This window comes from Drosophila hydei, unplaced genomic scaffold (genome assembly GCF_003285905.1).
Source record: "Drosophila hydei strain 15085-1641.00,03,60 unplaced genomic scaffold, DhydRS2 tig00008114-arrow-pilon, whole genome shotgun sequence".
Lineage (NCBI taxonomy): Eukaryota > Metazoa > Arthropoda > Insecta > Diptera > Drosophilidae > Drosophila > Drosophila hydei.
The window spans coordinates 7,923,042-7,995,130 of record NW_022045827.1 but is presented as its reverse complement, the minus strand read 5'-3'; the positions used below and the strand labels follow the sequence as shown (position 1 = coordinate 7,995,130).

The 72,089-nt window shown below is 38.0% G+C and overlaps 4 protein-coding genes across 4 annotated transcripts; 3 read left to right on the top strand and 1 right to left on the bottom strand.

Annotated features, from left to right (window-relative positions):
• Positions 1 to 12,289: 12,289 nt before the first annotated feature.
• On the top strand, positions 12,290 to 12,842 carry LOC111596117. Its single transcript, XM_023310182.2, has 2 exons — positions 12,290 to 12,397; positions 12,460 to 12,842. Exons 1-2 carry the CDS (start codon positions 12,331 to 12,333, stop codon positions 12,822 to 12,824), a joined length of 432 nt encoding a protein of 143 aa, XP_023165950.2. The 5' UTR covers positions 12,290 to 12,330; the 3' UTR covers positions 12,825 to 12,842.
• A 9,739-nt stretch (positions 12,843 to 22,581) lies between these two features.
• Positions 22,582 to 23,568, bottom strand: LOC111596089 (ficolin-1-like). The gene is made up of 3 exons (XM_023310149.2): positions 23,415 to 23,568; positions 22,762 to 23,349; positions 22,582 to 22,699 (listed from the first exon to the last, which is right to left on the bottom strand). The coding sequence occupies exons 1-3, from the start codon at positions 23,543 to 23,545 to the stop codon at positions 22,582 to 22,584; spliced, it is 837 nt and encodes a 278-aa protein (XP_023165917.2). The 5' UTR covers positions 23,546 to 23,568.
• Positions 23,569 to 38,614: 15,046 nt separating this feature from the next.
• On the top strand, positions 38,615 to 39,562 carry LOC111596108 (trichohyalin). The gene has a single exon (XM_023310170.2). The coding sequence runs from the start codon at positions 38,678 to 38,680 to the stop codon at positions 39,545 to 39,547; it is 870 nt and encodes a 289-aa protein (XP_023165938.2). The 5' UTR covers positions 38,615 to 38,677; the 3' UTR covers positions 39,548 to 39,562.
• Positions 39,563 to 49,953: 10,391 nt separating this feature from the next.
• On the top strand, positions 49,954 to 50,652 carry LOC111596090 (GTP-binding nuclear protein GSP1/Ran-like). The gene has a single exon (XM_023310151.2). It carries the CDS (start codon positions 49,954 to 49,956, stop codon positions 50,650 to 50,652), a length of 699 nt encoding a protein of 232 aa, XP_023165919.2.
• Positions 50,653 to 72,089: the final 21,437 nt, after the last annotated feature.

Below are 72,089 nucleotides of genomic sequence, written 5' to 3'. Positions count from 1 at the left end.
AATTCAGTATGAAAAAACCAAAACCACAAAGACATCCGTTGAAGCCTCAATGTTCGATTGAAAAATTTAACAAAGTGGCAGGCAACAATAGATTGCACCAATCTCCATGCTTCATTCAATACCCCGGTACTTATCCGTTCTACGCTTTTATGGATTTTAGTTTTCTTTCTTCTCTCTTCTTTTTTGTTTGGCTTTAGACTGACAAACAAAATGTGTGTATGTGTGCTTCATTGTGCAAACTTAATGATATGGGCCCAGCTAGAGCTAGTACCATGTCCATGGTCATGTCCATGTCCAATACTCACACACATAGACACACACCACAATTCACAGCGCATTGTCGGCCCATCTCAATATATTCCACTTTGGCTTTAGATAAAAAACTGTGCATGAGCTAGGAGCAGGAACTTGAGCTACAGCTGGACTAGAGGCAGCAGCAGGCAGCCAAGTGGTCAGAGGCATTGCATACAAACAGCAAATAGCAAATAGAAAATAGAAAAGGGACAGTCGAGCTTCCCTCACAAGTGCTTTAGATTTGCATGTGTGTAAGGCAGCAGCGGTTACTGAATTCTCAATGGTGGGCTGTGGGCGTTGCCCCGATTTAGTTTGCTACACGAATTGGTTGGTAAGCAACCAAAGAGAGTGTGTGTGTGTGTGTGTATGCGTGAGCAACTCATCTGTCCATTTTATTGTTGTATGCATATCAAGGATACTCAAGGATACTTGTCGCTAGGCTCAGTGCATTTAAAATTTGATAATGGGCCAAAATGGCTTCGTACACTCAATAGAAAGCATTTTGACGTTGATTTGGCCTATTTGCTAGCAATTCACATTGTTAACTCCTTTGTGCCCAACTAATTAATTGAATCGATAAATACATGTTCAATGCACATTTGCAAATGCTTAGCCAGATTTGTGCTTGCCATTGCCAGCAATTGGACTGGCTTTTCAGTTGCACAAAAGAAGAATTGCCTAACTTAAGCAGCTTAAAGTGCCATAAGCTCATTAGGCTGAGCATTTGTTGATATAGTATAGTAGAGTGGAGTAGAGTTTTAGTATTCATATGAATTAAAGGATATGAATTAAAGGATATTATTATTATTGCGAGCTCTTAGTTTTTTTTGTATGAATTTAAAAGAGAAAAAAATGATTAAACAGAAAACTTATTTGAAGCTTTAGAACAATAAAAAAAGATTGTAAATTTAGAAATTTTTTAATAAAATTGAATTCAAATTTTTAATTTATTAACAATTCGTCGTACTTTAAGATTGAATATAGGAACTTGAACTGAATATTAAAACAAAGTGAGTTTCTTTTTTAGCTGTTGTAAAAGCTCTTTCAGAGCACAAAGAAATTATAATAAATAGCTAACTTCTTATTAATTTTACTTCACTTATCAGATTCGTTGAAAATTTACAAAATTAATCTATGTGCTTAAGCTTTAAGCCAATGTCATGAAATATTTCTAGCTGCTGCTGCTTAAGCGCATGACTTGTGCCCTGTTGAACTTAAAGCTTCCAATTAGCACAGGTTGGACAAACACACACAAACACCCCTACACACACAACCACACACACACACAAAGTGTGGAGTGAGCATATTTAAATATCTCATCAAATTGACATTGTTTGAGCAAGTTTTCCATTTGCGTTGACAACTTGCCGAAATATGCGCAATGCTGACGACATCTACATTCAAAAACTTCTCGACATTTATTGCGTAGAAATGAGAATGTCCTGTGCTTCTGGCTCAGCCTCAGCCTCAGCCTCAGCCATTGTCCTTTGCCCTTATGCTCTACGGCAGCTGACTATGATGCTAAATACATTCCAGCCATTCTCGAGGTGACTGAATATTAATTTGATAATTTTACGCTCGAATGCAAATTTGGTGTCGAGTCTTTTGCTCTCTAATTGACTGACGAATATTTAAAATATGAATTTCAAATGAAGCTCAACAACTGTCCTCTGTGGCATATCCTCTGCCCTTCATGCCGTGCTCCATCTTCTACTCCGAAATGCATAGATGACGGGTTCATGGGGTGATAGGGTTTAGCGTATAGGGTATATATAGTATAAGAGAAACAGAATTAAGCTAGTTTTGTTATTCTATAATTGGAGGAAATTGGCTTATATGCTATAGAGTTTATATAGCTTATCAGGTTCACTAGTCGTGCCATCTCTATGAACTATACGATCTGACTGATCTCGAAGACTATAAGAGCTAAGGACACCAAATTTGGTATGGGGGCTCTAGTAAAGCATAAACGCATAAGAACTATTTTCTTTTTTGGACACCTGCTTCTAAAATCCAAAAAAATACTAATGCAAAACCCTAAGAGATAGCTTCCCAGAGTTCAGGATATGTGCTCGTTGAGCATTCCCTTCCGTCTGGGTTTAATTATGTTTGGGTTTGTTTTTTGATGCTGATGCTGCTGATGATGAGGTAAGCGATAGTCGCTGCATTTAGCTGTTGAAAATTTCGCCAATGTCAGTGCATTAATCATTCGAAAGTAATTCAACGGATTTGCATGCGTTGCAGAAAACGATAATTTTCATCCATCATTTTCAAGTGTTTCCGCAGGATTATAATAGCCAGATAGACAGCGTGCACACAGTCAGAGCCACAGAGCAAGCATCCTGCAGCTAAAGCAACAACAAGTTCTGGCAGTCTGTGCTGTTGCCTTGCCTTGCCTTGTCTAGTGTGTGTGTGTGCTCATTATCCATTGTCGTCGTCAATTATTCTCGTAGTACAGCACTTGTCGAGCTGCTCTCTGGGTAGCAACCGCTGCAGCTTTTGCATTTAGTTGATGAGCTCGCCTTTTGGCGACCAGAACTTCAGCCTGCCCTGCACCAAGTCAGACAGACGCCGCATGCTCCGCGTGATTTATGTGCCATGCATTGCTCATTTTCTTGGCTCTTTCGTAAATAACATCGCTGAGCTGCAAGTTGATCAATCGCCCAACCGTTCAGTTCAGTTTGGCTCAGTGTTGCGTATTAATATTACGTATACGATATGTGCAACGGCCTGGCAGAGTCGGTTTGATTGTGCTTGCCCACAATTTGCAGCAATAATGAACTTTGATTTTGGCCCACTGCACTTGCCTTTGTATTGTGTGCTACACTAATGACTGTTGCACAGTTGGTGGCATGCCACATCAGCTTGGCTGGCAGTGTGGGCTGCTGGGTATTGTGACATGAGTTACGATAATTCACTTCGTTAGCTTGAGATGATCGACAACAATTGATTACTGTAGTTTTTTCTGTTTGAATAAGGAACGTTGAATAAATGAGCCTAGCTATAAAAGCTATGGCTTTCGGCTAGGTTTTTATTATATCTGTGCTCTCTTTATCACATTTATATATGTAGAAGATTAAGATCTACTCCTAACAGATTGGGGCAGAAAACTGAAAATCTAATAATAAATTAGTCTAAGTTTTGGTTTATGTTTATATGCCAGAGATTTAATCTGCAGACTTTGTTTATAAAAGATCTAGTTTTGGTTAAAATTTTTGAATTAATTTTTAATTAAATATAATTAAAAACATATTGAAATTATCTTCAGATTAGGCAAATACTAAAAATATAATTTTAATTTTAAATTTGTTAAATGACAGTTCTGAGTATTGTCTAGAAGCATTTTGTCAAGTTAAATAGAAATAAAATTTGTGAAATTTCATACTGAGTTATCAGCAAGTCAGTTTCGACATGTTTCTTGTTCGTCTGAATACCATAGTCAAGGCAAAAGTTGGACATTGCTAACCATGTGAATTGATTCTACATTTTTGATTATTTTTACATATTTCACACTCTGAATAAATAAAAATCATTTTCCGAACTCAATTTATGTCTACCAGGAATAGACTTGTAGCTCCTCTTATCTTCTCTAGCTCTAATAGTTTTTAAGTTTATTAAATCTGATAATTAATGAGCATATGTTTCATATGTTTATCTCAAAAGTAAATACTCTACGAAGACATTTTAATGAGTTCACAGAAGACACTTATTCCATGTTCCTAACACAAACTTCTACTTTTATACACAGAGAATAAAAAGTTGTCTATTAAGCACAGCAAAGCAGAAAGTAAAGCAGCGAGCAGCAAAGTAATTTAAAATAATAATTGCAAGTGCAAGTAGTGTGAGGTTTATTGCTTTTTCATATTGCTTTCTGGGAGTTTTGGCAAGATTCTTAATAGGAAAAATTATCGCACATTAGGCAAGTCATTAAAACGTCCAGCCGAAACCAATTTATGGCAATTAGCAACTCGAGCTAACTACTATCTAGCATCTGGAATATGAGTCGATTGGAACTTGCCCGACTCGCAGCAAGGCAGTGAGGCAGCCATCCGAGGCAAAAAGTATCTGTGATGTTTGCAAGTGTCGCTGCCAAGTCGTAGTTCACAATTAACTGGGCCAAAAGGCTGTGCCAAAATGTCAGATGGAAAATTATCAGGGCGTGTCACACATGTTTTTCCTCGCTTTTCATGTGTTTAATTGAATTTTCAGAAATAAACGCGTGTAGCGAAACCAAATTAGCAGCATGAATATATCTGATACCGTTGAAGGGAGCTTGTGAAAGGGTATGATATAAGTGTGATAGGTTTTGTAAAGGAGCAAATGGGAAATAACCCATAAAAGTGTGTTTTTAATATCTTCTATTTTCTTAATTTAATTTTTTTTTTAATTTATTTATATATTTACTAAATTTATTTATATTTTTTCTTTTATTAGCTGCATTAAATTTGAAGGCATTTTGCTATATAGACATATAAATATATATATTTATAAATATATATACTCTATGGCTTTCAAATAGTCTTCGGCTAGATATCGAAAAGCCCAGCAAATTTGGCTGATATCGATAAAAAATCGATTTCTGTAAGAATTTTTATGGCTGTATTTATTTGCCGCATTGTTAGAAGGCATCACATGGCTTATATTTGATTTATATTAAGATGAGATTTATGTATCTTAATTTTGAAAGTTCTGTTATCGATAAAAATCGATTTTTCAGTTATATAAATGTCTATAATAGCCGTTATATAAGAGCTATGGGAGTGTATACCAAACAAAGTCAGTTTAATATTAAACTCCCATGCAAAAGAAAGTCCTATCGAACTAGTGTGATCGATAAAAATGTATTCTTAAGGCATTTTTTTGGATATTGCATTTATGTTATTCTCAAACACTTCCAGATTAGAGGGTATGTGCTCTTCGAACAAGCTCAACTCATTAGCTATGTTAGAAGAAATATTGGTGGGTAAAACGCATAATGTATAACCAGAGGGAGTGGAGCAAGTTGCGAGTTGCGAGTTGCGAGCTGCGCGCTAAGAGCTGCGACCGACATTCAAGTGTAAATTTCACTTGAACTGATAATTTCACTCAATTTGTGCGCGCTGATGAGCAAAGTTTTCCCATTTGCATGCGACTACGTGTGCGGCCAAAGCCACGCCCCCACGCACACACACACACCAAATACCAGGCCAGAAAATAATACAGTCTATGGAGTGGCTGGGTGTTTGTGTGTATTTGGTATGCAAGTTTCCATGCCATGCGATGGCAGTTGTCGTTGTCGTTGTCGTCTTTTCCTTTTTCGGCTCTATTGCTCTGATTTCTTTTTGGTCGTCGTCGTTGGGGCTGACTTGAAGGTGCCAATTAGGGATTTCCGCCTCAATTACTTTTCGTGAGCGCACGAAAACCCAAGTTTTGTATGATTTTCGCATGACAAACTTGAAACTTCTTCCCATCTAGCCAAAACTGAGTGCTGCTTCCTCTTCCAGAGTATTTACTTCCTTCAAAATGTAATTGGAGCAGTGCCAAACCTCCCTCCGCTCCCAAAAAAAAGCAAAAACACTAAAGTTTTGTGCGTGCTAAAAAATTCGTTTGCATTTTACATGTTTCATCAGAAGCTGGTAAAATAGTTTGTGCGGCTCCACCTCGAGGCGAATTGCTGATGAGGCAGCTCGTCGGCAAAAATCAAAGTAAAATTCGCGGGTTAGCGAGTGGGCGTAGCGAGGTGGCACCGCCAGGTAAGAACACGGCATAGTTGCTCGCTGAATTTTACTTGGAAAATCATTTGATGAATGTGACGAATTACATTTAGCTGACATTTGAAGCACGTTGTCTCCTCCAGATGTCAGAGTTGATTTTGGCTAAGAGCAAGAATGTTGACATGAGCCCCAATACGCTATTTAGCAAAATGAAATGGGTATATATTTGCTGCTCTGTTGTTAACCTTATTAGTGTTGATTAGTTAAGCAGCTAAAGTCTGTTCAACTCTTTCTGTATATATATTTGTAGCTAGCTTAAAATTGTAAATGTGAACAAAATTTATAAATGTTATTTAATTGAATAATATGCTTGCTTCCTCTGATAGAGGAATTATGGATATATTATTATCACTAAGTTTAGTTATTCAAGTTATTCTTTTTTAAGTTACATATGCTTAAGTGTAAATAAGATAATGAAACCTATATTTGATTTTAATATTGGACTTTATGGATATATAATGGTATGAGATTAATGCTTCAATATGATTTTTCCCAGCCAACGGCCGTCGCGTGAAAGGAGCAATATGGAACACTAATTTTCATGATGACCATCATTTGTCTTTGAAGACATACGGACCAATGAATCAGGCAGCTTATAAAACGCATCGAACAGCAATTATCTTTGGATGTAAGAGGGTTACGCCTAAAGCAGCGAGTTATCCTTCTATGCGACAATTCTAGATGGAGTGCACAATAAGTTTGACGAAGGAAACTAATATTTTTAGTTGATTTTATTTAAGTCTATATAGATAACAAAATGTTCAACTAAACTCAATAAAAAGCAATAATTAGCTTCTAAATGAATTGTGAAATAACGCAATATTGCCTACTCAAAGTTGTAAGCCTCTAAAAATAGCATCCGTCACAATTTATTGTATAATAATATCTGCCAACAATCGATAGTTCCTTGGTACAGATTATACAGCAGCTTCAGTAATCTTGAAAACTCTATAAACTACTTTAATTTATATAATTATAAATCTGATGATAATGTTTTTAGTTGGCCAAATTAGATAAGTGTCAACTAGTTAAAGTGATGCATAATTTTGTCTTTAAAATGCTTTCAAAAAGATATTCAGATAATCTTTAGTCAAATAACTTGAATCCTTAAAGCTAATTACAATCTCCGTGTATGAAGCTTATCGACTCTCGCGACTCTTCGAGTCCCTTATCGAGTTCAATCCATCAGCATTAGCATCAGCAGCTGCTGGCACACGTGTTGGTTTCTTTGGTAAGCCAAGAGTCTGCCTCTTCGGCCTTTTGTTGAAGTCATGCTGCGTTCTGAATAGCACTTAGGATTATTGCATCGATTGAATTGAATTATATTTCGGCAAGAGGTGAATGAAACTGAAGAAAATTGGAACACTCACAGCTGGCAAAATGTACGACGATTTTCATTTTGGCCAACGATTCGCTTAAGTGTAATTAAATTCGTCGCACTGCTCCGTCGTCAAATGGATTGATTTATGATGATGCCGTTGCCTTTGGCATTGCCTTTTACGTTTGCCATTGCCTTAGCCATTGCCTTTTCATCAGCCGCTGCCTGACGAGGCATGACATAATAAATTGCCGTCCTCCGTCCTCTGTCCTCTGTCCTCTGTCGACGATGACAACACACAACACACACATGACTTTTAGGAGTTGCAGCAGATTTTCGAAATTAATTTCGCAAAAGTTTCTTTTTTTTTGGGTGTGCTTTGGTGCGGCTGTTGTGCTCTGTTCCACTGAGAACAGTTCGCATTCTATGCGTTATTTATATTTTATATTTATTATTTAATTTTCTTTTTGTTATGTACTTTTGCCTTTTGCTCTGTGCGCTTTGCTCGGCGTCTTTTTATGCTTGGCTGCTGCCAACTTTGCCTCCACTTTTACGTTAATACACACTGTTTATACAGTTAAAGACGAGTATATTAGTTGAAGTTTGCACTAGTGTAAGCTTACATTAGAGTAAGTATTCTTATCAGAAAAATTATTTGGCGGAAACAAAGCTTTGTCAAGCATCAAGCCATGCGTACAGGGTATTACGCAGTCAGCCATAGTCGACTTACCTGCTTTACTACAGTGTTTAGTATTCAGTTTTACATACTCTGGCCAAATCTGCATCCGTTGACTTTCCTCAACTGCCTACAAAGCATTGCATAGCCGTCTATACCCATCCAACTTGGCTTTTTTTTGCTGTGTTGACGGCAAAGTTTAATTTTTATTGTTGTTTGACTTTGTTAAATGATTTTTATTGCCTTTTCTTTTGGACGCGAAGTAGAAGCCTTTGTAAGAATTTAATAAAACTGCTGGCGACCATATTGCCTGGCAAACAAATGCACAATGCTCAAGCCAAACAATTTCAACCAATTTCTCCACCCACCCGCCTGCCGCCCATCGCTTGCAGCCTAGCCATAGCCATAGCCATTTATTGGTAGCTTACCTCGTGTACTCGCTGTATTGCCCTAAGATATATGAGCGCCATTTGATTGTGCTGCGAGGTGGGCAAAGCCAGAAAATGTTGAAATGTGGAAATGTTTTGCCAATGTCAAACGCAAAAATGGAACTTAAATTTGATTCATAACTCATGCGGCGCGTCGCCCGCTACGTATACGTAATCAAATTGAATCAGGTAATACGTTAAGAATAAGCAAACTTGGCCAAAAGCCACAACAAAGTCAGCCAAAGCAATTTGTAACCGCGCACATTTCTCTTCTTCTTCTTCTTTTTCTTCTTCGTTAACTACCCCGCCTACCTTTTGGGAACACGCCCACCACAAGAAAGGATCTCAAGTGCTTGATGTCGAGCAAAGAAACTTTTTGGCGTCAAACGCCAAAATTAAAATTAATTTTTTCAAATACCAAACTTACTTAACTGAATACTTCATATACATTCAAGCTCCAGTTATAAAAGCTTTATATATTAGGCAAAGGTATTCTGAATATAATTTCTCTTTAAAGAGTATTTAATAGATCAGAAAAATGTGTTGCCGAGGTGCATATATTGTTGATTAATTGAATTTATTCCTAGTCGGATACTCTCCATAAAACTACACCTCCACGACTACATTATCAATCCAAGAAATACTATTGGAAAACTGTCAGATGAAAAAATGTTTTAAAAGCCAATTGAATCGTTTCACAAGCCCATTAGATTAATCATGTGGACGGGTTGTGTTTAATAGCTTTAGCAAATCAAAATTAAGCTTTTAATGAGCTTAAGTAGTCGCATCGAGCTTAATTTGATTAAAATAGCAAAAGCTGAATGTGCAGTGAGATAACTTTTGTTAAATGAATCAGCCGGAAATTTTGCATTTACGTATTTGCAGCCAGAGTTTTTGGCTGGATTAGAGTGGGCGTTAAATTTAATTCAACCTAACCCGCATTATTTATTGTGATGACTATTAATGGCTGCTTGTTTAATTTGGATTATTTGGCGTACTACAAATTACGGTTGTCCAATGCGAGCTTATGTCAAATGGGATTTTAGCATTTCAACTGTCAATTACAGAATCGCCAGAGCAACTGCAGTCTGGTCCTAGTTGGCTGGCCCATGATTTGTGGACATGAGACAATATGCTGCATTAAACAAATTGAACTGTATTTTATACTGCTAAATTGTATGAATGGCTGTCAAGCCATCAAAGCTAGATTAGAGAGACAACAAATTGTGAAGCTACCCCCGACCAGTCCAATGCCAGCTCCAATGAAGCTCCATTCTGAGTGCACTGTTCGTTGCATTTGTGTCAACTGTTTTGTTATGGATGCCTGCATCGCACAGCAATATATCTCATACTGCATATAGACATATATACACAGTCAGGCTGGGGCAGTGGCAGGTGCAGGGGGCACACTGTGGCAATTGTGCTATAGAGCACAATGTATATGAGTACGCATTGCGTCATTACGAGAGATATGCCCATTGTTCAAGCTAAAACAAAGCAATGCCTCAGTGCCACTAGAGCGTCTCTCTCGTTCTACCCGTCTCTCTTTCAGCGACTTGGCCATAGTTTTAATCTCACTAATGGCAGCGGCTTTAGTTCCAGTCCAGTGCAGCAGCAGGAGGCCAGCAATTGTTCAGAATTGTGCTGCCAAATCAAAAGAATTACGCGCATTCCATCAACCTTAAATAGAACTTGTCCCTGTACTCAGGTCAAAAAGTCAACAACTACAACGTGCATTTTAAGTGAAAAGATGCGCACAACAAAGACAGTTGAAAACATTTTTTAAAAAAGGAATCCAAAAGAACAAAGAACTGGAAATAAAGGTAAATATAGTGAACTAAAAATATTGTTTTTGCTTGTTTGTGCATTGCTTTTAACAGGTATTTTCCACTACTATTACTTACTACTATTACTATGCATATGCTTTTGATCAGGTAGTCAAGTCTCTCACTAAATACTATGGCTACTGTTAACGAACTGTTAAGACTGCAGTTGCATTTAAGAGATCAATAAGAGCTATAAAATATGCATTCGTGAGAGCTGGTATGTTAGCTCATGCTCATGCTCATGATCATGCTCATGCTTTACATTTATGTCACAGCCACAAGATCACTTTGAGTTTGAAACTTGAGGCGAGCGGTCGCATTTTCATTTGTTCCAGAACACACGGAAGAAGCTGCCATTTCATCGTCAAACAATAATTTGCTTGAATGCAAAATATTTATATGATATTGCAAGCGATATTACAATTATATATAATAAATATCGCGCTAGACATAAGTAATATATTAAATATATATTCAGCCACAATTATATAGCTATGTTATAGATGATATAGAATTATGTTCTTGTTCCCAATAATACTGTTATTAACTATAAAAGAATATTATGCAGTCAACTGCAACGTTCTTTTAATTACATTACATCTCTTTAAGGTAATCGGCTGTTAATTTGTGAACGACGAACTGTTTTCTTAACAAATTGATCAAAATGAGTAATTCGAAGCGTCTGTTTTGTACCTTCTTATTCACAAAAACATATCAAGAATAATATTTAAGAATAATCTGGCAAATAAAGACTATTTCTTATAACTACAAGCTCGTGTCTGCATGAGTGTATCAAATTTGAGGTATCAAAGATAAGAGAGTATTTTCCTGTTATTGTTTAGTACTTTGCAGCTAAAGTATCAGTCGAGAAAGCAAGTGAATATGTATTTCAAAATATTAAAATTTAATTTGCTTATAAAATATATCAAATAAATATAAATCAATTAATTTTTAGTGAAATAATCTATAAGCATTACTTAAAATCTACTCGTCGGGCTTAGGCAGTTAAGCAATTGACATAAATAACCTGCTTTTTGTTGCTTGGGATTAGTCATTCAACTCAGACACAAGCAAACACTTATTAAACAAAAAAATAAACCCAATAATGCGGTCAACACTTATATTTATTATTTTTTTATTTTCTAGGGTAACTGAATTTGTTTACTTATGCTCCTAAAAGCTATCTGCTTGCTTCCAGTTGGGACGTGATCAAACTGTGATTCAAAAGTGAATCACCTAAAGATGCTTACTTTAATAATGTAAAGACAATAATTTGTGCTTGCTCACTGAGCATTCACTTGTGTTCTCATCTTTATATATATATATATATTTACATGTGTGTATGTTTACATAAGATATAACATATTAGTCTGAAATAATTTATGAGGACTACTCACTTGACTGACTGACTGACCTGACTGCATAGTAGAATCAGCAGTTAAGTGCACATGTGAGTGTTATTACGGAAATGATTTGATGATTGAAATGATTTGATTATCGGAAAACAGAAATGAAAATAATTAAAATTAAAAATTAAGTTTATTTAAAAGAATGTTTTTTGTTTTCCTAAGAAACTTCAAAAAAAGTATTTATATGCGAGCTAAACTTTTATTTTTATAACAATATTTATATTTTTTAACAATATTTATAACAATATTCTCAACAGTTTGCAGATAACTTTCTTTTTGTATTAACTTATTATAAAACTATTTTACATTTTTAGTATTAGTTTTCTTCACTTTATACTTCTTTTTTACATAACCCTTATCGAACTTATCAAATTTCGCCTCATTCATACGCAAGTCTTTGATGCATACGAAGCCAGCAAATGACAGTGATAAGGCCGGTATTCCCAACGTTCGTTTGCCACCTGTAGATGCTATGAGTATTCGAGATTTCTCGAGCAATTGCTTGTAAATATTTACTATTTCTTTCGCTGCATGACGTCATGTCCCGGCAAAGTATATTAACGCCACGAATCGTTCAGTGCCTCACAGTCGATGCTGTGCATTGTAACCATTCACACGTTTTAGCCATGCAGCACAGTATAATATTTGCAGTTACGCTGTTAGCACTTGTCGCGTTAAGCAATTGCATTTTGGGTAAGTGGAGCGACTGCAGTGCTTTAAGGCTATATACAAATCCATTTTGGTTTATTCCACAGTGAAGCCAACCAGCGTTGAGGCTCAGTTGCAGAGTTGTTCTGCGCCACAGACGATTCGTGACTTGTCGAATCTCCGTTTGCTATTGGTTTGGTACAGCGCCGATCGGCCCAGAAATCCGGTGGAGTATTTGAGGAATATATTGACCGATGACCTGGCACTGCTTCAGCTGGCATTTGCCATAAATCGCGTTCGGGTGATGCCAAATCAAATGATTTTCGACATGTCGAGCAGCATGTCAACGCATTTGGTATATCGAACATATTGTAAGCTTTTTCACAAAATTTCGGAATTCCGTGCACTAGGTTATAATGATCCAGCGTTGCCCTATGAAATTCGCAAAACAGATTTAAGCTTTTATGATTAACTTTAACCATAGCAATATATCAACATTTTTTAATAGTTTCTAATACTTTTAATAGGAAATGTGTAACCAATTATAAATTATAAGAAATATAACTGTATTGATAAATATTTATTTATATAACTTTTGAAGCTTTTTGTTTAATATCTGCAGATGCTTCTTTGGATCATTTGGGGAGGAGAAAGAATGCTGAAAACTTTTGCTTATAATATAGAAAATTACTTTTCTCTGCAGCAAAATCTTTTGTATTTGAAAATTTGACTAGGTTTATGTAATAGGAAACTATAGCAAACCCTTAAAGTATATATCATTATATGCATGCAAGCAGAGCGATCGTTTGTACCTAATTCTGCATCCTTTAAGCATTTTCATTCACTTATAGACATTAATGTCAATAGCCTTTGTAGATCCTTTTGTTATGTATTCATCATATATTACAAACTTTATAATATTAGAAAACTAGCAGTACTAACAACTTCAATAATTCGTGCAAGATTTGCCAACTAGATTATTTAGCTATCTAGGAAACATCTTGATAGTCGATTAGTTTTTTTATGGAAATATTTTAGCTTGGGAACATAATTTAGTTCATAACTTAGTTTTGAAACAATATCTTAAGTACAGAAACAATATCTTAAGTATATCAGAAAAAAAACAGTTATTATATATTAGAGTAGTACAATTTTTATTTTATTTGTTTGAATCAAACCATATTTTCAGCTACAATTTGTTTTAACTTGCATACGTTACTATATAGAAGTAAAATTTTCATGTAATACTTCTCCTGCTCGTATATATATTATATACACATCAAATGCAATTATTCTTCGACCTGCCTTAGAAATACTTTGTTTCTATGTTGATTTAATATGATATTGTAGTCGCTTTGCAAGTTCATTAATTTATCGTAGTCAAGGTAAAACAATTTAAGCCCGTGGAAAGCATAAATAAATTGTCGTTGTCCATGCGCCAAATCGCTTTGGCCCACCTGCGTCCAGGTGCACCGATCTGGCCATGGAGCGTAGAGCCAAATGCAATTAAGCTTTGCGCAACGTCAAAACGCATTTTGGCCCAGCATGTACCAGGTCAGAGTCGTTTATTGATGTTGTTGTTGTTTCCATTGTTGTTGTTGTTGTTGTTGTTTTTGTATTAACTAGAATAGGGCTGCCTACAGAATGCCCCCTACTACTGCTCGTCTCTTCTCGTTCTCGTCCTCTCCCTGCACACTCACTTGTTGTCGAGCTGGTTGTACACGGCCGCAGCGAAGGAAAGGAAGGCGAGCGCAGCTTTACAATTTACACATTAATTATGAGCAGACATGTGTTGTAGGCGTATGCGGAGTTTGAACTGCGGCTGGCACCAGGACGAGCACCACGTCCTGGTCGCGGTAACAGGTGCCTACTCCCTGAAAGTATGCAAATGCAAGCAAAGCAAAATATGCTACCCCTCCCGCAGGCTATTTTATGGCAGCGAATTAATGAACGCAGCAAACGAGCAGCCGCACAGGCGACAGGAACCACGAAGCACAGTGGAACTTTCTTTTACTTTAGTTAAAAACAAGCTAAATATTTTTTATTAGTGTCAAGATTAGAAGCCTTTGAAAGGGAGAAATTAACCCAAAGAAGAGACTAGAGAGAAGTTAAAAAAGAGGAAAGACAAGAGAGAATAAAAAACAAAGACGACAGAAGAGAGAAGGGGTACGGTGAAAAACAGAGAAAAGAGCCAAGGGTGGAGCTAGAAGATAGAAAAGAGAATGTTGACAATAGAAAGGAGAGAGAAGAATAAAGATAGAAGAAACAAGGAATAAGAAAGAAGAGAGAAGCAAGAAAAAGAAAAGAAAAAAACATAGAAGAGAGAAAAGAGAAAGAGAGATGATAGAAGACAAAAGAGGAGGGAGAAGAGAGGAAAGAGAGGCAAGAGAGTAGCGCAAGAAGAGTAAAATTAGAATAGATATATTGCTTTGTACAAGTTGACTCACATTTATTTCTGTTCACATTAGTACATACCTGCCCCACTGTGCGACGCTCTGAATGCAGCAGGACTGCATCAGAAGGGCTTTGGGTAGTAGGCGCCGTTAGGTGGGGTCATTATTCTGCAGCGCCTGCTCGGGCGCCGGTTGCCCGGGTCTGCCTGCGGTCGATTCTGGGGTCTGTTTCTTGTTTTGTGCGTGCGCCTGCCTCCGTGTGCAATAACAGCAATAATTTATCACCCCGGTCAAAATTATGCATGGACTCAATTGTGCGTGAAATTAAATTTTAAGCGCAAACAAGACGACTTGTCGACTCGCCCTGTTTACTCCAATAATTTGGCTAATTTCACAACTGAAGCATTGCCCCACTGTGCACACCGCCCCAATTGTCATGTTGCACATATTAATTGAATATATATCAAACTGCTTATCCCATCTACCTGCTGCTCAAACACAATTAAAATACGTATATTTGTGGCTGCGAGACATTGTCTGTTGCGCTGCTCGTGTGGCTTTAGGTTGAATGAATAGACAGCATCTTTCACGAGTCAAAGCATAATAAGAAAATAATTTAAGTTTAGCTTTCGATTTCGGATTATATTAAATGAAATTTTGATAGGGCTTCAAATGCCTTTTTAAATTTAGAATTCAAAACAATATTTTATATAAAATTTATTCATTTATATAGTTTATTATAAAAAATATAATATATAATATTTTGTATATATCTTTTGCGACAATTAATTTCGTCCAGTGTATTGGTGCATATGGTGCAAATATCTACATATAAACTGAAAATTTTTTGAATTAGTTTTTTCTCGCTAAAGCTGCATTGATTGCTTTAAAAATAATTTATTGAGTCAATTGACTTTCGTAGTGAAGTCTTTGCAAATAAACGCAATGCAATCTGAACTTACAATCCCCAGGGATACACACACACACACAGTTAGTTGTGTGTTGATTCAAAGGACTGCCTGGAAATGTAAGTGCTGTGTGCTCCTTAGTTTAGTTCAATTTAGAATTTATTGCGGCCGAAGTTCGTTCACATGGCTTCGGCTACATGATTCATACACATGAATAGACACAAACACTATTACACACACACACACACACTGACACATATGTGCATACAAAGAGCTGGCCTGACAAAATGCAAGCTGAATCTCACATGTCAATCCAATTTGATGATGAGCATGATGCTTGGGTTCGGTTTTCTTCTGGCCAGACTCTCGAACATGTATTGCATTGAATATTCAGGCATTTGCTGGGCTTTGCTTAATCAAAATGTGTTGTTCTTTGCATATTGATTCAAATAGTGCTGCTGCCCATTAAAATGTCAGACAGATAATTGTCGAAATTGGTTATGCATGCATCTACCAACCAGATATATTCAGCTAATCAGTTAGTCAAACTTTGACATTCGGCTTTAAGCTGAAATTTATTTAATTCAATAAATACATTAAAAAAAATAATAAATAAAATAAAATAAATAAAAAAAATAAAAATAGTAATTAAAAAGTTTAGTTCAGCTGGATAATATATGTATATAATATGAAATCACATTTGATCGGAACAGGAATATATATAGCTATCTCCTTAGACAGTTTCCCATTAAATAAAGCACACCTAAATTCATACCCCATCCATCAACCACCCCAATTGCATTCAACGACTGTCTGTTAACAGTCTCTGTTAGTAACAGACTCTGTTAATAGTCTCCACAGACGGTTAGCAGCTCAGATTCAAACGACGTTAGCCACCACGACTGCTCGCAACATAAGCGAGAGCAAAGCGACAAAATTGTTGCCGTGTGGAATGTAAACGTTGCTGAGTGCGGGGTGAGCAGGCATGGTGGGGGTTGATGTTATGCCAGCAAGGGTGGTTGTATAAGACTTTTCGATGCGTGGTTTGAGCAGCAATTGAAACCTTAGCCATGTCGCGTTTGTAAGCAGACAAACATGCGCTAATGTTAACAGCATGATTTACGTTCTTATTTTTAGATTATTACCTAAGATATTTATGTGCTTAGATGGAAAAATGATTGCCTTTAAAATTTATATATTAAGATATATTTAAATATATATTTTAAATAATCACATTAAATTATTAATTATTAATTAAAAAAAGGATTTCCTAAATAAAAAAAATTAAAAAATAACAAAAAATAAATTGATAAGAAAAGTTTAACTTTTTATAATTAAAATAAAAAAATAAATTAATAAGAAAAGTTTAACTTTTTATAATTAGTCACTTAGCCATCTTAATATTTAGCAAATTAAATTCGTATTAATTTTTTTTTACTTCTAAATTCTTAAATCAATTTTAATATTTTTTATAGTAATAAATATATATTTTTAATTGATGACCCTATGACTCGCCTCTTGAGTCTCTTCGGATTTGAATATTTTTTGGTTTATTGCAATTGGAATTGTGTGCAATAAATTTTGGTCTTGGTGTTTGGCAAAAATATAATAAATAATGTACAAAAATATCATAAATAAGGAATAGTAAATCCCAATGCAGGACCACGAATGAAATTTACAATTTGGCAAAGAGCTTGAATAGTTGTTGAAGTGGGCAGTCTAGGAACAACTGTAGTTGTGGCTCCGGGGCTAGTTATCCGGTAACAATTATGTGACATTGATGACATGACAAGAGCGCAAAATGAAGTGCGAGGGCGAAGTGAACTGTGAGTTGTCCCCGAGGGTTAAATGAACTGCAGCTGCTGTGGCGTGTCAAAGGACAAAGGTCGTCGATGTCGCTGTCGCTGTTACTATTGCTGTTGCTGCTGTTGCTGTGCATTTAATTTGCACTTGAATGGGAAATGGTAAAATAAACTGCACAATTACAGCAACAGCAGCAGCAGCAACAGCAACAACAACTGCTGTAAAGACCTGATACAAATGGCGAACAATTTCAATTTGCTTTTTAAAACAGCTGCTTTGTTATTTCAGTTGTGGCCATTTATGTTGCTGTTGTTGTTGTAGTTTGTTTGTTTGTTGGCTGGTTGTCAAGTGACTGGGGTCCCGTTCAGCCTTACCATCTGACACTTGTGCCTGCCCAGCACTGCCCAGCGTTGGCGGCGCTTAATTAATTTATTTAATTACGTACACATTTGCATACATTTTTAATCAGTTTGTAATTCAGCATCTCTGCTGCCCATTCAACATTTAATCATATGAAAAACGCAACTGTTTATTTTTCAGCAGCAACAAAGCCCTAAAAAGCCAAACAGCTTTAAGTGAGAGTCGATGAACATGGTCGACTGGCTGTTATCCTGTAATTTCTAGAAGAAGACTGATCTATAACGAGGCAAAAGGTTCAATTTCTTCCTGACGTATGTGACCGACTGTTATCCTAAAAAAAAAGTTCATGATATAGGCAGACTGTATAATGTACACTAACTGAAACTGACATAAAATTCTAATAAAAAAAATTATCCTGTACACAATTGGTTCTTTGTAGAGAAAGACTACAAAATCTTACAGAAAATGGTCTATACTATAGTCTAAGATAATAACAAGTTCGATTCTTTGTTGTTCTGTACTTAGTTCTTTGATGATAAACATGTTTGAAGTAGATAGCCAATTTAATTTAATCTGTAGATTAATTTAAATCTATATGTCTTGCATTTATAAAAATTCTGTTGGGCGAAGCAACCCTTTTACGAATCGAACGCAGTATTTTAAACGAATTTCAAGTTAACGTGAGTGTTTTTATACCTGCCTTTATATATTATAGAGCACAAAAGAGAGTACACAAAAAACACATTCAATTTGTATGCATTTTTCTCTCTGTGATACCATGTGTATATATTTCCTTGCTTTGATTGTCACTCTCATAGTTGCTGATAAGCAGCAAAATGAAATGAATAAATCAATTACGAAATTAAATTGTGTGGAAATAATCATAAATTGAGTTTTAAATGAAGTATCATTCAGATTCAAGCTATGTAACTTATGAATTAAATTAAATACAAATTCGCATTAAAAAAGAATAATCTTTGTAAATAATGCAGAAAAAGCCAGATTGGGGAAATTTAATAATTTTAATTACGCCAATTATGCAGTTTGATAAGAGCGAAAAGCTTTGGCCATAAAAAATACGTTTTAAGAACTAAGCCCAAGTTACTCCAGGCTAATGCCTGCTTTTAGCATTAAAAAAAGAAAAGGGTTAAGGCAAAAACAATAAAATTTAGTCATAAAAACGTAAATGAAGTGCGTCAACGACTTTAGGTATCTTCTTATTCTTATTCTTATTCTTTTTTATGGCCTAAACCCTTTCATTATTTAAGTGCTGGGTGTATGCTTGATGGCATTACGCATACGCCACGTGCGCGCATTCATTTTGGTTTTTGTGAGTAAGTGAGTGTGAGTGTGTGTGTTATACATCTAATGCAACAGTATTTGTTATTATAATTGCATTAAAAATATATATAAAAACAATATTAATTTCGGACTTCGGCTGAATAACTTTTTGAAAATATTTTTCTTTTGTTCTATGCACAATTGTGTCTTTTTTTTTTGTATTTCAATTTTTGTGGGCACTCTTTTGGCACAATTAGTTTAATTAAAAAAAAAACCTTTTAAAAATTCTATATGAACTGCACACAAAAGCAGCTCAACCAAAGCCACAATTTGGAATTATAAATGCATTGGTAATTAATTGCCTCGGCATTGTGTGCACGCCCGACTGCACACTGCATTGTCACAATTTACAAATAGCACAAAAATTTAAGCTACATTTTAGGGAATTTACAGCTAAGCTGATGGAGATTAGATTAGGCCAATGCGGCTGTACATGGATCAGCTTTGAGAGCAGTTCAAGTATGAATTGGAGTAGAAATTAAAGGCATATTGCGGAGACAGCGGGTGAGGGGAACAGCAAAGCTTTAGTTTTACTTGTAGTTTGTGCTGGAATTGAATTTTATTTAATAAGAAGAGGAATATGATTAAATAAAGTAAAGAAGCGAGCGAACTACCTTATAACTATAACTACTCTACTAAAAAAAGTACATATAAATAACAAAAAAAGTTCTTGAATTTAATGAACTATTGTCCAACATTCACTTTGCAGCCTGCTCAAAGCCATGTCTCCTGCAACAAAAAGTTAGCTTATCGATTACCAGAATTTTAGAGAAAATTATTGACCTGTGTAATTATCATTGTTTCGACAGCTTACATTTCAAACAAGCTACCTAACGTACGCCTGACATCTCGCATAGTAAAAATAATTTTGATCAAACTTAAAATCTTTTTAATTGCAATATTTGAATCTGAGCTACTTTTTAATTGCAGCTGTCTCAACATGGAAAATGTGTGAAAATGAATCAAAGGCAATTTGTGTTTGCGAGTCGAGCATTGAAGCTTAAACCAATTTGTTAGAATTGGCCTTGAAATGTTGTAGCTGTAATCCCAAAATTTCCAAGAAAATCATTTGCTCTGGAATTTAAATGAAATGCGTGTGTGCGATTGTGTATAAATATTCAAAAAGATTTCGCATGCGGCGCACATTTTGAATACATTTGACAATTTCTTGCCTTTTTTATAAGTTTTTTTCTTCTTGTATTGTAAAAGAAATGAGAAATATTTGCATTTACTTGAGAAGCAGCGACGCCAGAATGCAAAAATGTAATTTCCATGAAAGAGCCGTGCAGAGCAGCGCCGCCCATTGCCATCCAAATTCAAAGTGGCTGCAAGTGCACAGGCATGCGAGGCAGCTGCCGAGCCACTGCATCCCGCTTTCCAGATTTTTCAGCCACTCAAATTTGTAGGCGGGGTGAATGTCGTCGTCGTCGTCTTCGTTGGCGTCTATTGTGTGGGTTAGCAGCATTGCATTTGTATGCTGACAGCAGCTGCCTGCTGTTAAAGCAGATGCAGCGCCACCCAAAGCAGGCCAAACACCCCAAGCACCCATCCACTCACACTCACACACACACAGCCATTCACGAATGCTTGTCGCATTGCATGAAATATTTGACTTTTGATTAAAGCGCCAACTCAAGTGTTCTGCTCTGACGCTGGGGCCATAGTCCTACTGCGAGTCCTAGTCTGCTGTCTGCCGTCTGCCCGTCCTGGCCCGGAACCGGAGCCGGAGCCGGAGTCGCTTCGTGCTTGCCACTGTGGCACTTGACAAGATTCACTTGTCTCTCAAATGCATTTCATATTGTGTTGCATAATTTTGTGGTTTTTCTAATGTGAAATGTGTGCGAGCGCAAAACTCTAGAAAGACAGCAACAGAAAAATGAAGAAGAAAACGAGCAGACGCCGCGGCATTCGCAAAACTTTACCAAGAAGTTGCCACCAACTTTTTGTCCTCGTTGTGGCATTGCAGAAATATGCATTGTCTGTTGTCTGTTGTGTTGCAAATAACTGTGCATGACCATGGAAAGTGTTGCTGGGTGTTGCTCAAGCTGCTGCTGCGGCCGCCTCGCTTAAATACCCTCTATGAAAGTGATAAAGAGGGGTGGTTATATCTAGCTGTGTGAGTGAGTATTCAAGTGACAGTGGTACAATTGTAGGGTGTAGTGTGTAGTTGTAGAGTATAGTGCGTAGAGTAGTGTGACTGACTGTAGTGTGTATCCTTCGGCTAAACATAGTGTTAGAGCTGAGTTCTTAAGCTCAAGTACACTTCTTTCGTTCCTTCAGCATGTTATGTTTATTTATGTTTATTTTATTTTTATTTTTAATTAATATAAATAATCCAGTTAAGCATCTGCAGCACGTAAATGTAGAAACGTTATGATGGCTGATTTATCAGAGTTGGAAAACAATTTGATGTACACCAGAAATTTCTTTCAAATGTGGTACGTTAAAACTCACCCAAAAACGAGCTGAAAAACAAACGTTTAGCTTAAAGCTTAAGACATTTGAACTCTTTACAGAAAAGAGCATGTAATACACACGAAAACACACACAATCAACCAGTCACACACACATTAAACAAATTTTGGTGGGCACTGCGACGAAAAATTAATCATACGCTCTGATTGGCAGCACAGTCAAGGCGTATACCCTGGGTAGGGTTGGGGTGCAGCGGCACCGCAAAAAAAGAGTAAAATATTATTGCTGAACACAAAAAGCAAATTAATTTTTCATAAAAGGCAAACCGCGAAGCGGGTTTTGGACGGCTGCATGCCACGCCGCTGGTTACCGTTGCCAGCTCCTCTGACTGTTTTGGCAGTGGCGGCTACATCATCGTCATCAACAATGCGAAAAGGAGATTGACGGTGCTCAAACGGTTCAGCACTCACGCACTCACATTTGCACATGGGGCACACACATTCAGGCAGAGAGCTGCAATTAATTTTCAATGCGCGCTTTATGTGCCTCCATTGCGGTTCAATGGTATTGCGAATGTGGCCGCAACTGGTTGCACAAGTGCACAGGAGTATGCTAATTGCCAAGCCAAATAGGTGCCGACTCGAAGAAAGGTAAAGCAGGTAAGCAGATGCACTCTACAGCTCACCATATTCAAGGCTTTATTTCTGTTTACTTTTTTCAGCATTTTTGTCTTTTTAATTTCCGCTCAGCTCAGCTAATTGGCTTCGTTTGTGTATTTCTTAATTAGTTAATCGAATACGCATTTTCAGCTGAAATAATACACATTGCTAAGAGTTGACTCCCAGAGGGAAGGATATATATGGATACGGGAAATTAGGATATTGAGGAGAACTCAGAGTATTATAAAGTCGAACATTCCTGAAGGGAAGGTTTGTTTTATTTCAAGTTTCTTTCATTCTTGTATAATTATTATTTCAGTTAATGAAGTAAAGAAAATCAAAAGCAATCATTACTTAATCGGCCGTACCATCATAACGGCATATTTCAGTGAGTGCAGGTGACCCCGAAAAGAGAACCAATTGATGCCCTTTCCACTGGTGTTATCCCCATATTTTCCAGTGAGATGGCTAGACAAATCATGCCGTTAGTTATGCTTTTAAAACAGAAGAAACATTCAATTCATGCAAACCTTTCATGGCATCTCTGATACCACCAAGCGCCCGTGTAAAGGACGGCACAGTTTCGAGGGTCAACACCGTTCGACTTGTCATAGGTCGAAAATCGAAGACCAAGGTGTTTTCTTAGCGAGTCACCAGCACTTCCTTCGGCCTTTCCCAGTGTGTGCAAGGCATAGGACTCCAACTCATCACCCACTGCGAATCTGTCATACTTTTCATACCTTTTCTGACCATCGCCGTCCTCGAGTAGCACAAGCAACTGCTGACTTTGATCGGCAGTTAATGCATGTATCTTGTCGAAGCCAAGAAAAAATTCTCCATTCAGGTTACCAAATCCATTTTTGTAGTCATTCCAATTCCTATAGAAGTCAACACTGCCGTCCTGGCGTCGTAGAATGACAGTCCAACCAGAGCCGTGGTCGGTTTCCTCACAGACGACTTTGAACGGCTGATTACTATATCCTGGTATACGGATCATGAATATACCGCTAGAAGCTGGAGCTGCTTCGAGACAACTGCGTTTATATGTGCCTATATTAAGAGGATTGAGTCTCCATAAAATTTCTTCTAATTGATTTCCTTGTTTCTCTTCCTCCAATCTACAAAACAAGTGGAAATTGTCTGTAAATATCCATTAGTTAATCATACTCCATGAGGAACCCACCGCAGCTCTGCCAACTGCGCTTTTATTTCAATTAAGGCTTTAGTCTCATTTAGACCGTATATTTGACTACAATCACAGCGAAGACTACATAAAATAATTAAAATAGCAACACAAGTCGAATGAACAAACATCTTGTGGACCGCAAGCAATAGAGGTCTCGATCTGACTGAACTGATCTCCATTGGAGTCTTGTATTTATGGAGAATTTATATGTGTATTTAGAAGATAACCAATATCAATATTATCTACTTGCCAACGAATTTTAATTAAGGATTGTTTATTTATTTAAATTTAAAAGTGTTTCTTTATCATTATGTATATGTTTGTCTATATATATATGTATACATGTATATCTATATCTATATCTATATCTATATCTATATCTATATCTATATCTATATCTATATCTATATCTATATCTATATCTATATCTATATCTATATCTATATCTATATCTATATCTATATCTATATCTATATCTATATCTATATCTATATCTATATCTATATCTATAGCTATATCTATAGCTATACATATGTCTATAGCTGGGGATTCACACAGTAAAAAAATACTGTAATAGGATACGCTGTCAATGTAGGTGAACGTTTGCTGGCGTCACAGTTGAAAACTTATTCGCAATGATTGCGTTGTTGTCTGCCAAATTGAGCGCAAAAGCCTTGACAGCCCAACTAAATGAACCCGCTACTAAGGGGGGCGGCTTCCAGCTCTCGGATAGGTCGTGGCTCATGGCGCTCAACTGGGAGCTCAGGTGCCATCAGTTCCGACTCGTTTCAGTTTGAAGTTTACGCTGTTTGACAGTTTCGGTTGTGTGGCAAAAAGTTAAAACTGTTTTGCTAAAAACAATGACAACGAATACCAGAAACCGGGCGCTGTTCTGGGGTAGCTGCAAAGCGCGTGGGTATAAATCGAAATATTATCAAGATGCCGCCGGGTCGCGCATCTCAACTCAACTGCTGCTAAATTGTTCTCTCACACTCGCTCTCTTTCCCTCTCGTTTGATTATCAGGGCAAATATCTGATGTGGCAGTGTAAGAAAAGGCAGTTAAGCGTTTTGGTAAACAAGTTTTTACCTACATAAGATACATATGTAAGTATCGTATATAAGTTTATGTATATTTATATAATATTCATGTGTGTGTGAAATTTATGTTGTATAATATTGGCCTGGCAAATTTGCCTTTTGGTTAGCTTGTATTTCATTTTGCTTCAACACTTTGGTCTGAGGGGCCAGCCGTACACATATAAATAACATAAAAATGAAGCGAATTCAACCTCAAAGTTCAGTTCAAATAACCACTCAATAGATCTAACCGAAACGCTGCCAACTTTAGCTTTTCATGTGCATACGAAATGCCCGCCGGCTGCCGTCAATAGACGATGAATTTAAATATGCCCCAAATTGAGTATTGGGCACGTAATAAAAAAAGGGGGAAAATAAAATAAGAAAAGGATGGCAAAAAAAAGAAAACATTGAGTGAAGGCCAGTTCGGGCTAAGGCACAGCAGACAGGCCCTGCAGCCGGTCGATGCGGCCCCGTGTTATGTATGGCATCGTAAATAAACCCTTTTTTTACTTAATCCAAATTCGTCCTCGGGGAACAATTTGTTACACAATTTAAAGAAAGAAAAGCGAACAGAACAAAAAAAGACGAAGAGAATAAAAGGCGATGCGCCGAGTTTAGACTTTAAGTGTGTGTTCGAGGAGTCCGTGCAGGCGCCTAGATTTGGCCCAGGTCCGAGTCTGACCCAGCTGTGTGCCCGGGCATGGGGTCAGTTCGGCTAAATGTATCTACATATATTGTCCCTCTTCCAGCTGCAATATTTTTGCCATAAAATATTTATATATATATATATATATATGTATATATATACTTCATTTTTTCCCTTTGCCTTGCGAGTAATAAGGTTTTAAATTTCTATTTGGAAACACATTTTTGATATGCTTACATAAAGAATATGCAGCAATAAAATGAGCCAACCGAACGGACGCACATGAATCGCAACGATTGCCTCGGGCACAGTTTGTATCTCAATTCACTCTTCTCACTTCTTGCTCAATTTAGAGGAAAATTTCAAATAGTATTCAAATTGCATGTTGTATAGCTGGACACTATTAGAGTCTGTGATTAAATATTAATCTGATTTATTTATGAAATGACGATAAGACTAAGACTTTGGAAGCTGAATTCGCATTGGAAAATATAAAAATATATATATTTAAAATAGTAATTTTCAGAGAGCCTATGCTTTCGAATTTTATTGTACGAAACATACAAAACATTTTTATATATATAACATTATTTAATTAAAGTATATTTTCTTCAAGCATTCTAAAACTATTTTTATAAGCATATGCCTTTTAAAGCTCAGTTAGCCTTCCATATAATTACGTATGAGTACTTCCAACTCATTTCTAACTCCTTCGGCAGTTCTTTTTCTATTTTCTGCGTATGGCTAGAAAGCTGATATTGCTTTAGGATTACTTTTGTTACAACTCTCAGCCGGGTATAAGTAGTTGCTGGTTTTTTGGGCAAGTTTTCTGTGTAATCAACTAAGCTGGCGGTGCTTTGTTGCCTGCCTGCCAGGACAATAACAACAGTTGCCATTGGATATGGCTGAAACAATGCGGGCCGTGAATCGATGCCGACTTTCAAAAATTAGCGGAAACGGAAGCCAATCAGCAGTCAACGGAAACCGCATTGTGTGCCGCAGTACTTCAATTTCGTGGCTTCGATTATGATGAGGCGCCAAGCCGTCGTTCTGCCGCTCTTCAACCAACCAGCTCGTGCTGGGTGCTGCAACGGACTTTGGCTTTGTGGTCAGTGCCGAAAATAATGGCCAAAAGCCAAATTACGTTTCCGCCCAGTCGACAGCGCAGCTCTCGCCTGGCCGGAAATTGTGAAAAATCAACTCGGTCAAAGGGCACACACACATTCTCTCACACACTCGCACATTGAACCGTTGGGCAAATTGAGTTTCATAAGGAAAATTATCGCTTAACGAGCCGATTTCAATGAAAATTCAGCTTAAGCCAAAATGATTGCACTACAACTACATAAGGAGCTGCTCAAGTTAAGGTCGCTGCATTGGAAAACTTTTGCCCCCAGCCAGAAGACGAGCTGAAGAGCGTCAAATCGTTCGCATCTGGCAAAATGTCTGCGAATTTTATAATGAAATTCCACACAGAGCTTAATTATGCCGAAGGCATTTCAGTCAAAAGTCGCATTTCGCCTTCGATGCCGGAATTCCGAACTATTCTTTTGGAAGTCTTTTTGTATTATTTCAGTTTAGTTGAAATTTGCATTACATTAAAATCATTTGTAACTGAAGTGGGTGGATGGCTAGTGGCTGCCGCTCGATTTCAATTTAAATAAATATATTTCGTGTCGCATTTAAAGAATAAAATTCTCATTATAAATGAAGCGATAATGACCAGGTCTTATTATATATTTAAAAGTTTCACATTCAGAATAGGTCTTGACTTACAACAAAAGTATATTGAAAAAATGCTTTGCTTTTTTTGTTTTAAGCTTTTAATTTATAGCAATTTTTAAAGGCAGTTCACAAAGTTGGCAACAACTATTTTGTCCTCTTGTTAAATAATTCACTTCGCTGCAAAGTGGAGTAAGCATTCGAAAGATATCTCGATTACATTCATCCAGCATAGTTCGTACCTTATCTAAGTTTACGTGATCGCACGTATGCGCATTCGTTAGCCTTGCGTGCAAATCCTACACAGGGCATAAATTTTGCAAAAATAAAAAGAAAGAATTAAGATTAAAGAATGGAAAAAAGTGTCCCCAGTGGCCAGGTCGGGTCAGGTGGAACGTGAGCAAGTTTGAGCGAATGTCGTCCACAAACTGAACAAACTGTTGCAGGCAACATATTCGATAATTAAATAAGCCAACCAAATGCCAACAATTTGAATTTGAATGCTATTTAACTTTCAGCGGGGCGGTAGAGTTAAAGTTGGGGCTGGAGCTGCTTGTGAAATTAAATAAGTTGGGGCCAACCGCTAACGAGAAAGGTGTCTGGCACTAGGAATTAATGTGGCGGTTATGTGAAGCCCCTGGCAGTGGCTGTGGCTGAACAACCGACACCACCAACACCACCAACAGCACCAACGGCAGCGGCAACGGTAACGGCAACGGATGCGGAAGCCTGCGCAGCGACGGCGCGTAAAATTGCAGGCGCACATGTGTTCAGAGTTTAATCTGTTTAGGCAACACGAGCGCCTGCCGACAACTTGCAAAACTTCTTCACTGGCGGCAAACAAGGTAACACTAACTTTACCTGGCAGCCAGCTGCCACACACACACACACTGACACCCACACACACACATGCAACGCACAGAATAATGCACTAAACGCTGAAAATGAAATACAAGGCATTTTATCAGCCCAGCCACTCCCCTTCCTTTGGCAAGCTTAAGACATAGTCGCTAAAAATGTTAAAGTTTTTGAATTTATTTTCAATACCCAGCAAAAGTCTAGCACCCGCTTGTTGCTCACACTTAATTGCAAATGAAATTTTTCTTCGGGCTCTCCAGAAAAGTCACAAATTCTGAGAGAATTTAACAGAGCAGCTTTCTTAAGTTGACCGAAGCGCTTTTTGCGCTTTTTAGTTTCATTTTAAGACTATGCTATAATGAAATTTGCCTAGCTATAGTATCTATGGCTTGGAATCATACATTGCATAGTCAAAAAAAATATTGCAAAAATATTTTAACACTTTTTTTTAACTTTTGCAAACATTTTTCGACCAGTTGAATAAATTGTTAAATTCTTTAAGAAGACAAAATTTTAAATTTTCTAATGAATAATTGCCAAGTTTTTATATCTATACGTAGTTAAGTCTTATGCTAGATTCGGTTTGAATTATTGTTATTAATTTCTTAAAAATTGCATAGAAGCTTTGAATAACTAAAATTTTGTGTGAAAATATGAATTTTTGTCGCTTCATTTTGAAAAAATGCAAAGGGACTTTTTTTTGGATGTTTTACTTTAAGTGCGCCTTCATATGGACTCCAAATAGAACTGACCTGCCCCGCCCATCTAACTAGAGGCGTATCTGGCGCAAGCTGAGTTGCTGTCCGGGTGTTAATTAAAGTCAATTTTAGCAGAAAATTTAAATTCCAGAAACGCAAATACGAGTAATGCCAGCAAACAACATGTAGCAGAGACAACAATTTGGTCATGTTTGCTAGCAGCCGGTATAAATGCAGGGTAGCTGGAAAAATGCTGGGAAAAATGCTGGGAAAATTGTTGGCGAACAGAAGCCATCAGCAGTCAGTTGTGTTTGCGCAGCCGTGAGTAAAAAATTCAAAAACATAAACGGAAATTACCACAAAATAGAAACCACAGACCCTACCAAACACCCCTCGCACACACACACATACACTTACGTAGAAATTCTGTTGTTGTTGTTGTTGCTGTTGTTGCTACGCCGCAATCTAACAGGACAATCTTTTGATTAACATTCTTGGCATTTTGGGGGGAAATTAGTTTTTATGTTTATTACCTGAGCCATTACATAGCATGGAAAATGAACTTGTTGAGAGCATTTGCTCTTAATACCCTGTAATCGAAAACAAATTGTAGCGGTAGTATTGCATTTAGTATAATATAAATTAAACAATGTGGGCTTCGTTCTCTATAGGGAGACAAAGTGAGAGATATGGTATTTTAAGCCGAGTTTCGGTTTGAAAATGTATATTGTATGTAAGAGCAGATTTTTGTTTATTTCGTATTTCATTTAAGTAATTGTACAACACTTTCACTTTGAATTTTTGTATCAATCCAAAAATATATTTGAAAAAATCTATATGTCTAAGAAAAGAAAAAGCTTAATGAAGTATGGGTTTTACTTATAAATTTTTTTTGGGTAGAATATTATGACATTAATATAATATATATATAATAATATATAATGTAATTAATTTTGACTTAATTTTTACCCCTTATAAAAATAAGTTTGATGAACAGAACCATTATTTTGATACAAAATTTCAATAATTTGCTAGAGTTGCTCTGATGATCATTCCAAAATTAAATTTTCATATCAAATAAAATAATGTTTCAATCTCAAAGTTGCGCACCTCTAAGATCTAACTTTTTAAGAAAAATGGAGTTCATCTGGATCCTAATAGTATTCTTATCTTATTTCTATAGGTTATATACTGTCTTTATTAAATAACCATTTTCATTGACTAAATTGTCTACCTTACTCTTTCTTTTTAAGGAGCTGTCTTTGACCTCAGCCTTAACCGCAAGTCAGAAAAGTGTCTTCAATGGGTATGTGTCAGTCCAGTAGCCTTCGATCAAGCGTTCACCAATTCTTTTTTCGTTGCTTTCCGTGCTGCATTTTCAGCTTTTGATATGATATAACAAAAGTCCATTTGGCTGCTGGCCGGTGAAAAGAAATGATCGCAATCAATACTTTCTGGAGCGAGGCGGATGAGCTTAATTAATGCAAATGTTGGCTGGTCGTTGATTTTAATTTAGATTGGAGAGAGCGACTCGTGTTATGTAAATGCAAAATGAGACAACGAAATTTACAGAGTAAAATTTCTGTAAAATTGCCATCTAACGCCTGCAGCTCCGGCTGGGTCTGTGCGTTCAATTAAGTAATTAAATATCTGTGTCAGGCTTTGTGTTTGAAGTGCAGACGTTTGTCAATGTCGCACGTTATATGATATTAATAAATGTTGAGTTCATTTCGCAAATATAAGCCGAGGTTTTAATTAACTAATCAAATGCAATGTGTTGCCTTGGCTCTCGTCCGCATGCATGTTTGGCTTATTTGTTCCTACATACATAAATTCAATTTTCATCTTTACGGTAATCGCATTTGGCAATGAATTTTCCGGCTCCGGTTCGCTCTCTCTGTCTATTTGGCTTGGCTGCGGGCATTCTATTGCAGCTGCAGTTGGCATTCTGGGCCTCCTAAGCCTGCCGAGCGTTCCTAGTAGCTGCATGCATCATGTTGCAAGCCACATGCCAAATGCCTCCTGCTGCCTTGCCGCCTGCTGCACGGCTGTAAATCAGTGGGAATTATTTGTCACATGCACACAACTTATGCAAAGATAACGCATATTAATTTTGCACCTGGCCCAAAATGTAACCAAGAACTGCATCAAAAATGCCAGAGGCAATTTATTAGTTATGAATATTAGAAATTTTCATGTTTTCCTCACATTAAATTTGCCAATGATAAATTCTCATCTGCCTACGGAATCGCTTTAAATTGTTGCCTTTAATTACAAGCAAATATTTGAATTATCTCTCAGCTAGCAGACAGACTTCACTTCTCTTTTTTTTTGTCTAATTTAAATTTAAATAAGCACAAATTATGACACTCTAATTAGTTTAATTTTAAATTTAAAATGAAAGTGTTTTGACAAACTTTCATTTGATTTGATTTATAAGCAGTGTTTTTGTGGTAGTTACAGTAGCTTTCATATATGTAGGTGAAATGTAGTTCAGATGGAGCTGACAGCCGTTGAGAGCTGCAAAGGTTCTAGAGGCATTTCAGACTCAACTTTTGCGTACGCTTGCTTTGTCAATCTTTTGAATAAGAAACTCTGGTATCTAAACAGATTTATGAGAGTCTGCAAATAATAAGTTTGTAGTTTTTGGCTTTGATATTATATAGGATTGAAAATTAAAAAACAAACGAGGTTTGTGTCGAATAGTCAACTATTTCAAGGATTTCAGGGAAAGAATTCTTAACTATAACAGTCTAAATACTCTATATTCTTTATCTGAATGTTGGCTTAGGATGTAAAAGAATGTCCTCAGACTCAAAGCTATCAGCTGTGCAATGAACTTTCATAAGACATGATTGATAATTGCACTCATGACGATATTGAGGTTGTGTAAAGGTTGTATTTCTATAAAATTGTGTAATTTTTATTATATATTGAGTATACGTAAGATAATTTATAATAAAATGGAGCTGCGTCAAGTAAATCTTAAAACTAACCTGGTATTGATAACCTATACTGGCGCTGAAATAAAATCAGCGGAAATACTATCACTTTTAAAAAAATAAAAAGATTTTATACCTTTTTAAATTGAATTTTGTAAATTTAAAAATGCACCATATATTTCATAAAAATTAAAAAAAGTGAAGAGTAGTCAGTATAAAGAGTATTAATATTTAAGCTTGCTCTTTACTTGTTGCAGTGCCGCCAAGCGATTACATTGATGATAAGCAGCCCATTTGGCAGATGCAATAAAAAACAACAATCAGCAAAATATAAAACATAGCTTGCATTAAGAGTATTACCTTTTTTCATCTTTTACAGCTGCCCACGCTCAGCCGTCATCTATGCATGAACATATATACATAATAAAAGGAACAAAGCGGAAATGCTTTCAAGTGTAATGATAAATGAACGCAAACTCCGAACATAAATCAACACGGTTGGTATAGGTTGGTAGATGAACTGGATGTTGGGTTGGGTTGAGGCTGGGTATGGGCTCCAGATGCACCTCAGGCAGAGCTATGATGCTGCTGCTGCTGCTGATGGGTTAAGCCCAACTTCAGTGGCAAACTAACTGCAAACGGGCTTGTGCCTGTCCGGCCCTTCCTGCTGCTCCCCTTTTTGGATGATTTAAGCGCTGCTGCTCGACTCCAAATGTGTTGTGGGAAATATGCATAAAAGCAGCGCCGGTAAAAAATACAACGAAATTTGTATATACATATATAAATGCACGCATACAGTACAATATTTTTAATTTTTCACATTTTTTGCCAGCAAAACAAAATAAAAATGAAAAACAATAAAAGTTCAGCGAAAGGTGCAGCTGCCACGCCCACAGCCCACAGACGGCGCAGCCCGTAGAGAGAAGTGCGCCTCCCTCCGAGCCGCAGGCAATGTGAGGCACCCAAGTGAGCCATTGCATACGTACTCACATTCACATTCGCATTCACATTCGCCGAGTCGCATCCGTTTCGGGTTGAAACATTTTTTTCGAAATTGCATTGTGAATAATGTAGTGTTAATTCTCGTGAGTGCCATGTTCCCTGTTTTATGGGTTTAATGCTTTTGTTTATTGGTCTGCTGTTGCATACCGCGTCCAAGGACTCTGTAGCTTTCCCAAGTAGGACCCCAGCCTGCATCTGACTGCCCAAAGCCGGGCTGCTGCATTTCTGCTTTTGACATTTGACAAGAAAATGCATTTCGCCTGGCATTTGACTTTTAGCTTTTCTTTTGTTCCAACTGCTCATTGTCGTAAATTAAACTGAAATTTCATTTCGGCCCACACAAATTATTAATTGCCAAATAATAAAAGCAAAGCAATGTCATAAATATTGATAGCAAATGACATACAAATGCCCAAATGCTAGCCTAATGGCAGCTTAACACGACTGCCGTTCCAATGTGTAGATTGTATAATTTCGGGTTTCTTTTTGTATTCACAAATATATCGAACTGCCAATTCCATTGGCTTTGAAAGTCAAGTGTGAAGCGAAAGAAATGTATAAATACTTTGAAACATTAAGCGAAAAGATTTTGAAATAAATATTTGTTATTCTCTGTGTTCTTTTTAAGTTTCATTTTGGCTTTTTATGATTGAATCATTCATGAATGCATTTCCAAGAATCTGAAAGATTAGATAATATACATTAACTTATTAATTTCCAATGTAGCTTTTTTATTTCAATTAATTATGAAATGCATAACAGAGACATCAAAAATAATCTTTTGAAGGACTTATTTTGGACTTTAAATTTTTTTGATAATTATTTAAAAATTAAAAATATTAAAAATTAAGTTTTTTAAGTATAATAAATAACATATATAATATATATAACCTTTATTACATTTATGACATTTATCACATATGTAACAGTAATAATCCATCAAAGTGTATTCACTTTTTGCTATCCTGGCTTTAACTATTTTCATTTTTGTTTTATTCATTAATAGCATTGTCTATCTATCTGGTGATGTATAAAGCAGAATTTATGGCACTGGCCGACACTTAAATTGATTTTTTATCGCCTTTCAACACGACAAGCTTTTTGTTGCCATGCATAAATTACAAGTGAGTTACTAATGGAGAATCAATAATTATGATTGACAGTGTATACGTTCGCATTCGCATATTAATGAATTCATTTACCAACACTATTTTAAACAAGCTGAAGCGGGTGTCAACCACTGGCTAATACTCGTTCATCAAAAACGAAACGTGGCTATCAATCAGGCCAAGTTCTCTAGAGGGGTTTTCTTTTGCTAGAAACAAGTTTTCAGTTACATAAAAGGGGATGACTTCTTGACAAGTCCAATATACTCTTTGTCAATTTGCTAGCAGAGTATTAAAATGTCACTAGCTCTTCAATAATACACGAATTACTCTTAATAATACTCAATGTTGATTGATTATGCGTTCATAATGCATTTCTGTTGACCACTTGAATGAAAATCATTTGCAATTGTCTCCCATTGTAAAATTTCAATTGCAATTCAAAAACCTTAATACATTTGATAAGCACTTTTAATGCGATTTCCAGATTCATTTTTGCAATTTCAGTTAACTTTCTTATGCGTTTCTCTGTTAAGTAAGTTCCTACAAATTCTGATTGTAAATTTCTGCCAAAAGTATTTACCACAATTATTTACAATGCAACCCGACAAGCATGCACATATATATGTTTGTTGTGTATGTGTGGGTGTGTGCAGACATACATACGCAAATAAACATGAAAAATTTGAAATATTTGAGAATCGAATTACATTTGTTATAGAGAAAATTCAATAAGAATTTCCGATTAAGTTTTTGTTACATTTTGTTCAATTGCTTGTTTTTGACAGGTGGGAGCTGAGTAAGGTTGAAGTGATTTACTGGAAAATACCCTGTAATTTGACAATGTTTGTGTATATAGGGTTGAGCATGGCTCAGTGGAAAATATGCCTTAACTCTGAATTATTTAAGCATAGAAAACATTCTTGGAGCTAATAGATCGTAAGTCATAAGACATATTATTATTATATTATTAGACATTCGGTTAGCTTAAAAAATCCTAGATCTAAGAAGAAAGCAGTTTAAAGATTCATAAAAATTATAATCAATCCATGCTAGTTAATAACTTCACAATTACTTTTCGTTTCTAACACAGACTTACAGAGTAATCAATGATAAAAATGAAAAGCAGACATTTAAATTACTTTTGCTGGACTAATGAATTTTCAAGAATTTGCCGAGTTATTTAAGCTTTTCATGTTTGACAGCCAAACTAATAAAGTTAGCGATATGAAATGCTTGGACTAAACACTTTAACCACACCCACACACACATATTCATGCACATGTGAATATGTATAGGAAACATCTGGCGGTTGCTGCTGGAATCAACAATTTTAATAATTTCGTTTTATGAAAATTGCGCTCGGGTTAAATGATTCGAGAAGAATGCGAGGAAGCAAAACTCGTAGCATTTTACACTGACGAGCAAAACTGTAACACATGTTCAATGTTCTCACTTCAACGGTCTGTATTATCTTTTATACTTTATGCATGATTATGATCATAGTCTTGTTTTGTTAGTGAAATATTTGGCTCTTTTATTTATAAATTTGAAGACATTTGATTAGCGATAAGAGAAATACAATAGCAAAGAGTAAAAAAAGTCAAATGTTACAGTTTTGCACTCGCAGAGCAAAACCTATTTACTTTTGTTTCAAAGCTTTTTTTACCATTAAAACTTATTTGTTTTTGTTTAAATCGATAAACCTTGATCATTTTAAGTCAATTTGCAAAATAATTATGATGGCTGATGAAAAGAAAAAGGAAATAATCGAATTATTGATAGGGGCGAATCCGTTAGGAAAGTGGCTAATAAATTTGGTGTTAGCCACATGACTGTGCAGTGTTAAAAACAAAAACAGTTCAGAAAACATTAAAATCAATAAAGGAGGCCGACCGCGACTTTTAAGCCAACGTGACACGCGCCACTTGGCTAACTTAGTTACAGGCAATCGCGACTTTACGCCAATAACAGCTGCTAATGTGTTAAATTTAAATGCCAGTGAGTGGACAGTCCGTCGCAGTCTCGGCAGATTGGGGCTTAAGGCCAATGAAAGAAAAAAAAAACCATTTCTAGCTAAAAGGCACATTAGTTTGCGTAGAAACTTTGCTATAATGCATGAAAATTGGGATCTAGCTTATTGGCATGCCATAAGTTACAAATAAAAAGCTTAAACAATGCTACAAAAATTTTTTTCAAGTTTATTTGGTCAGACGAAACTAAAATTAATCGTTTTGAGTCAGACAGACGACGTGGTATTGGACTAGGAATCCCACAGTCCAATCGGCAAATACAGTGCGGTGCACGGTGGCGGGTCCATAATGGTTTGGGGCTGTATTTGTACAAATGGAGTTGGGCCCTTAGTGTTAATTGATGGTATAATGCGTAAGGAGCAATACCTAAAAATTTTTCAAGAAAATTTGGGAGGAGTCATTGGCAACATGGGTCTGGCTGTTGAAAATTGCATTTTTCAGCAAGACAATGACCCAAAGCACACATCCCATTTGGCGAAAAATTGGTTATTGAACCAAAAGTCTCAAACTATGAAGTGGCCACCGCAATCTCCAGACATGAATCCCATAGAAAATGTATGGAGCCATCTGAAATCGCAGCTTGCGAAATATGCGGCCCCTCCAAATGGCAGGATGGAGTTATGAGAGAGAACGAAGGACGTTTGGTACTCGATTCCACCTGAAATGGTGCGACGCTACACGCAAAGTATGCCAAACCGTATAAACAACCTCAAAAAATCAAAAGGGCTGTGGACCCGTTATTAAAAAAAATTTAATAAAAATATTTGTTTAAAAATATTTGCAGTGCAAAACTGTAACATTTGACTTTTTTTACTCTTTGCTATTGTATTTCTCTTATTGCTAATCAAATGTCTTCAAATTTATAGATAAAAGAGCCAAATATTTCCCTAACAAAACAAGACTATGATCATTATCATGCATAAAGTAGAAAAGATAATACAGACCGTTGAAGTGAGAACATTGAACGTGTGTTACAGTTTTGCTCGCCAGTGTATGTCTTTTTTTTGTCCGTTGTTGAGCGTAACCAACGGAGCTCAGCCTCCAGCTACCCCATTGTTCCTATGTATGAGTGCGTGTGTGTGTCTCATATCTCTGTTCAGTTTTAAGGATTGGCTGCTCTTGAAATGTTTTTGGGATTCAGCTGGCTTTTCAATCAGTATGAAAGCTTCGAATGCCTTTTGATTCCTAATCAGGAAAATCTCTTTTAAATGCGTCCACTAATTGCAAAACTGTGGAGGATAATCATAGAGGAGTGAACTCTATAAGCCCCATCTAACGCACTTCAGCTACATTCACAAACTAATCAAGAGGCGCGCTTTGTTTTAGACATGCGAACTTATAGATCGGGACGAGGGGCTTGGCGATGCGAAAACATTTCTTCGACTAAGAAGCAATTATCGCAGATAGGAAAAGAGTTTTTCCGCTTGTTTTGCGGCAAGTTTTTTGGGATAACTTTTGCTCCTACCCCGGCCAAGGTTCTGTTTGTGAAGCACGTTTATCAGTGGCCAAGTTTTTACTACTGGCTTTGGCCCTCGTCTGTTCATTGTTAACTTTTCTGCCTTACTAATGGCTATCAGAGATAAGTTCGACTACAAGCCAAAGTTTTATTTTGTAAGCAACGTTGTTAATCTGTCGAGTATGTGTGTGGGCGTCTGGGCGTGCCACGGGCAGCGGCTGTGGGCGACGAGTGCTTTTAAAAAGTTATCAACAAGCGTTCAGTCAGAGATACGAGTCTCCTGTTAAGACATATACTCCTAACACATGTTACTCACACACTCAGGCACACACACACTCACATTTACATAGTGCTAATCAAGTGCAGTTGTATGTAGTTAGTCGACTTGATTTGCAACTTGTAGCATGCCACCTGCGTGCTTCTTGACTTATTGTACGTTTCCCTAATCAGCAAAATGTGCTAGATTAACGAATTTGCACACTTTGCTGTTAGAGATTAAAGAGGAAAGCATTTAATGAAGAATTACCCCTAATACTATCTGTAGGTATTGCCTACTAAGTCTGCGATTAATTACTGCTTGTTACTCTACTACTATTACTTTTTACTACTTGTTACCCTACTAATATTACAATACTATTTGATTTCATTATTAGTTACCATTTGTTGTACTCTTAATTTTACTTTTAGTCTTACAACTAGTTAGTCTACTTCTTATTTCCATTACTACTATAGTGATATTTCCTATTTCTACTGGAGAGAATTATTATCTACTACTTCTTTTATCTACTACTACTATTGTTTACTACTCCTATTATCTACTACTACTGTCTGTTACTTCTGCTACTACTGTTATTCATTTCTATTATCTACTACTAATACTACTATTTACTACAACTTATTTTGTATTTAGTGACCAATGTACAAAGTTCAAGCATTGAAATTGTATGCCAATTTTAAAAGTATTATTCACTGTAATTAAGCAAGAGCCGCCAATCTTTAAAGTATTTAAAAATAATTTAAATCAATTCAATTTTTCAATCATTTTTAAGTTGATTCGCATTTACAATAGCTTTAAAATAAAATTTTAATCAGCAGCTGAAAATTGAAATTGTCTGACAGAGCCCGGAAATATGCATTTATACATACATATATACATAATAAATACATATGTGTGAATTTACACATATGTGTGTGTGTGTGTGAGGATGTGTGTGTTGTTATAAGTTGGCTTCTAGCTGGGCTGTTGGGCAGGTGAATAGACAGCTGGATTGTGTATGATGAGATTATTTGAATTACCTTTGCAATCAAATTGACACCACATAGACGTACCGTAACGGACTGTGGACTGACAGGGACAGACAGGTGGACAGTTGGACAGCTGGACAGGTAGAGAGTTGGACAAGAAGGAAACAGACGGCGCAAAGTAAATGCGACGCATGCAATTGGAGAGCAGCGGAAAGACAGAACGAGACAAAGTAGATGGAAGTCAAGTTTGATGGCCAGTCAAGACTTTATACATTATCTATATAGAGGCATATGCAGAGTGTCCGGCTAAATAATTCAAATGAAATTTCACTAATGCCCCAACACACAAATTTCATGAGCTCTCGCCTCTAAGTAGGCTGTTAATGAGCAGCACATGGGACTCGAAGCAACGACTGGAGACATTCACAAACGTTTTAGAATCTGAGCAACAGCAAATACATTTCGAGTAAAATGTCGGAACTGAAATTTGAGGCGAATTGCAGTGAGTTTGCGTTGGAGACAACTGAGAAGCTATTTGAGCAACTGAACTTGCAGACGCAGGTCGAGGCTTCCCTGCCGTTTGAGGACGATGAGAAAACGCTGAAGCAACAGCTGCTTGAACAGGACCTGGAGCAGCTGCAACGACGCCAGAGCATCGTCTACGAAAACGCTCAGAAACAGGTGGCTGTGCTCGAGAATCTGCTGAAGACCGTTGAGCCTGGCTGGCAAAAGGCAGTGGAGAAGACAGCGGCTGTTGAGGACTGCTCGCCACCGCAGGCCTATCACTTCAAGGACATCTACGAGCGCAAGAAACAGCAGTTGTTGACACAGCACCTCGAGCAGGAGCGTGCTCTGCGCCAGTTCCGCAGCCGTCCAATGCCCAACTTTAGCCAGGCCCATCGTCAGTTGGCCAACAGGCAAGTCGTGCATCGCATCACCTCTGCTATCACGCCGAATGTGCTGAAAACGTCGCGGCAAATGCTGCTCAAGCGGAAGCAGAAAATTGAGCAGCTGCTGCAGCAGCGCGATCAGGAGCAGAAACAAAATATGTGCTTAAAGTCTAAGCCGGTGCCCAAATTTAAAGGGGCTCCACTCAAGCCAGCCAATATTCAAGTGCAGTTGGAGATCAAGCCGTTCCGTCTGTCCACGGAGCTGCGCGCCGAACAGCGCAAGATCTTCAATGCGCAGTCGCATCAGGCGCAGGAAACTAAGCGTCGGCAGCTGGAGGAGCAGCGCAAGCGTCGCGAGCAGGAAGAATTTCAAAAGCAGCGCCAATTAGCCACGTTCCGTGCTCGACCCAATCCCTTTAAGTTTCAATTTCGCGGAGGTGTCGAGCCTTAGCAGTCGTTTCTTGTTCTCCATAATTGATGTGCTTATTGCAAATCTTTAAATTGTTTTTGGTTTCGAGTTTCGTGTTCTTGTTCGTAAATATAATAAATTTATTGAAGTTCAGAATTAATAGTAGACTTTTGTTTAAGGAGAGTTCGTGGGTGAATTATTTAAATGGAACTGAAAGAGTTCATTATATTTAAGAGTTTAAGTATAAGTATAAATATATATAAGTATAGCATACTTCTTTTATTATTATTTTATATTATATATATTTTTTTTTTAAGTTTGATTATTAATCTTTAATTAAAACTAATGGACGTTGTCTCTCTAAGTAAGGCGACTTTTTAAATTCCATAAACTTGGCTTTTATTTTACTGAGAGCTTAAGAATTATATGAATCTATATTTCATATAAAAACAATAAGATCCTTATCAGACTAAATAACAGCTGTATCTAATATTCCCTTTACTTTAGTAACAATATATTCCTTAAGAATTAAAAGTATACTAAATATTAAATTAAAAAAGATTTAACTTTATTATTTATTAAAATGTTTACTTAAAGAATTTTCCTTTATATATCGCGCCCAACTTCAATTACTACTGCCAGCTAAAAACCTATTACACTTGAGGCATATTTAACGCTTTGAAGTAAGAGGGCAACAACCTTGTTTGACTTAGCAGCCTTTGCCTTCAGAATTGCCTTTGATAACTTATGCTAGACATAATTGAACACAAGTTACAAGCAGAGCACTAGAAGGGATAATTAAATCCCTCTTATATAGAAGCTGCTTATGTGTGTTTTTGCTTGAAGACGCTCTTAAATTTCAATAATCATTTGCACACATGTGCGCACATTCAATTTGTTCATTTAAAATGGCTCAGGTCGAGGCTCCATCAATCAAACGCTTGCCATCATTGCCCATACCTCCCATCTCCAAATGCCCGCCCACGTGTTTCAGTACAAACAATTTGTTGTAAGTGTATCAATTGATGCGCTTCGCATGTATGTATGCGTGCATGCATGTGTGAGTGTGCTAGCGTGTGTGTGGCCCGCATGTCTATACACTCGACAGTGTATGTGTGTGTGTGTACGTCACATAATCAAAAGCACAAATACTAAAACAAGCACTCAAACTGTCAAAGCAATGATTGATAGTGTTGACATTCGCTTTTTGGCTTCAGCTGGCAGCTCGTGAGTTTTTGTGCATTGAATTCTGTTAATGGGACGTTTGGCGATTCTATACAGCGTGCCACGCCACGCCTCCCGACCCCTCCCCCACATGCTTTTCACCTGCCTTTCAGTTGAATGATGAATTGCACTGCATCGAGGTTGAGTGAAATTTGTATTTATTGTAAATTTTGCTGACTAAGTTTAAAGGTGAGCTTCCATTTAATCGACATTAAAATTAATGCAAAAAAAAATATTTGTGCGTTTTTTAAATAATATTTTTTAGCTATTATTACAAGTGTTGAAATCTGCCATGTCACGATTTGTTTTTATCAAATGCTGCTTATTTTTTCATTATTTTATTTGCGTACAAACGAATAATTATGAAAAAGTTTCTTTTTTATTAAATTTAGTTTTGCAATTTAATCCGAGGCATACATATGTGGGAGGAGCGGTTTTTTATAATAGTTATAAGTGCATATATATTATATATTTTTTATATATATATTTTTTAAATGTTGCTAAATGAAATATATTAATAATTAGTATTCAATGCATATGCATATTAAAATATATTTTAACTACTTTAAATCTATAATATTTGCTGAAGTAGAAACAAAAAAGAAATGTTATTAAAACACTTTTTTTATTGAAGTTTGGCTGTAATCGGCTTATAAATATATATATTTTAATTTTATCTTAAATACTTATTTTAAATTATAGTTTGATTATTTATATTATTTTTATTTAACATACTAAATCTGGGCGAAGTGGCGTTGCCGCTGAGAAATTGCTGCTTTTCAAATGTTAAAACAACATTTTCAACCTCCCCGTTACCGGTTAACTCCAGAACTGTACTAACGGTTAAGAGTATAACAGTTCACTTTGGCGCTGTTGTCAATAGGTGGCGGAGCGTTTCGTTAACAGACTATGTTAAGTTAACAGTTGACAAGCAAAGAAACCCGAATGAAAGAGAAAATGTGAATAAATATTTTAAATATATATATAAATATATAAAAATTAAAAATTTTAAATAAATATAAATATAAACTTAAAAATGACTGAAAAAATTTAAGCCTGTATATCAAATATATATAGGAGACATCAGCGGTGCAGCCTTCCGCTGCAACAGGGAACAATGTGCCAAATTTGATCGGCTGGTGTAAGAGTGTATATGTATTTGAGTGTATAGCGGAGTGGTATGAATTTACGTTCAGTTTTTATGCGTGGGTGGCAGGTTAAATAAGACGCGTTTTGGCCCAGGCAAGGGGGCGCCAGGAATCAGGGGAGCCAGTTGGCTGGTTGGGATTCGAATGCGTTGGCGACTCGCCGACAATCTGCAGAGTTTCGCTGGCTTTTTGTTTGCGGCTTGGCACAGTGGAATTTAATAACGCGCTGATGCATGCAAAATAACGCATAAAAACATAAAAATGCACACGCAAAAAAAGGGGCAAACAAATTACACCACACACACACACACACATAAACACACGCACAACCACAACAAAACAAATGGAGGGAGACTATGAGAGGGAGAAAGGGAGGGAAGGCTTCTGCAATGTGAGAGCTTCAGTAGCTGCAGTAAAACAATTTTCGCAGTCAATTTTCCTTTATGAGCGGAAAATATTTCGCTGTGAAAATATGATGCGCATATTGGCAGCCATCAGTCGTAGCTGCAAGCGGCGCCTTCCTCTTAGCCCTCTTGTGTTTACAAGCCAAAAAAGAAAAATTGAGAGGATGAGGGAATATTGTGTGCTCCACTTTAATTGAAACGCCAAATACTGCATTAAATCAATCGCCAACAAAATAAAACAACAAATTTCAATCGGATAGTTAAAAGGAACAAAGTCCACATAAAAAAAGCGCTAAAAAGTTGCCGAATTGCGACATCAAAGCCGAGCAAGGTCGACGCAGACGAACGCATTTGGCTGCAGCAAGTCAAAGTCATTAAAAAGTAATGCCAAGTCGTCAGCCAGCCACGCCCCCTTACTACAATTGCCTCTCAACTCCTTCGCTAGCAGGCGCGCCATTAATGATGGATGGTTTACCCGAGCTCCGGGTCCTGCCAACTCGACTGTTGCGCCACCAAAAAAAAGAAAATAAAGGAAAAAATGATTTGATGAAAACATTTGAAATTTTTATCGGGTGCAAATTTATGCAGAACTGTTGATGTCATCGCCCAGCCCCCGCCCCTCCAGCTCCCCTTTTCCTGCACAGAAATGATGACGATGCGAGTGACGTTGAAATATGAAGCGACATTACCTACGAGAACGTTGAGGAGCAGCACTCGGAGTTGAGTTGGGCCGCAATTTCTACTAGGGGCTGCAATGATTGGCTTTTTTCCTGAAAGCCCCCGCTTTGGGCCAGAGGCAGCCAAGCGCGTCTGTTAACTGTGCTTGGCCTTAGCCGATAAGAAGTTGGCTTTTCCATTTGTTTTTTGTTTAGCGGAGTCTTAATTTTTATTACCATTAGAAGTGCACTTAAAATTTGTAATAAATGACTTGGCAATTGATTGGAAGCCGAGCATTTTATATGCTCCATAAAGCTTCGATACAGTTGAGCGCACAGCTATATAAATACTTGCACATAACTATGTCATATAAACGCTTAAAATTGCCCAATAATAAGTCAACTGACATTAAATAATCATTCACCGTCTTAAATGCCGCCAGGCATCATAAAAAACTTTATAGATTATTTGTATAAGTGAAAAGACATCAAGTTGTCGACTGATATATTCGATTTACATCTACGTCTTATGGTTCATTTCGCATTTTGTAGTTGAAAAATGTTGCAGAAATTGATGGGAACCCTTCAAGTTTCACAGATTTTTTAGCTAAAAAAGCATATATAATTAATTTAATGATCCAAATCTCATATATTTCTGACAGCTGGCTTGGCTTAGGAATCACGTGCAGTGCCTTAGCCAGTTAGGATCAAAACCAACCTAATTTTCGCCTTGTCCGAGATGCGAGTTCAAAATTTTGTCTTGCCCCAAAAGGTATGCTACAAAATTTATGAAAAGTAATCAAATTTTAAGATATTTTGTATATTGCCTTATGACTCTATAGATCTAAACAAGTTTAGATCTGAGACTTAGTACCTTACTCTTTTTCTTCTTCTAATCTATTGTATTTGGGTCAAGTGTAATCTTATCAGTTTTCGTCTGTAATTGTTTGCTGAATTTACCAATGATTTTCAAGAAAATTTTTATTGATTTTTTCCTTCTTCAACTTCAATCTTTTACTTTTAAGTAAGACCTTTACTTTTTTTCGGTTTTCCGATGAAAACCTTGTAGTAGTTCAGTTTATTGACCATTCACTTTAAAGACCTGGTTTTCTTTATTGCTGTGCGTGTATTTCATAAACTTTTGAGAAAATTGCGTGAAAGTTTTACGGATTAAACATGACAGTTGCAGAAGCTGGTTACTAGAGGTAGGATTGCATACCATATATACCATGTACCATGTACTCCAGCTAGGTACATGGTACAACTATGTGTGGCTATTATAAAAGTTTATATTTTTATATGCGTCTGGGCCCCGAGTGGATGTTACTCTGGCTGATGACTGTGGCTTCAAGTTTTTATTGCCGGGCGCTGTTTGACGTGAACCTGAACGTGGGCTACTCTCGGGATAGGTCTCTCCCGCTCTTTCTGAGAGTGTGTGTGTTGTGGTTGGGCTTGTGCATATGGTGGGCACGTGTGCTGCTCCCACAGGTGACGATGGCCTCGTTTATGAACAAACAGCAAAATGTTGTCAACATTTCGAAATTTATTTGTTCAATATACTTATAAACGCACACAGACAGAGACAAACGATGAGCATATGTTGACTCTATGTGTGTGTGTGCGAGTGTATGTCGGGCACTGGTGTGTGCGTGTGTTATTAAATTAAACACAGAGCTGCCATCAGCGCTGAGGCCAAAAGCATTCATTAGCCACGTTTACTGCACCCGTGGCGACCTCCATTTTGTCTGATGAGTTTTGTTTTTTCTTGTTTCTTGTTTTCTTTTTTTTTGTTGTTGATTGTTTTTTTTTCGTGTTCCACGTTGTCCTGCAAGTAAAACTTTTCTGTTGTTTCTGTATATTTGCTTTGTCTCTGTGTATGTATGATTACCCAGGCGGATCTGCTTGCGTAACTTAATACTACTCACAGATGTGTTTCTGGCAGCCATATTGTATGTTTAAACTTTAGCTCTTCAGAACTATAAATTTGTGTTTTAATATATAAATATTATATTCTTAAGATATTCTAGATTTTATATAAAATTTTATAAGATTTGAAGTGAAGCAATGATTGATAGATTCTTTTGTCTGAAATCTGAAATGTTCACTGCCCTAGTCAGCATTTTGGCATGCCCTTCTGTGAATCTAAGCGGCTCTTGTATATGGTAATTATTTAAAAATTTGCTTAGCTTAGAAATATATTTATCATTTCACAGAGCTGAAAACTTATCACAGGATACAGTTGAGAAGAAGTTGCAAAGCAGTTGCAAAGCAGTTGTTAGGCAATGTCAGTCGGGTCCAACTGGGGTAACCATTAACTGTTATTCATTTATTCATAAAAAAGGTATAGAATATACGGAATCTGTAAAGAATTAATCAGATTTGCTGTGCCCCTTCGGCTATCCGCTCTCAACACATGCTAAAGCTCTACAGGGTATCAAAGGACAGGCTAAAGAAAATATAAATTATTTGCAATGTCAGCCAGCTCCTACTGGGTAACTGCTGCCTTTTCCTTTTCATTAGAGCTTCTATTTGCCATGGCGGCTGTTGCCATTTCGTGACTGCGTCTGCCGGCGTCTGTATCTGTGTCTGTGTCGGTGCCACAGCGTTGTTGTGGGCTGCATGTTGATGCCGTTTGGTGTGATGTTACATTTTGATACGCGTATTTGTTCTAAAGTGTCCCGAGTACGTGATCTCCAGTCGTGGCATATATTGAAATGATTATTGCGCGTCATTTTGGCCAAATGGCCCCCTCTTCGGGTGAGCCCGGCATCAACGTGTGGAAATATTAATGGGCCGCAGCACAGTTGTTGTGCCTGGGCTGCAGTTAAATGCGATTTGACCTGTTTGTGTGCCTGGGTGCTTTTGGTAACGCCCAACGCATTAATTCTAATTAACTTTTTGCGGTTAGCTCATCAACCCAAAAAGGGACCTGAGCCTGGAGACTGGAGACTGGTGCCAGTTTATGAGCACTCGCCAACGAAATAGCGTCAACAAATGAAGTGCAGGCAATAAAAAGCGACAAAGGCAAATGGCAAAACGTCGTCCTAGTCGTCCCTGTCGCGCCGTTCTGTGCCTGCCTGCGTTTTGTGCGTTGAGCCATGAAAATGGAAATGAAAATTTATGCGTGCCAACCAACTACCGAGCACAAATGCGTCGCGTTCCTGTGATTAAAACACCTGCGCCGACAGCTGCCAGCAGTAGAAGCTACAGCAGCAGCAGCAGCAGCAGCCACCAGTTGGTCCTTCGTGTTGGCTAGCCAGGTGGCCTGCCCAGGTGATCATAGCTTTTCATTTTCAGAGCCTAATGAAACGTCATGTTATTTATGGCCGAGATGCGCTCTAATGCAAAGACATTGCCTTACATCTGCGCCAAACTGGGCCAGCACGAATAAAATTTCACTCTGCGGATTACGCGACGTCAGAGCAACATGTTATGGCCACGTTCTAGAAAGCCTTCTGTGATTGCAGAACAAATGGAATAGCTAAGCATTTGGGCAGCCAGAGACGGCCTTAAGTCAAGAGTTGATCTGAGAAGATAGATTCTTAGGATTATCAGTTACGTGGGTATAAGTCGTCGTAAAGCAAAACGAATGCTCTTCATGTTTTATTCAGAAGTTATTGATGTTGTAGCTTAGCCATAACTGTTATGGCTTGTAGATCGTGATATATTAAGTTGAATTGATTCACTGATAGGTACATAAAATTATTTTTACATTATTAAATATATGTATTAAGTATCATATGAATATGCATCATTTGAAACAAGACCTTAAAGTTCTGTTTGATTGAAGAACTGCAAGAAATACGCTTAATTTTACATGATAATTATATTGATGCTCCTGAGAGATCGTAGTGAAGATCACTGAAATGGAAGATGTTGTAGGTCCATCAGTTGAGCTTTAAGTTAATAAGTCTCTATATAAGTTTACGACTCTATGTATATGCTCTTTTAATTTTCCGCATTAAGTTTTCGCCACTAGGATATATATATATGTAGGAAATCCAGAGCTGATGATCCACGAGCATTTTGATTTATAATCATAAAATAGTTTTAGAAATATATTAACATAATTTTGAATTACACTAAGTTTTCATAAAAACTCGTTTACTATGTTTGCAGCTGATTCATTCAACTAACATTGAGTCAATAGCGTGTGGCATAGATCGCAAGCAATTGACAATTTGACATGCATTAAGCTGCTCAATTTGTCTTTGGAATCTGGAATCTGGAATCTGTGCTCTGAGGCTTTGTCTCCCGTAGGAGTGCTCTAGAAATATTGCTCACTTGTCACTTCAGTGAATGCGTCTTTTCAATGGCTTTCTTATGGGTTTTTTGTTCTTTTGTTTTTTTTTCTCTTTCTTTCTTTTTTTTCTGACAACCTTCAACCCCAAACGTGTTTGGCATTGATAAATTTTTGGAGGCGTGCGGCGTGACTGGCGTTGACCGTAGCTCCCGGCCGCCGCATAGAGGACTTTCAGCGGGCAGCGGGCCATTAAAAATGCTAATGTGTCTATTCAATGCGAATTTTATGCAAATGACAAGGTTAAAAGCAAAATAAGAGCTACTACGCGCTGGTAATGCGATAAAAAATTTGACACATCATCACTTTTCAATAAAATCAACAAATTTTATTTAAGCGCCTCGCTGGCCTGCCATCCTTAGCCCCAACTCAGCCACAAAGGATGTGCGCTGAAGGCCGTCGGAGACTATAGAAGCTGAAAAGTAATGCCATTTGCTACGGTGCCTCCCACGCCGATTACCCAGGGGAAGCTTATCCATTTTGGCCATACGTTTTTTCTTTTCTTTTCTTCGTATTTTTTTTTGTTGTATGTGAGTCTGGCTTATATTATTTCATTCTTCTTTATTCGCCTTGCTTGTTTTTCTTTGTTTGGGCTTGCCTTTCTTTTGGCTTTTCGCTTTTGTCAAATGGCTTTTACCGAACGCTGGGCTACGGAAGTAGCTGGCAAGGCTTTTTCAGTTCCACAAATGAAAATACTTTGCATTTGAAAATGCGAAATCCGGTTATGTTACTAATTTGTGTGCGTCTCTTTCTCTCTCTCTCTATTGGCTTTGCTCTCCAGTGTAATGCTTTATCCATTTAGCTGCTTCCGGGCGGTAGGTATTCAACATCAATTACAACAGCCAGTGCCAGCGCCCGAGCTAGACTCAGAGCCAGAGCCAGAGCGAAGCATGTAGTTCTCTCAATTCGCAATGGTAACCCAAATGTCAATCCTACTGATTGATGGAATTGACAATTGCGCCGCCAACGCATAACCGTAGACGAATGAATTCGACTCCACAGACACTGCTCGTAACTGCTACAGCAGCTGGCAGCAGGCAGCAGACAGCAGTGCCCGGTCGTCACTAACTCCAGTCAGCAGTCAGCTGTCCGCAGTCAGCAGTCACCAGCAGCTCGAGCAGTTCCTATGTCATGTCAAGCGTTGCGTTTTCCCGCTGTCAATCCGAGTAACATTTGTCTGGCAACGGCAGCTCAATTAGGCCATTTGAAATACCAATCGCAAACGTTAAAGTACCAAAAAAGGCTCCACTTTAAGCATACTCAACTAGGGACATCTGGAACTCCGAAGAAGTATGCATTAGAGAGCTCTTACGAATTCTAAGTACACTGTCTTTGAGTATAAATATTTTTAAAATCTTCCATTTTCTATTCCAGTAATCTTGTCAATTTTTTACTTTTTAGCAGAATATCGATAACAGAAATATCGATTTCGTATGGCAGACTTGTCTCCATGATGAAACTAATGTGTCTTTAATGAACTCTGCTTAATTTTGCATTAATCGATAATTATCGATTTTTAAATTTTTGGTTTTTGCCTATTTTGGAAATTAAAATCTTAGGTTCTTATTCCAACTATGTTTTAATTACAGATCAGAATTCTAGATTATTTAGAAATTATTATATAAATTATTGCAATACATATTCATGTTCACTTGAAAGGCATCTGACAGATCTTAGCTAGATTGTTATAAAAATTGACAGGCAATTAATTCGAAACAATAATAGATTGGCTGTTCATCAACTAGAAATTCGGAATGAATTAACGAGCTGTCTTGCGGTTTAATGTGCATTCAAATGGCTCTCATAACTGCTGTGTAAATACAATTAACGCCTCATTTGATGGCGGGGAGGTTGGGCGGGTGGGAGTAAGCATGGGCTGGGGTCAGGTGCTAAAAACAGTTACACGTTTATTTTCATTGCTGGCATGTTTTTGTTGTTGTTGGCCAAAGTAATCGTAGTCAGCGTTACCGTCACCAACTTGGCCAATTGAATTTGTTTTTCCCCATTTCGTGTAAACATCGCGTGCAATTACAAATATTTAGCTAGCTCGTTCGTCTGAGAGCTACATTCCAAGTTCCCATTCAACTGAGCAAAACGAATGTTTATCAAAGCACTCAAAAAATAAACAACAACAACTAAAACAAAACTATTAAGATTATTAAACAGGCAACGGCAGCGACAGCATTTATCAATAACTCGAACTAGCTCGTGTCGTACTTGAAGTCATAAACTGAGTTGCTCTAAGAAGTTTGCTATTGTTATTTATGGCTAACTGCTTAAGTAGTCTATAAGTATGTTCTATGAGAAGAATGACAGAAGAGCTCTAAGACAGTTTCTACAGCATTAACTCTGGCTGATTATTACAAACCAGAAAATTGCAGTCAGCCATTTAAATCTTAGGTTATTATGTAGAGGATGCTGACAGAGATCTAACTGCTAATCTAATATCTGTCTTTCCAAGTCAAAGACAGCATGAGGATCATAGCATCTATCCAATATCTTATCTCTGTGCACGTCTCACATGTATTTTTTTCCTAATGAGTAGATAGCTTTAAGCTCTCGCTCCAACTACATTACTCGAATTCCAGCTTAAATCTATGTTGCTAAAATACTATACAGACACGCTATACACAAAACCCAATCAAAGTTAGCTTTAAGCTCTAGGATTACTCCAACTGACACATACATTTTTATATATTTTCTATCACACACATACATGGCGCTCAAGCCCAGCGTATGCATACAACATACGTATAAGTGCCTCATCCTAGGCGATTCTGGCGTGGGCAAGTCCACTTTTCTGCGACGGCACGCAACGGGCCAGTTCGAGGAGGAGCATGTGCCCACTTATGGACTGAATGTACATACGCTGCCGCTGGAGACGAGCTACCAGGCAGTCGCACTGGAGCTGTGGGACGTGGCAGGCGATGCCCGGCATGGGGGACTACACAATGGCTACTTCTTCTATGCCACATGTGCCATCATCATGTTCGATCTGAGCTCCGCCAGCTCTGCGGCGAGTGTGGCGCGTTGGCAACGACAGTTCACGGAGATTTGCGGCAAGCAGCTGCCGGTGGTTGTGTGTGGCAACAAGGCGGAACTGAAGCGCATGTGCCCCGCTCTGCTGTATCGTCAGCAACCCAACTTCGACTACTGTGAGCTGTCGTCACGCGCTGCTTGGAACATGGAGGCGCCACTGGAGCTGCTCTGTCGTCGGCTGCTGCGACTCAAGGACTTGAAACTGATCTCGTTTCCAATACTCAAGCCGGTCAAGAATGGCGAGTTCAATGTGCCCAGAATGCAAAAACAAATGGATGAGGTCAAAAAGAAAATGTTGCCACCCAGGCGCATGGAAGACGATGTTACCGAAGAATTACATAAACATGATCTCAAACATCATATTATTTTAAATTAGTACCAGAATTTCTAGTGTATTTGATATTGATTTATTTTTTAATAAATTTCAAGTATTTTATGTAATTTAATTCATTGATTACTCAAAGTTGAAAGTCAAAGACATTATATAGGCAGAAGCAGGCCAGCTTGTCCTCATAAAGTGTTTATATTCCGGGTGGGGAATTCAAATAGATATAAATATTCTTCATGAGATTCAATGTCTGACTGCATGAAAATACACCTCAGGTCAAGTGAGTTTGAAACTATCGATAAGCTTTGCCAAAATCTTTATTAAACTAATTTTTTGGGTTTAATTCATGGACTTGAACGTCGAAGTTTAATTTCGCAACATTACAGCTAGCTTTCTCAGTTATGAGTATGTATTGTGAGAGTATAACAAAGTCAATCACTCCTGACTGAACCTCTCAAGCTAATCAACTCTGAGTCTAATCTGAGCAGCAGTAAGAAATTCGTATTAGTTCAACTAATAAATTATTAAAACCAACTCTGAATGTGGTCGGAATACTCATTCAAACAAAGCCTAATTAGTGAGAATTAAATAAAATAGTTATACGAAAAAAAGAACATAAAAAAGTGCTGCGCTGTCAGTTAAACAACCCCATGTCGGAGACCGTCATCAAAAGCGACTTTGTTTGAGCTCAGAAAAATATGTGACGGCAATTTAATTAAAAACTTATGAATGAGTGAACAAAAAACTTTTTGCACATCCTTCGACTTGAAGATGTTTTTATCGTTGTTGTTTGCACAAATGAATTTTGCACACGCACTGAAACACACTCAGAGAGAAAGAGAGAGAGAGAGAAAGTTGAGCGTCGGTTTGGCCATGTTGGAGATCAGCATATGAAAACTATGTGCAGCCTTTTCCACATAGTAGAAAAGCACAAACTTTTCACAGCGTAAAAATATAATTGGGTAAATTTAAAAAAGTTATTTTTAGTTTCGAATTTTGCTACTTTTACAAGGCAGTCAAATGTTATTTTTAGGTAACAACTCAAAAATATTTTAGAAAAATATAAAAAAATATGTTGCGATATCGTATGATGGAGTATATCCACTTGGACTACATATACTTGAATGATAGCCGAAGTTGAGACTATAAAAGTGTCTGCATGTCTAAAGTTTGAAAATATCTTCCATCTGAAAAAAGTAACTCATGGCAGAGGTTGCTAAAGAAATGAGCATCACCTGGGAGTTATATCATATAATGATCAGCGATTGTCCTTTGAAGATGGAAAACTCATTCAGTAATTTCATCTTTCATTCAGTTTATTAAAACTTTGGTTTCAATCTGAGCATAAAATCTTTCTCAACTTCAAGCACAGGGTATTTGCCATTCGTTCTCTGCCCACTCTAAGCGCCTTTGCCGTTAATCTTGGTAAATCCAATTGCTAAAGCGATCTAAAAGCCCAACTGAAACTTTTCGATTATTTTGGCCAGGACTCAAGAATGCATTCCAAATGTATTTTACACACATACAAAATTTTTGTCTCCTGGTCGCAATTTCACTTGGCACATTTACAAGCATTTCTCAGCGCAAAGGCACCAACAAGGGTTGGGGACTGGGGCTTAGGACTTGGGGCTTGGGGCTTTGGCTTGGCCATTTTATTGTGTGTGCAGTCGGTAAAAGTGAATAAGAAAATTTGTTTGCCAACTTTTGGTGTAATTTGTAAACATCAAAGAGAATGCCAGAGAAAACATGTCCACGAGTCAAAGGGATCAAGAGTTGCTTTGCGAATTCGTGCGGAAATCTTCTACGTGTGCGGCATGCCAAAATCTCTTTCTCTCCCCCTCTCTCTCTTAGTGTGTGTGTGTGTGTGTGTGTGTTTATTTACCTCGAAGCTCTGGCACAACGTATTGTCGTATTCCACCAGTTGCCTTAGCAAATCCGTTGATGTCGATGATACAGCTGTGCGTATGCGTCTCCCAGTGGATACAGGCATGGTTGGAATCTAAAATTCGACTAGGCTGTCATAGTACATGACGCTAATGAAGCGCCAAGACTAAGAAAATTCGATAAAGTCCAAGGCTGCGCAACTGCTGTTGGGCTGCGGTGGACGCAACGCTTCGCCAAAAAGTTATGATAACAAAGAACTAATTAAGAAACATGACGTCCTTATGACAGGCTCGACTTCCCATTCAGACCCCTTCTAACGCCTCGCTCTTAAACTGAGCACTGGCCAAGCCACCAGTCGTTGTCTTGGCTGCTTGGCTGACTGGCTGGTTGGCCGCAAAGGCGTCAGCAGCTGGAGCAGGAGCGGAAGCAACTGAAGCAGCATCTCTGATGATGTCCTGATGTACTAATTAAGTTTTGAACGTGACGAGAAATTGCAAGTAGCAATTTCGTTGTTTGATTTTTCGCTGAGCAACATGCCTCGCTCTCTCTCTATGTCTGTCTCCTGGCTCTCCTCAGCCTCTTTCATCTGAATAATTAGCTGCAAAGTGTGCAAAGGACTCAGTATGCCTTTGCTGAAATGGGAGTAGCGACTACTCTTCTTCTTGCCCGCCAACAGTTGCGGGTAGTTTCCTTTTTGGCTAACTACAAATTAGAATTAATTTTCTTGACGCTGCTGTATAGTTGGCTGTTTATGAGGGCCAAGACAATGTTCAATGATCAGAGGCGCAGCGAAAGGCCAAGGCAATTATTCGAGAATTGTGCAGAGCTGTCAATGAGACTGCCTGAAAGTAACTTAATTTAGGAATTAAAATAAGCTTAAAGACAACTTTTAAAAGAGTAGAAACTTTCGATCGATTAAATAATTATAAATTTTCTAATTGAATTAAGTTTATTGATCATACTTTTTTTACTTTACCCTTATCAGTTGACGTAAAAGACATAAGGTTATATAATTACCACACTTTCCAAATCGTTTCATTTAGTTATCATCTCAATATAGAATTAATTCCTTAACTCAGCTAAAGCTCTCGCCTACATCATCTAATACTCTAGAAAAACATCAACATATGCAAATAATAAACTAAAATAATTTTTATAAATAAAAAAATGATCAGAGAATAAAAATTTTCCCAATTCATATTTTCATGATTCTTTCTTTCCATAAATCCCAAGAATTATTAAGTTTTTTAATCTGCATTTTAACTCTTTTGTTTATTATTGCGTCTCTTTGTCACTTGTTTCTCAAACACATTTTCATTCATTCATTTTTTGCTATTGGTTTTTTCGCGTTATTGTTGCGAGTTATTTTTTCAGATTTTCCTTTGCAGAAAGCTTTTGTTTGTTTTGAGGTTTCATTAAAAAGAATTTAATTACAAGCAACTCGTTTCTCTTTAGTCCCTCTCTCTCTCTTTCACATCTCTCTCTTTGTTATTTGATGTGCCAGTTCCAGTGGCACGCCCCCTTTATTATGCATTTTCACGTTTTGTGCGAAACGTCGCCAAAGCCTTTGTGAATTGTCTCCGCTGTAAGCGTGAAAGAGAGAGCAAAAAAATGGAATGATGGGTAGCTGATGGGTGGGTGGCTTAGAGAGCGAGATAGAGAGAGAGAGAGCGAGCGCGAGAAGTGTGGCATAAAAATTACCGTAGCGGGGATTAAGAAGTTTCGCTATTATCATTCAAATTATAATTACTTGCAATTGTTTTTATAATGTTCATTAACATTTAGCGCCTTTTCAGAAATTGCAGCGAAATGGGAGCAGCGACGGCGATGCCTGCGAGCGAATTTTCATTGCAGACATTTTCGTAATTATTTTTTAAATTGTAATTTGCGCAGCCGCCTCTGGGAAGGATTAGCCCGGAAATATGGCAGCATGTGTTAATTGGATTTTGGGTGCTCATAAAGACAAAAGTTGATGGCGCCAACGCGTGTGGAGCGCTCATCTTTTACCCCAAGGGTATGCCTTAAAAAGCAAAGCACAAAAGAAAAACAAAGGAAAACCATGATTAACAAATAGCTCTAGTGACGGGCTCATTTATATATTTAAGAAACACATTTCGAATACAGGTGACAATAATATATATTTCACTGTATTCTGTCAAGACACCAGTAGATAGAGAGAAGGTTTGATGTGGCTTTATAATTCATTTGTGAAATTTAGCTCACAGCTTTAAATGGGGCGAATACATAGGTTAAGCTGTTGCTGTGTGAGCTGAGTCTAAGCTGAAAGTTACATATATACTATACAATACTATACGACATATGTATAATAATATATTGTATAATCTTTAAATTGTTTTGCCTCTTGCTTTAAAGCACGAAAATTTGTTGAGCGTGTTCAACTGATGTTTTCAACTGCGTAAAACTTGAAGCTACTTTAATTTTTAATACTCAGCCGCATGCAATTTGTACATCTCGGTAAATATGAATGCATTATTCATTAAAAGCGTACACTCGAATAAAGCAAAAACAATTGTGGTTTTTGCAAAAAAAAGCAACAACAGCAATTTCATATAACATGCTTTTCGCTCTGTCTGTGTGTGTGTGTGTGTATGTGTGGCAGCCTGTGTGGGCAAATGTTTACAAACATTTCTTTTGATTTATTTAAGTGGAACTAATTGTGGGCGTTGAACTGCGAACAAAAAATATGAAAAAAATTTGAAAAAAAGTTATAAAAATAATAATAAATGAAGCCAAGCATATACATTTTCCAAGAGCATTAAAACATGATTATAATTTAAATAGGAATTGTCATATTGAATCGCGACTTAGCGCATTAAACGAATAATGACTTAAATAAGCAGAGTCCACTAATTATTTCATTAAGCACTAGACTGCGTCTGTGGCACGGGGCAGAAACGAGTTTCGTGTCTATGAAAAATTAATATCAGCACTCAAAGAACATATTTATGTACATATCATGTCCTCGCTGCAGACAAGGACCCACTGAAAGCATTCGCGTGTTTGCCTGCAATTTGTTATCGTAAAACAAAGAAAGCGACGTAAATTCAACACCTACAAAAAGTCAGACACAAAGTTAGTTGGCTCTGAGACGGAATACGGAAAAAGTTAACTCCACAAATTGTAGGTAAATATGTTAAAGTCTAATTAGGTTGAACAGTTTTTCTTTTCCTCTTTGCTTGATAAATTTCAGCTGAAGATAACAGAGAAATAGATAGTGAAATGGGGGCGAAGGCCATAGAGAAATTGATATGGGAAGGAGCTCAGCGTGAGAGAGGAACAGCAAGAGACGAAAAGAGAAAGAGAGACAAATAAAGAGAAAATAAGAGTGACTAACTAAAGTGAGTTTGTTTGACAACATAAATATGATTATCATTGTTTTGCAGCCAAGCGTTGCCCAAATAGGTTTTAGCTAACTATTAAAAAATTCTAATAAATATTTTTTTATTTGTTTTTAACTCTAAATTTCTAAGACAAATCAACTTCAGAGTAAATGTATGCGAGCTTATGCCCTTTAATCTGCAAGCTTTCGAGCTGCTTTCTACCTTTATTGCACTTGAAGCATACAAATGAAATGCGGCTCAAATAATCCATCAAAAACAACTGGCCAAAGGACATGTCAAAGTAATTAAATGATCATGTTTAAATACATATACGAGCACTTCAATTTTATGTGTATGCAGTGTGTGTGCATGTGTGCGTAATTAAGTACAATACAGATGGACACTGGATTGTCATTAATTTGAGTTAACAAAAGCCTATTTGTGATTTGTCAAAATTGAATTTGGTCCTTATCGAGGATTTGATTGATGACCAAGAAGTAGTTTGTGTTCCATTCCCCAATGCGTGCCCTGGCCAACTACTTTTGGCGAGCACTTTACGTCACACACACACAGAGAGAGTTGATTGAGAGCTGAGGCGAAAATGCAAATGCATTGGCGAATTGTCAGGCGAAGGACAAGCACTCTGAGAGTCATTGCACGTGCTCATCAGATTGACAGATTGTCAGTTTAGCATTTCGATGGCAACTGCAGATTTAACCAGGCCAAATGCAGACACCAATTTCAGTTTGTTGCACTTTAAAAGTGCCGCCCATTACTCAAACACACACACACACACAATGCCAAAAATGTTGCAGGTATTTATCATTGTTTTCCCTCTGCCTGCGTCTCTCGCTCTGTATTTTTTTTTTTGTTGACTGGCAAATCTCAAATGGAGTCACATTTTCAATGGATGCGACGCAACTTTTGTCAACAGAACGGGGCAAAAAAAAAAGAAAAAGGCAGAACAGGAAGTTGAAGTGCTGTTGGGAATTCCAAAATTTGTTGCCTGCCATTGTCATTTTTGTATTCGCGGCGGCGCATTCGTGCGTTTTATTCCCAGCCAAACTGTAAATTCAAAGCCAGCGGCGCAAAATCGAACAAGTAACAGCTACAGCAACAAGAGCAACAACAACTAGAACAACTGAAATGGCTACTATAACAGCGGCAGCAACAACAGCAATGGCAACAGCAGCTACCCGATAGCTCTTTTCAGCCATTGAAATTCACTGCAATTGTCAGTTTTTTTTAGCGTACCATGCGAAATCCCCAACGTAAAAGCGAGAAACTCAACAACAGCTCCAACAAAATTATAGTTTTTTTGTTCTGGCCTTTTTGGAGCGACTTCTCAAATGGCCAACTCGAAAAGGCGACAAATATGCAGTCAATTGCCTCTCGAAATTAATTTCACAAACCAATTCCAGACATACCCTATAAAGCCAACAGCTTCTTTCTCAGTGTATGCGCAGTGTATGTATTGGTGGCTGGGACTACGCACGCCTTGCTGTGTGCATGCGAAGCTTTAAGCTCGCCAAGCTTTCACGTACGTGTGTCCTGTACGTGAGTTGAGGCAGCCGAGTTACCTGACTGACTTTGAGAGTCTCAAGCTCATACATAAATTAGACTTAATTTCCCTAGTCTACAGGTAATTTGATAGTCGTATCATACATTTATTCGGCTCGCACCTGCTAATCCCAGCCTTGACCAGAATCAGATCAGAGCAAACATTGAAGCTGAATGTGTCTTAAACACACACTCACAAAATGTTCACTTAGTGCTGCACATTAATGGACTTTTAAGTGCAGCCAACAATGTTCCCAGTATGTTTGACTTTATTGTTAAAATGTTCTTCGATTTTCGTGCGCACGGACCTGGCTAACAATGGCAACGGATAGCTTCGGTTTTGGACTCATAATCCGTTTAGTGAATGCGACAACACGTGCCAGCCTTCGTCACAGCACTTCCATTTCTATTTCTGGCAAGGTAAATAAGGTGCACGAAAAGTATTTATTAGTGACAAATAGAAAAGTGAGTTCGAGAGCTGCTTAACTTAAGCCCCACAGCAAAGCGAGGCGAAATCTCAGTTAAATACTTCGCTCGCAATATATGCAATTTTTTAAAAGAATTTCTACTCTTAAGTTTGACTGGACTAAAAATAGTTACAGGTGTGGAAAGTATTTAAGGCTTAGCATGGAATATAAATGCTAGTTGAATGTTAATAAATCTAAGGTAGTTTCAGAGAAGATTGAGGTAAATATTAGAGACCTGCAATGATTAAATGATAAGACTTAGTGAGTTTGATTAAGGTTAGAAGTAATTGTACATACGTGTATGTATATATGTAGGTATATGTATATGTATATGTACACCTTGTGTATAGAGCTCTCAGCTACAATTTTAGTTTCCTCTTTTTATTTTACATAATAGATCGCTTTTGTCATATATCATATATAATGGACCTAAGAGAAGAGAAGGGCATCACTCGCTCTCTCTCTCTAATCGTCTTTATCTTTCTCAGTTTCGATTTCATGTGAGTAGTTTAACAGAGCATCTTCAGTTGTTCACTGTCCGCTTATCTCATGCAAGCAGTTCTATTGCATATGACATGTGGTGCCGCTTAAGTGGTTTCCTTTACATATCAACATTAATATACTCGCATCAGAGCAAAATTGAAAAACCGCTGAGTAAATGCGTCTCAGCTGGTTCGCATTTCCTTTGGCCGGACAGAAATTGCTGGATTTATATTTATGACGCTGCCCTTGGCATATGGCCGGGTCCGGCTCCGGCAACGGTTGCGTGTGTGGGTTTGGTGTGGCGGTGGGGGAGGGCTGTAGGCCGGTGGGTCGGTTCAGTTCGGTTCGGTTCGGTTCGGTCTGCTGGTCTGTTGGTTGGTTGCCTTTTGCCAAAAGATATTTAAAATCAAATTTGTTTAATTTACATGCATAAACGCGTCAAATTTGTTTGGGAAATGTGCACCCGGCTGTAGCAATAAGCCATAGTGAAGGCCGTCGAGGGGGCAAGGGCAGCTGTTAGTTCTAGCCAGGCAAGCGTGCGCGTGTGTGTGTGCGCTCAAAGGCAACAACTGTTTCCGTTAATATAAAATGCAAATTTTGAGCATTTTTAGCAGCGCCCAAAATTGGTCAAATTCCCTGCCTCCTGCCACATGCCACGCCTTCGCCCTCGTCCTCGCCCTGGCCCCTGCGGTCAGTTTGGTTAGAACAGCACAAGATATGAGTTTGTAATAACCAAATCGGTTGGCTGCCTGGCTGGTCGGGCATGGTCAAATGCAATGAGTAGTAAAATGTTGTTAGAAATTATGGGCCCAAACGCCGGATGTTGTTCATATCCTTTTTGTAAACGCACGGAAATATCCAGGACAAAAAACAACAGGCAGCAGCAACATGGAAATTATGTTGGAAAAACAATTTCATGATGTTTTTGATTTCGCAACAACATATGTGCCTAAACATAAACACCAAGCAACACAACAACAACAGCAACAATCATGATGATGATGATGAGAAATAACAGCTAACAAATACCAACCAAAGCATTTAGGTCCCGCTTCCTTTTGCGTTTCGATTGACATTTTTAATTCAAAGAGGAAGAGATAGAGAGAGAGAGCAAGAGCGAGGTAGACATAATGTAAATTGAGAGCAAATCATTTTCATGCCATCGATGAATCAGCCAGAGGCGTCCGTCTTTCAATTCTTGCCATATTTTTCCGCTCATTTATTTACATTTTCCCCAGTGCTTGGACTGGGGAGTGGGGACTTATTTATTTAGTGCTTATCTTGAAGGCGCATAAATGAATATCAAATCGAGTCGCATCGCATTCGTATTTATTCGCATCAAATGACGGCCAACAACGGCGCCCATTTCCATGCGGTTGACGCTTGTTTACACTAACAAGAATCGAGCTCTCGACCCTTCCTCGAAGTAAGTGTGTGTGTGAGTGGGTGGGTGGACTATCGCAACGCCCACTTTTGTCGGCTCTGCCTTTTCTTTGCGGACCCTTGAAGGAACCCAACTCGTTGTTATGGCAAGTGATACGCACTTCGTCGTTCTCGATATCTTTCTTCGTATTCTCAAATCCGATTAGCATCATTAAGTTGAGGCCACACAGTTATTGTCGAAGGGTCCATTAGATCCATTTGATTGATTTTCCCAAAGAAAGAGAGAGGGAGAGGCAGACAGCTTACTGAAAAATTGACTTTGCAAGAACTTATGCTTCATTAATAATTTAATTCAAGCTAAATATTAGTTATAATTGAAGACTGATATAGCACTGACCTCACTTATTCTGCTGCTTCGAAAGCGACGTGGTGTTTGCTGCGCTCAGATCTGTGTACCACTTTTTCACAATCGAACCTAGCCTTTGCTTGCGAGCTAGAGATGGGTAACTTAAATATATCAGTGCAGTCAGATCGATAGTTTTTTTAATATATCGCATAAGAAAAAATATTTTTGCACCATGTTGAGTAAGACCTTAAAGTAATTTAAACTTGAAATAGATGCAGCTCAGATAAACTATATTTGATATATAATAAAAATTGAGAACAATAGTTAAATTTCTTTAACTAACGCTAAATTTTCATTTTTCGTTTTTAAAATGACCAGAAGAAGCTTGGATTAACCTAATAAAGGATATACTTTCCTGATGAGTAGCAACAGGCGAGTCAATATGGCTTTGTCTATTTGTTGGCATGGTCTATATATGCCAGATTTATGCACTTTCAGGATATCAGTTCAATCAATATTCAGATTTTCTTACGATTTTTCGTATATAAACTTGTTTTTGACTGTCTGTTATCTCAGTTTAAAACCTTAGGATAAAACCATGCAGGATAACTGTTAGTCGAGCACTCCCGACGCGCAGTCTTTATTGTTTTTTTTCACGCTTGGCAAATATTTAAAATGTACATTACCACTCAATCAGTAGAGCTATTTAGCTTGCTTTGATTTGTGTTTGTTGTCAAATAGTTCAAATTGAGCGAAATACAAATTTTTGTATTTGAGCAATTATTTTTTTTAGCGAGATGTTGACAGATGGAGTAAAAAGCCTAACAGGAGACTTGACAAATATTTTTGTATAAATATTTGAATTTGCATTTAACACAGACAGGCTTTAGGTCAACTAAAAAACATTCCCTACTTTTTAATGAAACAAAAAACTTGCGTTCTCAAATTTAAAAGTCTCTCTTAGCCAAAAACTATGCAATAATCGAGCAATAATGAATGTCGTCAACCTCTGCTCAACATCTGTGTTGTCTGTAATCGCTTTTGGAGCTGCTAATGGCAAACTAACTGCTAATTAGAGAAATGGACTTGGAACATTTAGAAGCCTTTGGCAGTTACAGATAGCAGATACTCGTGTTCCGTCTGGATAAGCAAATGGCATCCGGTGTACTACAATTGCCCGCACTATTCGAAACAGCTGGCCAAATGGGTTTTTTTTCTTTGCTTCTCTCGTCTCCTCTGTGGAAGAAGTTGCAGATTGCATCTTTATCTTGGGCCATGCTCGTACATATTCTATAAGGCAATAAAAGTTTCTGCGCAATAAATCTGCAAGTTTCTGGAGCGAGACTCCAAGTGCAGAGGCTGGGGAAAACATCTGCAGTTGGCACTCTGCACACACACACACACGCACACACACAAATTGCAAAAGAGTTGAGCACAAAACAGGTGGCCCTCGAACTGACGACCATTTTATTTCCTGCCGGGTCACTGATTCACTTGGCCTCCATTTCGGGCCGCAGCACCAACAGCAGCAGCAGCAGCTTTTAAGGTGGCTTTAACAACGTAGCTCTAGCAGCTGCTCCTGGCTGGCACTATCAACGCCGTTTTGATATTTGGGTTGATAAAAATTAATGCATCCCGTGCATCTCTATCTCTCTCTGTCTCTCCCACTCTCCTGTTTCCCCCGCTTTTGTCTGCTCGGCGGTTCTGACGAAAGTGTTGACGCATACAAATTGTGCATTAGCGAAAAACTCGCAGCTTTTGGGGCATTTAGTTGCAAATGCGTCACCAGGAGCTGCTACTGGCCGGCCATCGGCATGGCGCTAGTGACGCCTCCGTTTCGCGACAGCCAGTGGCGAAAATCTGCAAGCATCCGCATGGCATTTGCATAAATGCAATTTAAAATCTGAATTATTCATGAGCGCCGCCATTTGGCCATTTGTCTGAATGACCACTTGTGGCATTCGCCAGCCCCACACACACACGCACACGGCTCCCACAAATACATACTGGTCACAACATTTGAAAATGGACACAGCTCTGCCGCCAGTTCAAAGAATTTTCTCTAGTTTCTATCCCCTCACTGTTGATATACGAGAGATCGCGCGTTCACTTTTGCTTTTATGCCCTGTTATCATAAAATCAGAAGGCTAACACAATGTATATATAATATGGAGAGACGACTATTTGTATAGATATCATAAAAGGCTAGTCAATGAAAGTCTATCAGCATTAATTTTATCAAGTTTAATTGGAACTTCTCATATATTTAGGGTATCTACAGTTCGATAACCACGCGGTAAACCAGTCGAATAGCATTTTTTTCTTTTCTGTGCTGGGCAACTGCATGTGCATGTGACAACTTAATGGTTTCCGTTATTTGAAAGCAAAAGCATCGAAAATTGCTGATGTCAAATTGTCGATAAGGATTAACTCTTCCGTCTGTGTACATTTAATATTAGCAGCTGCACATTTGATTTGGATTTGGCTTTGGCATTGGCCATGCTCTGGCTGACCACTCAGTCAGTCAGCCAGTCTGAGCCCTCCCCTGCAGCTGCAATGTGTTGATTTTGGATTTGAAAATTACTAAAGTCTGTGTAGGTTCAATTTATTGAGCAAACATTTTTGTTAATGGGGTGTGCATTCGATGATGCTGGAGTTTATTTTCTACCATTTCATAGCGTTCATTCGCTTTGACAAGGTTCAGTTTGTGATGGATTATTTACAGTAAGTTATAAATTATAAACATAATATACTGTAAGTAGAAAATCTAAGTGAAAGCATATTTTGAATGCACATCTCTTACGCTTCTTTTAAAATGCAAATCTTTATGGAAATAAAAAAACATTCGTGGTAGCAGAAAGTAAGAGCCATTGGCTTGAGTAAGTTTTTTAGCTGGTAAGTAATAATAAATTATATAGGAATTAAATTTAAGAAAATTCTGTATTGTAACTCTATTAAATATTGTTTAATTAACGAATTATTCTTCTTTTTAATTTTTCATATATATGAATAAAGTTAATATATAACTCACATATTTTCAAATTTAGTTTTTATTAAATTATATGTTATATACAACTTTGAATTATTCATTCATTCATTTTCAATTTACTGTGCTCTAAATAATTTGTCGACTAATGAATTTAATATTTATTATTACAGATTACAAAATCAAAAGTTTTCCCTTGAGACAAGGATAAAATATTAGATTAAATTTAAACAAAAGCCAATTATTTTTGTTAAAATATCTGTAATGCTTCACTTTACTTGGCCATAAGCAAAGTTTTTAAATAATTCATTTGTCTGCGACTCACACTTGATGCGGTAATTGTATTAAACGAATTACTCGAAACTTTTCCCCTTGACGTTTGCTTTTGTTGCATGATATGGAAATATTATATACGCATATGTATGCATATGTGGCGTATATACACATATGTGCATATATCGATTTTGTGCGGCGTATATACCAAATGCCGTCCGTAAAGTCAAATGTCTGCGAATGTTTTTGTCACAAATGACTTGCCGTTTTAATTGATTGCTGGCAATAAACCGAACAGGCGCCCATTGTGCGAGTGTGTGTTGGGGTGTGCGTGTGTGTTTGGGTGTGCGTGTGTGTCTAACTGAGCTCACAGCTGTCGCAGGAAGTTTAAATGGCGAAAGCGTCAACGTCATACGCGTATCGTTCAAACTTTTGGAAGGGGGAAAACATGGAAGTTGGGGAAGTCTACGAAAAATTTGTAGACATTTGAGCGGGTGAAGCGAGCTTTTCCAGCTTGCGCGCTTTTGTGGAAAATTTTCTTGTTTTATTCTTAGAATTTGCGACAATTTCAACTTTTATTTGCGCAGCATTGCAGAGGGTGGGCACAATGGCCATGCCATGGCAGGCATTTCTATTTCAGCAGCCGCGCCCCCCGTTGACGCATAAAATTTCCCAATTACATTTATGATTTCTTGCTGCTTTCTCTTTTTTTTTTGTGCTTGCTATGATTTGCCTGTTATGTTATTGCAAATGCTGTGCGAATGTGTGTGTCAGTTTTTTTGTGTATGTGTGTGTAGGTTTTTATTTTTATGCTACTTTTATTGCATTATTTTCAGAGTGCTCTGAGCTCTAGTACCCTTCAAGAGAGTATACAGAATGCTTCGTGAATGAAGACCTCTTGGGTATCTTTCTTACAGTTGCTGTGGAATAGTGTGAAATATTCTTGAGGAAAAGTGTATAAGCCTCATGGATTTCAGAACTTTTTAATGGAAATTTTAATAATATATTTTATAATTTTTATTTTCTAGAAACTTTTTTCGTTATTTGATTTACTTGAGTTAGTGAGTTAGCTGAGTTAGCTTGTCTAGCTTCATATACTCTAGTTTTGTTTAAGAGTGAAGAGCGAGGGTATTTGCTCTTCGACTGTCTGCGAAACAAGTCTCTTTGCTATTTCTAGACATTGCATGTGTTTAGATTCGTTTTCGGGCTTTGGTTTGCTTTTGCTCCGAAACGAAATGGAAATGGAGAGGTTTTGTGTATTGCTTGGAACGTGACTGAAACGCAATTTGCCAAGCTTAGTTTAATTTGCCTATATTAAGCCATCGACAAACCAACCAACCCACCCACCAGCCAGCCAACCAGCCAGCCCGCCTTGTCTGGTCTGCCAATAAAGAATTCTCTCAATTCGATTGTGCACACTTTTCAATATCGCTCATACGCAGCGGTGGCCGTATGGGAATCGTCTGGCTGTATGATTTTTAGCATCGTGTCTATCTCGGCCAGGGCAAAAGCGAGACTAACGACTGACATGGGCCATGTCGAGGAATTTGTTCAGCTATTTGGCCCAGCTCGCCTGTGTTTAATCCCTTTAATGGACTATTAAGCGTTTTTTACGGCCAGCACAGGCCGTTCTAGCCGTCGCTCAGAGACGAATGCTGTCGCTGCTGTTGCTGCTGTTGCTGCTGCTTTATGGCCTCGGCGAGTTTACGATAATCTCATCATTTGATGTTGCAGCACGTTCCACCGCTCATTTTATGCTCTCTCATATATTTGCATTGTGTGTGAGTGTATGTGTGTGTGGGAATAAGAGAATGAGATGTAAATATTCGCCATTTTCCATTTTCATTTTGCTGCCTGGACTCAGCTCTCTGTGTTTGGCATTTGGAAAATTTGTCAACTGGCTTTTGTAATGAATTGATTGTCACTGTGGGAGGCAAATTTTCTTTGAATTTGATATGCCCCAATGGGTTGTGCGAGTGTGTGTGTCTTGCTTTGATTGACATGTGAATAGAGAACGCCGCAGCCACTTTCAGTTAGCCGGCCAATTAGGAGCGCTTTTTGCCTTTGTGTTCGTCTAACAAAGCCAAGCACAAAGTCAACACCCACTCCACACACATATACACACACACACTCGAACCACAATCCCTTTGGGCTAGTGCGACTTGGTCTTGGACATGGACTTGTGAACGTGGCGTGTCAGTCACGCAGTTTTTTAGACGGCCGTCGTTAATGCCAACGACCACAGCACAGACAGGGCCCTGAATCTGGCTGACTGGCTGGCTTCTGCTCTGTGGTCGGCTGGCTCTGCCCGGGGACAGACGCTTTTCGGGGGCGTGGCATGCGGTGTGACTTTGTTGCGTGATTACCTTAATTGATGGGCATTTCCGTTGAACAAATGAAGCCACTCAATTAACACCTTTCAGCAGGATAAAAGTCGCACGTCCGCCGAAGCAACAGCTACAAAACCATCTCACACACACGTGAGTGTGTTGCCTGGATTTAAATGTATTTAACTAGATTTTTGGTTGTCACTGGTTAGATTGAAGACCTCTGCTATTTTTAGCTCATGTCAACAATTGACATTGAAGTATAATTTATCTTCGAACATTCAAGTCTTTGTGTTTCAAACCATTTTGACATTAATAAAGTTTATATGAACAATAAGCGTCTCTTGAAAGTTATTAATGTATAATAAATAGTACATGATATCATATCATAAAATACATATTATATCATATCACATCATGTCATATCTTATCTTATTATATAAAATAATATCATACCATAGCATAGACCACATCATATCATATTATATATCGTATCATCATGTACCATATCACACCATATCATTTCACATCGTGTCATATATATTATGATATCTTATCATATCCTTACCATATATATTACATCATATATATATCATATCACATCATATAACTTCAACGTTGCCTCCGAAATTTCCAATAGCTTTCGATATGCATTTTACTTTATAAAAACTATTTTACTATTTTTGCATAATTAAAGTTATTTCCCTCACTCTACCGTATTTTTGCTGTAAAGTTGAGCGCACTTTGCAAATTGGTTATTAACAAAAAGGCAAGAAAACACAAATGCCTTTTAACGAGAAACCAAAACACGATACAAAACTTTGTGCACTTTTCACAAAGTGTTTTCTTTTCGTGTCTCTTTTTTTGCACTGTTAACAAAATTATAAAACTTGGGCAATTTTTCGTGCCTCCCTCCCTGCCCGACGTTTACACCTTACAGGTGTAAAAAGTTGTTGCATAAAGTTCTCGCTCCCACACACCCCCTCCCGAGCGTTGGGTTCAATTTTTCAATTAAAAAATTGTTGGCAACGGGAACTTTGGGGCTGCAGATCAGCTCCAATAAATGCTGTAAGTTGTCAAATTGCAGCAAATTAGTGACAATGAACTGCGAGAGCAAGAGATAGAGAAGCCTACAGCCTACAAACGGCTTACGGAAAGCCAATAAAGACGTGCAAGTCAAGCATGGATGCAGTTGTCAGCGAACTACCGGACAAAATTCGTAATCACAACAGAGCGAAATTGTTTTGGATGTCAGCCAACTTGCTGGCTGGCTGGCTGGCTGGCAGGCAGTCAGCCATTCGACCTACCATATTCTTACTCTCAGATAATTTCCTGTCATTATTTTGTGGTCTTCCGCAGTCGAACGTAAAAATTGCGACTCAAAGGTTTATTTCCAGCAAAACCGAACAAACAGCCCAACACAACAGACAGACAGACAGGCAGACAGATGGTCAGAGGGTCAGACGTTCAGCTGGCACAGATTGCAACTGTGAACTGATTCAGTCGCTGAGAGTTGAGGGAAGCGTAGCGTCAGTCAGTTGGTCAGGCAGTCGAAAAATTGACTGCATTGCCCACGGGTCAACAAATAAATTGGCTGCCCGGCACTGGACAGAGGAGAGCGGACAGTGGACAGTGAACAGCGGACAGTGGACTGTCTGTGCTGGGCTGTTCGGCCCCAATGTTGATTTTGAGGTCATCGCCGATATTGCGGATGTGAATCCTTTTTGATTGCATTGGCCCGCACTGAAATTGCACTGCCAACTGCCAACTGGTAGCTGCCACCGCCAGTGCCACAGCCAACTCCGACTCCAACTCCAACTGCAACTGCAACTGTAGCGGACAAGCGACAGAAGCCCGACAGCGACCGATGGACAGCGGACTACGGCGTATTAATTGTGGTTTTGTCTGTCGAAAATTGGCATTTTAAGTGCGGCTTGGCGTCATTGCGCTGCAGTTAAACCATAAAAAAAAATGCCTTGCGTCAAATATTTATTGCAAATGCCGCGGCCTGACCGACACATGGACAGCAGCAGCAAACGGAGCTTTCAGCGCAACACACCTACGGACCATTAAATAGTTATAGGCATTCAAATTATATTATTAACATATATGCAGTTTTATTTTAAACGCAGTGCTCGCCCCGAACATCAATCTTTGTCACAGCTGAATATTTTGTGGGCAATTCAGCTCGAATCAACTGATTTGTATGAGTACTATTGGCGATTCGAATGCTGATGGAGGTTATAGAGCAATATGGGCGACGGCGACGGCTGCGGAGACTGCTCCACGGCGACTGGACGACGGCGACGGCGACGGGCGACCGGCGACGGCGACTGGGACGGCGACGGGCGACGGAGACGGCGACGGCGACGGCGACGGCGACGGCGACGGCGACTGCGACGGTGCGACGGGCGACGGCGACGGCGACGGCGACGGCGACGGCGACGGCGACGGCGACGGCGACGGCGACGGCGACGGCGACGGCGACGGCGACGGCGACGGCGACGGCGACGGCGACGCGGACGGCGACGGCGACGGCGACGGCGACGGCGACGGCGACGGCGACGGCGACGGCGACGGCGACGGCGACGGCGACGGCGACGGCGACGGCGACGGCGACGGCGACGGCGACGGCGACGGCGACGGCGACGGCGACGGCGACGGCGACGGCGACGGCGACGGCGACGGCGACGGGACGGCGACGGCGACGGCGACGTCTACTTCTACTTCTACTTCTACTTCTACTTCTACTTCTACTTCTACTTCTACTTCTACTTCTACTTCTACTTCTACTTCTACTTCTACTTCTACTTCTACTTCTACTTCTACTTCTACTTCTACTTCTACTTCTACTTCTACTTCTACTTCTACTTCTACTTCTACTTCTACTTCTACTTCTACTTCTACTTCTACTTCTACTTCTACTTCTACTTCTACTTCTACTTCTACTTCTACTTCTACTTCTACTTCTACTTCTACTTCTACTTCTACTTCTACTTCTACTTCTACTTCTACTTCTACTTCTACTTCTACTTCTACTTCTACTTCTACTTCTACTTCTACTTCTACTTCTACTTCTACTTCTACTTCTACTTCTACTTCTACTTCTACTTCTACTTCTACTTCTACTTCTACTTCTACTTCTACTTCTACTTCTACTTCTACTTCTACTTCTACTTCTACTTCTACTTCTACTTCTACTTCTACTTCTACTTCTACTTCTACTCCTGCTTCTACTGTGCCATTTATCGTTATACAGAAAATATCATTCTAAATGCACTGATAAATTGCATCTTAGATTGTTTAGTTATAAGGTTTTCGTATTTAAATATAGACATTTTCCGATTTCACAATAGATAATTAGCTAGTTGCAGAGTTCCTGCCCACAACCCATACATTATCGAGCTCAAATCGGATGATATACCTGTGATATGCGAATGCCAAACAGTTGCCAATCGCGGAGCTGAGCATAGTAGTCTATGTGAAAGCTAAACGTACACCCACATCCATTCACAGCCCTCTACAGCGTACGGTTCATTGTCGAATATTTCACGAATTGAGCTGTCATGCAAATGTGCCATTTCTGTTTTTGAAGTTGACAGCGTCAAAATTGCTGCATACATCGGCATGGAAATGCTTTCAGCGGCGGGAGTGAGAGAGGGGGTAGGAAGGGGAGGGAGGATAGATTTGGCAATGGGTTTTTCGGTTGTTCGGAGATTGATTTGGTTTGGTGCGTTGCGTTGCGTTGCGTTGCGCTTTCCCTGGCTCATTGTTGTGCGGATGTAGCCGCAATTGTCAGTTCCATCAATCATGACCGCATGACAGTCACTTGCGCGAGGCATAGATGAGTTGCATGCCCCAGCTACAGGCTACGATATGAAATTGTGTCCGTAAATTTCTACACTTAATACGCTAATAACTCAACTGGCTCGGACAACAGCTGAAAGCACAAGAAATGGCAAAAGTTTTATTGAAAGTGCCACACAATTTGTTTGTATATTTAAATTATCATATAATTTTCAAAAAGTTTCGCTCTGAAAATGAGCTCAGGCCGCCCTCCATTATGGCCGCCTGCTGCTTGACTTTTGCCTTTTTTGGGGGCTGCGAGCGGGTCCTGCGTCCTTCGTGTCGGCCGTCCCAATGGCATTTGAATTACATTTGTGTAATTTTGCGGAAAAGAAACTTTTTTATTTGCTAATTTTGTTAAATTAGAGAAGAAAATGAAAGAGAATCGTGAATGACTTTATGCAGTGCTACCAAAATATTCAGAACCGACTCGAAACTTGCGGCAAATATAATTACAAAGAGACACATGTAATTTGTAATTCCCTTTAGCTGGCTAAAAAATAAAGCGAAAGGCAGTAGAGACTTGTGGAGGCTTTTAGAATAGCAACAACAACCACAAAACTGTATTATTTGTGCAATGAACTTAAAGCTAAATAACTAGGATCTGTGGATATATCATGTTTATACTAGGGGTTTCCTAAGTGAATTTTTCAACTATTTGCTTTGCTTATTATAATGAAAACAAATTGAAATTTCAGATTAACGCCTGCATCACTCAAGGCAGCCTTAGCGCAACTTCTGCTCTTTCCACTATCTTTAAGTACAATTAAGCCAGCGATTACCATTAACTGTCATTTGTATATTTATTTGCTATTTGATTACAAAAATCAGCTGTCAGCTGTCAGCTCCCTATCCTAGTGTACAATTTCTAATACACATGCGGTCAGAACATAAGCGGATTTATCAAATGGCATCCCACAGGATTTTCCATCCGACAGCCATAAGCAGCCAATGGCAAAGTGGAGCGGGAGAGCCCATATGCCCCACAATTTGGCCAAGTTTAATTGCAATTAACTAAACACGCATAAACTGTACTTCAGAGGAGCCCAATGAATATGCATTCCATTAGATCAGCATTAATTTATATAATGTATTGTGCCCCAACTATTGTTGGAGCTTTCTCTCTTTTTTTTTTTGCTTCTTAGTCAATGAAATGAAATGGAATTCTGTTGTTCCCTGTGCTGATACCCTGTAGCTATTCAAGAGGGTGTTTGAGCTTGGGTACATTAGCGAAACAGGCAGAACAATGAATCTGGAGAAGAGACTTAAAAATGTCTTTGGATTGCAAAGATCTTCTATAATCCTGAAGAAATATTGGGTTTATATATTAATATCCTTTGTTAATGTTCCATTTGTTTATAGATTTCCCCATTCTACCTCTCCATATAAATCAATAAAAGTACACTCTACTCTACTACAGCGTATCTGTCCTTTCTTTCCTATGTTTTTTTGTTCGCTTTCATTTGTGCGTAAATTGTAATAAACACATGTAGGGCAACAAATACATTGGCATGCGTTGGAGCCTACAAATAATTGATATTGATGGCTGTAATCTTACTTAATCCCTAATTACAAACAAATGAATACATTCGACATATGCGTGGGATTTCCACAAACGCCCACACATCGAAACGTATTTGAATGGGGCGTCAGAGTTATTTGATATAAAGAAAATATTATGCATAATTTCATTCATATACATATATAGAGCAAGGAGTATAGACTGAGTGCTCATACCCTAAGCCGACCCACTTTAATAAATTGCAAAAAACCATCTCTCACTCATGCAAGTTTCTCCGCCGAATCCAATGAAAATTACTTCCTAATTAGTCTGATTGAAACAAATACTCAGGAATGCCATGTGCGCCATGCATGGAGCTAATGATAATGATTATGATGATGATTATGCTGTCTATCCATTAATTAGTCACTCACATCGGCTTTTGCTCTAATTGAACAAACATTGACTATGAATAATTAAATGAGCCTGAGTGTTCAAATTAATACGACACTTCAAGAATTTAGGCCGGATAAGGGCTTACAAGCATACGTTCTGCTGCACAGGTAGCTGAAAAAGACTTTAATATGTGTTTGGTAAGAATTTGTGAAGGTGTTTAGCGGGACTCTATCTGGACTAACTAGAATGAGTAGTATACGTTAACACGACAACTGGAATGTATGAGAGAAGTATAAGATAAAGTATAACAGTAGTATAAGTTAATGGTTTTTAGTAGTATAAGTTACTATATGGGAGTAGTATAAGTTAATGTATAAGAAAAGTATAAACTTACTTATAAGAGTAACATAAATTAATGTATCAGAGTAGTATAAGCGTATGTATAAGAGTAGTATAAGTTTATGTAGAAGTGAATTACAATTTAATGTAGAAGAGTTGCATAAACTTATGTATAAGAGAAGTATAAGTTAATGAAGAAGAGTAGCATAAGTTAATGTAGAAGATATAGAAGAGTAGAATAAGTAGACACGACAATTGGAATGTATAAGAGTAGTATAAGTTGACATTGTAATTTAAATGTATAAGAATAGTATAAGTTCACATTACCTTTAGACTGTATAAGAGTAAGTTAG

Excerpts from the sequence above, each read along its gene's own strand:
- LOC111596117 (XM_023310182.2), top strand. The coding sequence starts at position 12,331 with ATGCAGCACAGTATAATATTTGCAGTTACGCTGTTAGCACTTGTCGCG. Across the intron at positions 12,398-12,459 it reads GTTAAGCAATTGCATTTTGG|TGAAGCCAACCAGCGTTGAG; the intron begins GTAAGTGGAGCG and ends TTTATTCCACAG.
- LOC111596089 (XM_023310149.2), bottom strand. The coding sequence starts at position 23,545 with ATGTTTGTTCATTCGACTTGTGTTGCTATTTTAATTATTTTATGTAGT. Across the intron at positions 23,350-23,414 it reads GCGCAGTTGGCAGAGCTGCG|ATTGGAGGAAGAGAAACAAG; the intron begins GTGGGTTCCTCA and ends CTTGTTTTGTAG. Across the intron at positions 22,700-22,761 it reads TATCAGAGATGCCATGAAAG|CCATCTCACTGGAAAATATG; the intron begins GTTTGCATGAAT and ends TGATTTGTCTAG.
- LOC111596108 (XM_023310170.2), top strand. The coding sequence starts at position 38,678 with ATGTCGGAACTGAAATTTGAGGCGAATTGCAGTGAGTTTGCGTTGGAG.
- LOC111596090 (XM_023310151.2), top strand. The coding sequence starts at position 49,954 with ATGGCGCTCAAGCCCAGCGTATGCATACAACATACGTATAAGTGCCTC.